General features: G+C 38.5%; 1 protein-coding gene across 1 annotated transcript; it reads left to right on the forward strand.

The window, feature by feature from the left end:
* The first annotated feature begins 1,415 nt into the window (after positions 1 to 1,415).
* Positions 1,416 to 42,048, forward strand: Npc2b (Niemann-Pick type C-2b). Its single transcript, XM_071597855.1, has 4 exons — positions 1,416 to 1,672; positions 32,933 to 33,040; positions 39,331 to 39,527; positions 41,542 to 42,048. Exons 1-4 carry the CDS (start codon positions 1,600 to 1,602, stop codon positions 41,623 to 41,625), a joined length of 462 nt encoding a protein of 153 aa, XP_071453956.1. The 5' UTR covers positions 1,416 to 1,599; the 3' UTR covers positions 41,626 to 42,048.
* Positions 42,049 to 72,089: the final 30,041 nt, after the last annotated feature.

Genomic DNA, 72,089 nt, shown 5'->3' on the forward strand with positions numbered 1-72,089 from the left:
GACAGTTTTATTAAATGGCCCTCGCTTCCTTTTTTCTCAAAGATTTGAAGAAATATTATAATTCCCAAATTTTTCAGATTTTCTCAATTTCATGATAATCTTAAATTAATTCGTTTCGGGAAAATTGGTTTGGATTCCTGAATAATTTTATAATGTTGAGGAAAAAAACTGCGGAAAATCATTGATAAAAGAATATCATTTGGAACGCCTTTTTAGTTTCGTTTAATGAGCAACGAACTAATTTAAAAGTCCTTGACATCAGTAACTTATCGACATCACCGCTTACAAAAAAGCATCCATGAGTATTTTAGATAAATCAGATGGAATGGGGACGCCTTTTTAGGTTTGTTTTATGAGCAACAAACTAATTTAAAAGTCCTTATAACTGTAACTTATCTACATCTATAAGTAATTTAAAAGTCCTTACATCTGTAACTTATCTACATTACCGCTTCCAAAATAACATCTATGCGTATTTTAGATAAATGAAATCTACAACTTCACAAGACAGGTAAATTAAGAAAAATGTCTTGGTCACATAATTATCAAAATTTTTCGATTATTGATATTGATTCATGGGTCGAACCCTACGTCGCGAAATTTGAAATTCTAATTGACCCAAGTGGATTATTTCTTTCCCATAAAAATTAAATCTCACATGATTAACCTGAAACAGCATCGTGATTGGTAGCATTCGCAATGTTTGAGCGAGCTTACTTTTAGGCCTAAGAAATGAATCCTTGGGGTCAGATATACACGTAATAGTCACATTCACAAGCCCTCATAAGTCACATTCGTTATTCAAAGTTTTCTATTGGAATTAAGTTGTCCAAGCAAAGAATTATATACAATCTGTACTGTATACCGGCTAAATATCCTTGGGATTCTCTAATTCACATTTACGATTTGGGACAATAGGACTTTTAGGACAATAGGACTATTTAGGATAACAGGATTTGTAAATTTCATCGTAGGTCTAATGAAAGGGACTGCGCATCTTCATCTTGACTTGAGGAAATGGAAGTTCCGCGTCCAAACTATAAGGAACTATGTCCTACACCAAAACTTCCAGGGCCAGGATGCAGAAGGCCAGCACACATTAATGAAATTTCTGGGGATACCTAAATAGAATACCAACAACATGACTTCCGAGGCCACCGGCGAAGGAAAGTGAATTGGAGATTATCTGGACGCAAGGAACGAGATGTATCGCGTCGCGGCAGAGTTAAGTCTCGACACGACGACGAGGAAGGAGGAGTGGAATGGGACGAAGGGGCTTTGGTTAGCAGGCTCTCCAACGGTAATGAGAAGTCAGGTGGACGGGGGTGGCGGTCAGGCACGGAAGGGGAGGGGAAGGACACAAGAAAAGGGGAGTTCTGATTGGCCGACACGCGACTCGCTTTCCTCGCTAGCCCGAACAGAGAGATCCCCACAACCTGTTCTCCGAGTGCCAGTCTAACGCAGGCATTCAAAGCACTTGGGACAACCACCAGCTCCGAGCGAAACATCGTTCAGTGCGTGCAAGGAACAACCCGTTAGCAATCGACCTCCTCGCATCAATTTTCTTCCAGCCTAACGTTCCTTGAGGGCTGCGTCAAGATGAAGACCGTGATCATCGCATTGTGTTTGCTCGCGGTTGCCGAGGCCACCCAAGTCAGATCCTGCACCAATGGTAAGAGCCCTTTTCCGTCGACAATGGACTGATTAATGAATAGTCCGCGGTCCCTCTCTGAAGATTATCAGCCATCCATCTGCGGTCTTGCCTCGTCCGCGGGAAAACGAACCGAGTTGAATTCGTAGAAAATCATGACTCTCGACTGCCAAGCAGACGTGGATCGTATGTTTCGATAATTAATAGAAGTATTTACCCTTTATTGAAGTTAAATATTGCTTACAAATGTTTATTTCTGAGCAAACAAATCTTCAATAGATATTCTAATTTTTTTACTAGACGCTCATTATTCCTGTCATCCGCAAGCATTTGTGTACTTTTTGAGTCGTTGGTATAAATTGAACGCGATTCCAGTCATGGGGTGTAGGATAACCTACTTTATTTATACATTTATAATTAACTAAAGAATAATAAAATAGAATAAATTACTATTCCGCATTTACTTCCTAGAATTCCGTTTAGGAATTCCGAAAACTGAAATTTTTGAAATGATACTCAGTTTTTCTTTATTGAAATACAAAAGTTACGATTGCCTTCATTTGGTTTTATTTTTCAATCGAATCTTTCAGGAATATATAATTATTTGTCCCTATTAATGTATTAACAATACATATTATGCAGTTTTTAATAACTTTAAAGAGACCATTTTAAAAATAGCTAACGAGACAAGATATATGAGCTACGATTGGGCAGGTTATACATATACGTGTATTTCTTGAACTTTGATCCCAGTAATCTTTTAATGTTTTAAATTAATGATTTGAAAAGAATCGAGTGACGCTAGCATACCGAAAATGTATGCAATGACTGAGTTTTTTTAACTGATATATACTTTTTAAAGTGGCCATTAGAAATTGGATAGTATATAATTATTTTAGAGTGGATAGTATATATAATTTGTTATACGTGTTATTATTACATAAATCTCGTAGCAATTAGGTCATTATTATGGTGGCAACGGTCAAGTCTGGTCAACGGTCACTCTTACAATGCAGATGCATACCTACTCACACAAGAGCAACAGATATAAGACAAAATGCTCTTATATAAAATTACATTAAAAGATTACCAACCGCACCTTTACCATCACACAAGGGCTAGGTTCACACCACACCAACAACCTACCGTCCATCACCACACTCCGTCCATAATCACGCACTCTTCAATTTCATATACCGTTCAAAATCACCCACCGTCAACACATCATTCACTTTTCACAATATAACTTCTTACGTTATCCAAATTACATGCAAACAGTATTTAAATAAGTAAAATAGTATAATAATCACCGATCAATAAAGTTTAGCACCCAGTGGCTGCTTTACACTTATTCTTATAACTCCTAAAATCGGATGGAAAGGGCTCAAACAAACCTCCAGGTATTTAGTACCATTATAATAAAATACGATGAAGTAATAGCGAAAATGTGACTTGTTTTGTCCTCACACTTTCTCTGTGCCGTCGAGGAATCTAAAAACTCTTATAAATAACTTAAGTGTTATGTATTAGTTAAGATCTTTGTGGAACCACCTGAGTGTGATTAATTCTATCCTCAAATTTTCACTTCGATTCGCGACACCTTTCAGGTTCCGGTTATCAAATATGTCCAGCGTTGCCTTATTTCTAAAAGTCGCCTTTAATAACCACTGTCGACGGGCGGTGCTTATTATGTTTCGTCACCCACGTGTAACGCCGAAGTTTTTCGCCCGGCGTTGCCTCACGTCCCGTCGCAGACATGCAACCCCATTCCGGGCGATGCTGTCTCCATGGCAGCAACGCCCACGGCTACTTCAACCATTACAATCGGCTCCTCATCTCGGCATTCACGACTGGCAGCACATAATTGGAGTCTCACACCTTAAATGGTCATGACCACTCAGGTCCACTTCAAATAGACTTTTGAGAGATATTTTGAAAAGTGTGAAGTTTAAAATGCACGTTCAAATAATCCCAAAAAGTATAATAAACTCATTTGAAGAGGCAAAATTGTGACCGGTTCCCCATGTTAAGTTAGCCACCAATGCTGGTCTCTCGTATTCAGTAGGGGAAATCTTTCGAAGTTGTGAATACGTTTTTGTGGAGGTTATATCATTAAATTGTGTCACCTTACCACATCAAAAAATATTCCATTAGAAAGTGCGGATGTTCTGCTCGTATAAAAAGGTTATTGCCACCTAAAAATAACCATCAAATTCTGTGATCTTCGTTGTGACAGAGGGCTATGGCTTGGTAACATATGTTGGTAGCCGAAAAAAAACCTCGTGTACTCTAAAGGTATCCAAGTGAATCAGTAAGAAAGCATCTTAAAGTTATTTCCGAGATTACAAGATAAGTAAACCACGGCACAGAGCTCTTGGGATGTAGATGTTGCCACGAATAATGACACTCGATGAAAAATAGTCCGAACTCAGCTCTCACAAAACTACTGCTTAGTCGTTCCCTCGAAATTTGACAAAAACATCCTTTTACTATGCAAATTAGTTATCTGCTTCCCTTTCTAATCAATTATCGTAAGTTTAAACCGGCGGCTTGATGGTAATGGTGTTTCTCCATCCCTCTGACAGAATAGTAAAAGCATCGTTCAGCGCTTACTCATTGTCCTCGTAACATTTCTCTAAAGAAGGCAGTGGAAGGGCTTTAGGCGTCGATGGAAGCCCAGTACTTACACCACGGTGCGAACATTGCTTGCACTTCTTGCTCTATTATCCGTGACGTCTCGCAGGAACGCTATAGTAGATTAACCCACTTACACTCACTACTTTCCCCGCACGCATGATAGGGGAAAGTTTTGTGTTCATGAAAAAATCGATCGAGGAGCTTTAGCGGATGCACACGTAATGAATATTTTCCCGACCACACCTGGCAGTACAATAGTGTGGTGCTATCAATGGGGAGAGCCTCGTGAACGAAGCACGTGTGTGTTGTGGCCACGACGACCCAACAAATATTAATCGAAGATTTCGCATTCTATAGTGAACCGTTTAATGGAAAGTAGGTGCCCGGAATAGGTAGATTTTGTTTAGCGTAATAGCCACTTATCCACACATGATAGCTAATTTGTGTGTGCTATTGATTTTTGTTGTTCGAACTTCAGCGTGTAGATTACATTAAATCAAACTTATAGTCATACGTCAAAAATGTGCCATGACAAATTTTTCTTTGAACCAATCGTTTAGTATGTTTTATAACAAATTGTCAATTAAGTTTCTATTATTTTTACCTTTATCTGAGTGATATTTTAGGAAAGTAGTTATACAGTTAACAAAATTACCTATTAGTCTGTCACAGACAAATATTTGAGAAAACTTACCTCCTTCCAAAGTTTATACAGATAATTAATAGCACAGTGTGTAAAACCGAGGGCATAATTTTAAAAAAATAATTCATATAATTGATAATTGATGAAACAGCAATTGATGAACAATGATTACGAACGGCTCTTTAAGTAAAATAAAATTCTAGTGTGACAAAATTCCTCCAGTCATGTACTATATGTATTTAGCACCGAAAAACCATTTTCGCAATAATAATTTGTCAAAATAATTTAATTTCTTTTTTATCAGCTGAAAGAACCGACTCGTAAGAGTCAAACAACTGAGGTGCAATCTCAATATATTCTCAGGAAAAATGACCTTTGTATTCATTATAATAAAGATAACGGTAATCAATTGTTCAAGAACGCAATTTAAAGTTTATTGATATTATTAACTGATAAAAATATAACGATTAATAACATCATATCGTGTACAGAAGAGGAGATAAAATTACGGATACATCTTCATTTACTTACGATTAAACTTAGCTGAGAGAATTAAGAATTAGTTTGCGGAAAGAGTTTCGATAAACAAAGATTGTGAACGGAAAGGAACAAGTATTTTCTCAATAAATGCTCTATGAAAGGCTCTTTAATTATTTTTATATAAAAATCAGCAGCGTCAGATTGAACTTAATGAAATTTCATCTTGAAGATTGTAGGAAAACATGATTTCATGAAAACAATATTAATTGTCCATATCAAAAGAGTTTGTAATTATCCACAGACTTTAGAATATCGATATAAATGAGAAAAAATATTAATAAATTTCCGGAAAATTTACCAACTAAGACGGTTAGATATATTTTCAATGAGGCTTGTTTTTAAATAGTGATAAGACAATTACAATATTGGATACAAATAGTGATAAGACAAATACAATACTTGGTTCTTCCGAATATATTTTATGAAACACTACATAGGTTTCGTCTTACAAAGTCATCATCAGGTCAGGACAGTTACAATGAAAATAACATGATGCACCGAAATAACGTTTCCTGTTGATTGGTTTTGGAAGATCCTCGCGAACACTCACTAACATTCACTTATTTAAATGCTGATTCTCAATATAAATGCATTTTATTCAATAATAATGCTTCCTTTTTCTGATTCTCATCCTTCCCAACCTCTCAATATCTCTTGAAATATCCATCCTTTTCTCTCTGTCCCCCTGCATTAATTTTAAACCTTCTTCAATAGCGAGCAACATTCTCCTGTATCAAAGTATGTCCTCCATCCAATTTTTCCTCCTTATCAAAATTTTCTCTAGTCAATTCATTTCATTCTAAACTCTAAATAGCACCTTTTTTGCCTTCCGCACATTCGGCTTAGACTAATTGTCTTTTCTTAAACTTATAATCTCAAAAATCTTGTCTGATTTTGGAAAAATATGTCTTGCTCTGTCGAGATTACTCAACGCACGTCCATCTGCGACGAAAATCATTGGAAGCAGTCGTAGACACGATCTTTGGTTTTTACAGGTGATGCCAGAGCTCCTCACGTGCAAAATACGAAGTGAAAAATTAGCGATTTTAGGTTTTTAAGAGGGTAAGATCCTGTGCTACCTGTGGTTTCCCAGAAAGATACTCAACCTCAAACATCAAACGACTGGTGTTCATACGAGAGTGACCCCAGCTCTCTGGTCGGTCGCCCAACCCTCCAACACGCACGCAAGCGAGCAATTGATCAATATCAACAATATCCGATTGAAATAAAAGTCGTATTATACGTAGTCCACTGACATCAGCCCAGGCATTAAGCGCACCAAAAAGGTCTCGCGAATGGTCACTGAACCACCTGAAATTAAACGGCGGATGAATGGAATTTTTCTTTCTCAAACGGAATTCTCTGACCGTATTGAACCCCTCGCAATTCCCGCGTATTTCTCGAGCGGGTGGGCATACTCCTTTGCTGAGGGAAACGGTGTCATGGAACACGTGTCCGCGTAGCGTCGTCAGTTTTCAAAATTCTGCTCTTCCGTAAATGTACTCACGGAAGAAAAGGCATAGAGAAAACCATTGAGAGTATCAATTTGCCATTACAAGCGTCCCTCCAAATAAGCCTCGTCCCAGAGCTATTCTCGCTAAAATTTTAAGGCACGTGTAACAAAAGGGACAAACCTATAGTAAACCCAAAGGGCCACGTTTCTATCTCAGAGATGATTTTGGTTGAGTTGCCTTCAAGAATGAAGGTCGGCTGTTTAATTAATTCGGACGTTTTGGACTCATGACTTTGTGGACGAATTAGCAGATAAATATTATTTATTGAGGTAAAGGTATTGGAGACATGTGATGAGAATTAGTTTTAACTTGTAAGACCCCAAAGTATTATTTCCCTGTGCAATTCAAATGAGGTGGTACGGCAATAGTAGTTTGGCACCAAATAACTTAACCGTAATTACTGCGGCAATTGAATACAGAACGATGGCTAAAATATGGGGTTCATATGTTTTCAATTTGAGTCTCACGATTTTCCCGAAGACGATAAAAATATACTTAAAAACACCTCAAACTGCGGCACTTCGGATCATTCAAGTGTGATTAGAGAGATGGAATGAAGATGGGAAAAGTTAGACCCATCAATTTTTTACATTTCACTAGAAATTTGTAATCGATTACATTTATGCAAGTGTAGACATGTCTTCGTAAGTATTATAATCAGTATATTTAATCTCCAAATTATATTATGATAACTAATGCCACTTTTTTTTACTACTTCTACTGAATTCTTCGAAATTTAGTGGTTTTATATTATCATTACAGCTCACGACAGATTCAAAAGTCATAATTATTATCTCCTAAGAGCTATTTGTTTGAATAATAGTCGATAAATGATTCGGTATGCCTTTACAACACTTAATAAAGTCTGTCGTAAAGTTTTGCGTGGAGCTGAGAATGGAAATCTCCTCGAAATACGCACTTTGGTCCGTGAAATACGAGATTCCGGGGGTAGTGTGTCAGTTCATTTCCTCGTCCCTGCTTCCGTTCCGCAGGAATTTGCGATGCCTAGAAAATCACTCCATTCAGCAGTTATTCAGCAGAATTGTCGGAAGAAATAATTGGCGCATTATATCAAGGACTCTCCGATCACGATCTACTTACTTGGCTCCCACGGCAAAGTAGTTAGAGGTGTAGGGAGTTTCTGTAATTTATCAATAATTGTCACGATAAGAAAGAAAGTGTTGCGGGACATTGCAGAAATTAGAATAGGTGCTTGGACACCCACCAAGAGAAAACGCAACTCAAATTAACGATATCACATAATTAGAGTGCGTCCGAAATTACATCGAACAACGAACAATGATCCGATACTCTTAGCGGGTGAATAACATAAAATTACACAAAAAAGACTCTGATGTCGATAGATTAGTATGAATACTCGTTTTTCTTTTGCATGATTCTCGATCATTACAAATCTAAATTATATGAAAACCTAAGCATCTCAACATAAAAGACGCATAGATATAGTTGCATCTGCATTTTATTCTCAGGCGATGAGATGAATTAATACTTTAAAACTTAATAAAATACACTAGATAAAAAGAGTAATAAGATAGTAAAATTACGCTTTAAATACACACACTGCTACACATCCACGCAGCTGCTAGCAGTTAAATGATTAGATTCAGATGTCAATTGGCCGGATGGCTCCCACAGTGACTGTTATGCAAGTGAGAACTTTGAAAATAGTAGCTTGCCAGTAATCGTATTACAGCCGCTAATTCTGAGTATATGGTCTACTCCTGTTTCTCGCACGTTTCAGTTCAACCCGCTTGCTAACTCGGCGACTCTGACCTGGTTACCGCGGTCCTTGCTGACGACGATAGCCTAAGTTGCCAGATGGGAGCGATTTCTGTTCTCTGGTAATCATTTATGTAAAGGGCGATTGATGTAGTAACTCGCTCAGCAAAATCTTCAACTTCGCGTTTCACGTTAAACGTCTTCACTAAATACTTACCATGCATGCATCTCGTACTGAATGATTAGTTTGGAGAGGATTTTATCTTTTCTGTAATCACATAGATGTTCCCTTTCACTAGTTGACGTGATTCCCTTTCTTGTATTTTAACAGTAAATATGTGTGTCATATTTTATTTCAAATCATTAAATAACGAATTATTATGGAGTCCTAGAATAATAATGGAATAATTTTAAAATTCTGATTTTTAAAAGGATTTAAATGTTGTATTGAATGTCATGTTCCCAAATTGTTATTGGCAGGGAATTTTTCTGCAGTGGAACCAACTATCTTGATATGATTTCTCTCCAATGCATGTGAAAATGCAGTGGCATTAATTTATGGGCAATCATATTGACATCGTGATAATTGATACCAGCTAAGTCATAAGTGATATCAGCTTCCCATCGCTCGCGTTAAGTCCTTGATATTTGGCCTTTTTGAGGTTTTTGTTGGTGAAATTATTTTCCCCGGTAAACTTTCATGCTTTTAAACCTCAGTGGGAATTCGCCAGTGATTCCTCCGGTTTTCCACCAAAAACAATGTGCAGGTTTGGCAATGCCTGCCTTACGTAACCTTCAGATGAATAATTACCTGAATGAAAATTTAAAAAGGCTATTTTTACAATACAGATTTATGGGCAAGGGAATTAATAAATAAAATCATAAGGCCAGCAAAAGGTGTGAAGAATGGATGAATAAAACAAAAACTTCTTAGTGGTTGTATGTGAAAAAATCAAGAGACTATTGACAGACCGCTGGTTTCCCTTGGTTTTCCTTAACGCCCAACCAAAAAACGAGACGGCAGCGGAAGAAAGAAGACCTGAGAGAAATTGGTCGAGACCACACATTTTCGACCCTCTGCTTTCATCGCCAAGGTTTCCTCCCTTTCACCTTGAGCAAATAACAAGCGAGGTGGCTCGGTGCTCCTGGGAGCATTCCAGTGAATTAAGTGCACGCCACTAAATCTCTCCGAGCACAGCAGTTCCAACATCCAGAATTTCTCGTGGGTCAGCATATTCACTTTTATTTCCTAATTCTCCACATCATAATTCCCCTCAACACATGTATTTATGCAGCAGTTAAAATTTTTCAAGCTATGTATAAAATTTTTTATCGCGATAGCGGAGTCAGTCTTAGTCAGATAATCTTGCAAGAAGCGAAGCTTAACCAAAAAAAATCCCATCCTGAATATCCTCCGAAGGACATGACTTCTGTAACCAATTTGAATATTAATCGTGATAAAATGTTTTATTTTAAAATTTAATGCTTTCTTTTTAATGCTCATTGAGGTTATTCTCTGCCTATATTATATATTTCCAATGATGTCGATTCTCTTCTGATTTTTACGAAATACGCTTTAAGCCTTGCGAACTTGAAGAGAAAAAAGAATCAAAGAAAAGAATTCTTGCCATTTTTTTTTCATTTATGAACTTATAATAATTTACTATCACGATTATGCAGCAGCCATGAGTAATGGGGAAAGGGAACCCAGTTTAGAACATTGAAATTTGAATGAGTTTCCTAAAATCCTTTCTTCAACCTGCCCGATCAGATATATACTCTTACCATACATGTATAATAGTTTATACAACAAGCTCATTACAATTCGGTAATTCTTAAGGTTCTTTTGGCATAAATTTAATATTGGGTAAATATTGTGCAGCAATTGTAGCTATTATTGTAAAATTAGCGGTCTTTCTAATTAACGATACCATTCATCTTGAGGAAGAGTTCATCGTATGTCATCACGGCTGTATCTACAGCTTCTATGCAACTGCTGGGGAATCTTTCGACTGAGTTCTGGAACGGAAGTTTCTCTTCAAAAATAGTTTATGGTGACTGTCAATGGTAGCTCTGTTATAGCATCGCCAGAACACTGTTGATTGAAAACTTGAACACACAGATGCATATTGAACCCCTCACAAGAAAACAACTCTTCCATTTAACATTTTCATTGGGCTTTTGTAGGTTTCTGTTACATAACATTACACAGTAATCAACAAGAAGCTTGGTTTTGAAGGCTGAGTATCGAGTGGGTGGAACTGAGGATGCTCATCGTCATCCGTTGGTTGGTATTTGGCCACCCTACCCAATAGGCCATTTTAATCACTGCATACTCCATTTCATTTCAAGGTATTCACTTATTTTAAGGTTATTTTGGGCGGTTTTCAATGCTAATTACTTCAAAGTACCATAAGAAATTGCTCTTTCTGGTCCAAAATCATTTCCTTCTTCATTTACTCGCAATTTCTACAAGCCTTTACATGTTTGAAGAGGCTAACTCTCTTCCTTCCTCTCCATCACTTATCCAAATTTCTCCCTTCCACCCATACCCTGAACAAACTTTCATTATTTTCTCCATTCATTTTTTCTACATTTTTCGGATTTCATGCCAGTAACTTTCTTTCTTCGACTACTCTATTTAAAACCATAGTGGCTGTCTTCCTCTTCGTTCAAATTATTTTCTCCATTCTCCAACACATCCACATATCAAAATCCTCCAATCTACGCTCACCTTCTTGCCTCGAATATCAGGCCTCACATCCATGAGGTAGTTCGCTCCATGATTTAATCTCTGCTAATCTTTTACTAACATTTTTCTTCTTCTTTCAAACGCCTTCTTTACTTGCAAAAATCTTATCCAAATGTTCCCAATACTAAAACAATTTTACCTCTGAAGTACTACTCAAGTACATAAAATTCTCCACATTCTCTCGTCTATTCTTTCGAACTAAAACTTAACTTAATATTTAAATTAGTTTTTCTACTTCTCGAGTGGGTCATAACTTGTAAATATTGTAAACTTGTAAATATTTTCTTGAGGTTAATTCCCATCCTATGCCTCCTGCATTGTTTCCGTAAAGCACTAAGCGATGACTGCTAACCCTTGGCTGCCTCATCCGCTTTTCCTTGATAATCTGCAAACCCAGCTGCATAAGTAACATGCATCCCGCTGTTATTTCCACCTCAAACCCTTCCCATACTACACTTAACAGTTCCTCAGCATCTATATGGAAAAGCGATAACGGCCAAACTAGCCTCACTTCCCTGCCAATCGCTACCCATCCTGATTCTCCTTATGCTCTGCTGTCTGATTTATACGTAATATTCCATTCCAGTACAATCCAATACTCTGCAATATCTTCATGGACTGTGCCCAAGCTACAAGGTCGAACGCCTGCTCTAAATCTACAGAACACACAAAAATCTGCAAATGCGTCACCTATTCCTCTCTCCCTTCCAAAACCCAAACTTATCTCGCCTAAGTTTCGTAATCTTCAATTGATGATTTTTCAAAACAGCATTTGCTATATTTGGAATTGAATTCATAGTCCTCTGGTTCCTATATACAGCCGCTTTATGTGTTTCCAGGATCAAAATTGAATCAATGAAATCAAGTGCGTACAATTGCTCAGAAACTATCAGAAGTCAAATCATTATTGAGTCCCTCTGTCTTTTTACTAATGGAGTAAGTATAGTAAATAAATATTAATATTACCAATGATAATTTAAGTTGACTGAAATAAAACGTATGAACATTGAAGATGGAGCACCAACTGCATGCCTATGCATATTCAATACATTTTTGACGACTTATAATTTATTTTATACGTATTAGAAACTTTTTGTATTCTAGTTCCTAGATTATACAACTTAAGGCGAGGTTTATATACCAGAAGTACACTTCAGGAAGAGAGGGCGGGTAGAGTAGTGAATTGCTGTGTTTCTGTTATCTAAACATTGAAGAAATTCCACCTTGTGACGGCGAAAACAAAGTCAAGTATTTAGTTTAAAATGTTATCAATTTCCGCTCATTTATCATAACAAATTAGTGGCATATAACCACGAGTATTGAACAAATTCCAAAGAAACTGCGGGAGATGCCGCAACAGTAACTTTTAACGGAGTCATCCGCTAATGTGCATTTCACAGTGTAAAAATCATTCGCCTTGACTGGGATTCGAACCCAGATCCCTCAATATCCGGTCGAGTGCCACTTAAGCTACCGAGGCGTCCTCTTAAACTCTGAAATTTTGGGGCTTTTAAAGGAACAAGATGTTGTGACGAAATACCGTACATACAATGTCACAGGCATTTCGTCACAACATCTTGTTCCTTTAAAAGCCCCAAAATTTCAGAGTTTAAGAGGACGCCTCGGTAGCTTAAGTGGCTAAAGCACTCGACCGGATATTGAGGGATCTGGGGTCGAATCCCAGTCAAGGCGAATGATTTTTACACTCTGAAATTGTTGCATTGACGAGTATTGAACCCGAATGAGGCATCTTAATGAATATGCCAAAGACATTATAATTTTTGAAGTGCTTAAATTACGATGGTGTTGTGTAAGGTGCATAGGTGGATCTCCAAAAATATCCTGACCTCAAAGATACTTGGATACCAGAAGCGTTCATAAAGAAAGAAGTATCTATTTAGCCAGACATATATTATCAAATGTTTCGCCAATCAGCCCCAAGTATTTTCCTAAGTGAAGAAGTACATTATGTAGGTCAAGAGCAATGGGGTAGTATTTTGAAATTTTAAACACTTACAGGAAGAAACCGAAAATGTTTCTCGAATATCACTTTAAAAGAAAGAATATCTCCTCATTAAACAAAAACTAGTTATCAGTGTGACTCAACGAACGAAGGTTGGTAAGTTTGTTTTGACCAGCAGCACTTCCCTCTTCAAGATTATGTAATACCTCCGAGGTCAAGATAGTATCACGACTTCGTTGGCTAGAGGTTATTTGATAAGAACAAAGAAAATCAGGGTCAAGAAATGCTGTGCAATGGAAAGGATTATTTAATGCCATCATGGAAGCTCCTCAAATGACTTTAATTACAAATGTATTTTACTCATACATTCTTCTCATGATTACGCGACACATACAATGACTATATTCTTGTTTTGAAAATTCCACAGTGAGGCATACAGGAAAATTAATCAAATAACACATTCATTATTTTCTATTTATTTTATCATTATCATTTTATCATTTATTTTTCATCATTATTCATATAATACTAATAGCTTTGGTAAAAATCGAACTAGATCATTACAGAATCATGCATACATATAGAAAACTTAGTCCTGTAATGATCCAAACCGACAGAGTATACCGGCAAAGCGAACTTCCTCATTAAGGGAAATATGCCGTATCTACCTCCCACTGCTAATCTCTCCAACCACTCCAAAAATATTGTTTTGTAGTGCATAGTTGTTTTTAGGTGTCTATGGATGATGAATGCTGCTTTCGCGTTCATTAAATTAAATGAAGAACGCAATGTATTTTTCCTCTTTTCTTTATTTTATTACTACTAGTTACCTCCGCGTTTAGTTTAGTTTTTAATTACCCTGTAAGCCACCGCTAGGGTATGTGGCAGTGGTTGATGACACGCCAGGCTAATTTTCCCCCAAATACTTTTTCTGCGTTATTTCTGCTCTAATCCACTGCGCAAAACACGGATAATCATCTGAGATTCGAAAGGGTGGATGGGACCTGGAGGCCAAATAACGAGTTAATAACGAGATATGGCCAAACCTCCGTATCTGGATGTGAAAAAACATAATGAAAGCAGAAGGCGGATGGCTCCTTCCTGAAAAAATATCAATGTTTTAAACTTGTTTTGAATCACCCTCTGGAGCAATGGAGTGAAAACTCGTTCCCTCTATTGAGTCCCTTTACAAATCCGCTAGCATGTTCCGGTTGAACTCGGACGATTGCGTGGGAATGGCTAAATGTGAAGGCGATAATGACGAGGGCAAATGGATTCCGAGTAGCAATCGAGGGCGCGATCGCCCCCACCGCTGGCCGCTATCGTTCGCCCCTGATTGACGCGAAGATTCGCCGCGATCGAAGGTTTCAGAAGTTTGCGGCGTGGCCCCACTGCCGCGCCGGGGAAAATGGCAGGCTGGAGGCCGGAGTGAGGGAATGAGCCGATTCCGGAAATGAGCAAATTGGCCGGACACGCGGTGAAGAAGGGGAAACGAGGAGAGGCGGTGGCTGATGGACATTCGATTGTTATACGGGCGGGGGGTGGCCGTCGAAGCGAGCGCCCTTGGGATCTTTCAAAACGGAGTCCGCGGAAGTGGTTAAAAGGTTGATGGGTGGAGAGAAGCGTGTGAGTCTCCCAAGGGCGTGGAGGAGGCGAAGCTTAGCGTCCCCTAATATTTCGCAATGCGACTCCTGATAAGAAAACTATGTATCGCACGTGCAGTCGTTGCATTGCTTAGAAATAGAATGTAGCCTATTTGCCACAACTTAGTCAGCAGTTCAATTTATGCAACGGGTGGTTAACGGAGAAAATATGACCTCACCTCCCCTCCTAGAATTTACGTACACTCAATTACCCTTAAAATGTTGTCCTTCGGTTTAAGTATCTTGATTTTGTAAGATACATTTCATGAATCATTATAATAGGTATCAATACTCGGTTGATGTTACTCCGTAAAATTATGCCTAGGTCAATTACGCCATTAAGGGTAGGTGAGTAAATTGGGACGAGTAGAATGTTTTAAGAGTGCACCGAAGGTAGGGAAACCTAGCGTCGCCAGAAGCTAAATCTTAGCAGAAGAGGTAAAGGAGTACATATTAGTCGACGGAATGGACTCGTGCGAATTACGTTTGAAAAATGAGCTGTAACGTATTAATTTTGGACCCCTTCGATGTTTGCATTGCTACCATATTCTACTTGAGGAACACTGGAAGGCATTAATAATTTCCCCAAAAAAAATCGCCATTGTTCGGTTTTTGCACTCTAAGAATAAATAACTAGTATTTCAAACATACGTAATTACAATTGTGTTGGGTTTTAATTAAAATAAAATGTTGAGTGGGGTATAATTTTGCCGTTTTATTTTAAATTATTCGTTTCCAGTAGACTTTCATATTTTGGAAAGTGAAATCTGGCGCATCAGTTGTCATTAATTAAATATTTTCTATCTGGTAAATTACCTTTAAACAGGTAAGGATGTTCGTATTCACTAGGAGAAATTGCTGTCCATTACAAATTAGCTCCGTGGATTGTTCCGTGGCTTAATGAATAGTCCTGGCTTCTTTAATGTCATTCTCTCGTGTTTAAAATCACAGCATATTTCGTAGGAAAAGGAAGCCGTTTCAAGCCGTAATTGTACAACTCTTATCAGTGCTAGGTGGTCTATTATATCTGTTATAAGACGCATAACCGCTACATCACTACCTTGACCGTCATTTGTAGCAATATAAGTAAGTAAAATAGCCCTAAAAATCAACCATAATTCATCTCTTTTGTTCGATTTACGTAATAATAGAAATATTTTTTGACTAGTTTATTCTTAGAAGGTGGGTCGCGGTAGTTCGGGGGGTAGAGCGTTGGACTACTGACCGGAGAGTCCAAGGTTCGATTCCCGGGCAAGGTACTCTGGGCACCTGCAGCTCCACCCAAGCTATGTGATTTTTTGGGTGCCAGATCTTCATGGGAAACCATAACCGGCTCAGGGAAAGGAACTAGCCCCCCTACCCTGATGTGTGAATTTCACACGCCGTATACGGCTTAGTACTGGGCGAACTCTGCCATCACCTACTAAACCGACCTTCGGGTTGATTACTGTGTTTATGGTTTTATTCTTAGAAGTTAAAGTGGATCTAAAATTATTATAGTTAAACTCACCAAACGTAACAGCTTTATTCCAAGCACTTGCGGTAATGTCATTTCACAAATTGACGCTTATGAAATTTAGAGAAGAGCAATCACACCCTCGGGAACTTAAGCCACAATTAAAATTGTTTTGGTTTCAATAAAACATTAAAATCACTCTGTGCTTAATTAAAATATATCTGGATAAAATTTTGTCAGGAAGTCCTCTGCTGAGGGGATGGTGAGATATATTGGACATGCCTGTTGAAACAACTATGCCTACGCTAATAAATACAGTAACCTCACATGATGAAGATATAGCCGGTGACATAAAAATATAATATTATTCTACATTGGCATTCATCACAAATAATTAACATCGGGAGACTCTTCTGGAGCGTCTTGAATTTCTCGAGATCATTGTTGACAGTGCGTGTGTAAATAAGAATGATGCCGAGGATAGATTTTTGAGTAGTAGTAATTTTTATGGGAGGTGGCCGACAGCTAAGGTCATTTGCGCCATTAGGGATTGATAGGAAAGGAAGGGTGGAGAGAAACCCGGCGTCGGTATTAGCCTACTCTGGTCGAAAGGTGCCAAGTGGTTCGCAGTTTCACGTCCCACTCGACGGACGGCGTACTCACCCGAAGTACTCTCCACAAAGCACCTCAAGTAGGGATCAAGATAGCGCTGAAAAATAAATGTTGTCTCCAAGACTTGAACCCGAGTCCTCTCGGTGGGAAGCCTATACGTTAGCCCCCTAGATTTTTGAGTCTCTGTTCTCCTGAATAATATATTCATTCGCACTTGAACATTGTTTCATAAAAACACTTGCTCGGCAAAATACGTCATAACCCCCAACAAGCAACTTCAACAATACTGTGAGGTAGCTTGAAACTATTTCTTCTCCTACTCATTCTAAAATAACCAGCCGGCGCTTCCATTAATCCGTACACTACTTTTACGCAATACCTGTGCCATTAATGCCATGTGGATGTCCCAACAATAACCAGTTTCAGTCACGCGGCTCGGCCTCACTCTCGCTAGCCTGAGAAGATAGCGGGTTCCCCTTGTGTACATCTTATGTATTTCTTATAGAAATCTCCTCAAGGTGAGCACAGTGGTCGGTTTTGTGTAACACTGCTTACGGGAGAGGCTGTAACCATTCCGTTCGATTAAGTAGTAAAGTGTACCTGCCGCCCTGACACACTATTCCTCTAAATGAATGTGACCAGTATTAGGCATATCTTCTAACTTCAGTAAAAGAACCGCTTGAATACAATTTCCAAAAACATATTTCCTCTAATTTTCCTTATATCTGAAGTACTTGGAATTGAATTATCTGAGCAACCACTATCGGATACTTGAGGAATGGGTGATAATGCCTCAGTCCCATTTTCAGACCGAGTGGCCTGCCGAGTAATTTTTCGATTAATAAGTTTCGAGTGAAAAGATGTCTTAATAAACTTTCATATCTCATCGTCGTTGACTTGAGGACTTCACGGTGGAAATGTGACAAGAATGGATGGCCTTTCACACGATATCAACCGTATGGAGGCACTACATGTATCACTCGCAGAGCCGAGGTTTTAATTTCTTACTGGAATTCCGGGCTCAAAAGTGCCTAAAGAAGGTGACATACTTTAATGAGTGCTCAAATATAACGAAGTATTTCTCTGCTATGCCTCCTTCTTCCCCTTTCAATGTAAATAATATTATTCAATGATAATACTATATGTTATCAAGGGTTATCGTCACATCTTATACCACTGGAAAATACAAAGGTAGCTTTTCCCGCGCACAAGTTAACTCAAGGCGTCTGTTGCGGAACTTATCATTTATGATATCATTCGAGAGAAACGACGAGCATAGTTGCCAAATTTTTACCTGAAACAAATCATCCCCAACAGTCAATAGTCATGCTGTAGTGAATTTTGGCCACACGGACGTCTTTTCACTTGAAACGCATCCCAAGTTCCAAGTTTGCCGTAGCAGGTAAATCATCCCGTAAATATCGAGTAATCTGGTTTAAGAAGGGGTAAAATACTTCTAATGCTCAAATCTTGGCCGTACCTAACTACATAAACTTCACTTAATGATGCTGGGAAGCAGGTTAAATAGCATCTTGGATAGATTTTTGTGTACGATAATATAAAAATTTTCTGTTTTTCATCAAATGCATCAAATAATTATATACCTGTATTAACATCGGATACAATAATTACATCTGGCAGCTTAAGGCAATGTGGTGAGAGGGGAAAAGTCACTCAACAGTGTCGGAGCCAGACTGGCGCCCTTGTACGTGTCGCCAAGTGATCACACCCAAGGCCTTCTCCAAGGTTAAGGTTGGAATAGGTGCCTTTCAAATGACCCATGTCTTTAACAAGCTCAGCCACCAAGCTCAGCTACCAAGCTCGGACTCCTAACCCTATTTATTTTTTGCTTCTCTTTTAGTTCGCGACCCCTTTATTTTCAATAGGACCTTATTTTTTAGCAGAAATCAACATGAACTCACTTTCTGTTTAAAAGAAAATGTAGACAGGAGAGATGTTCCCTCGCTTTAGGTTGTTAGCTCCCTATTAGCTTTAGTTGGCAATATTTAGTTTAACTGGCTAAAGCACTCGATCGGAAATTGAGGGATCCGGGTTCGAATCCCGGTCGAGGCGAATGATTTTTACACTCTGAAATTGTTGGGTTGAAATGCATAATAGCGGATGACTCCGTTAAAAGTCACTGTTGCGGCATCTCCCGCAGTTTCTTTGGAATTTATTACTTACATTTCCCTAGTTTGTGGATGGGAAAAATTGCATCCAAGTCGACATATAACTTAAAGAAACGGAGATCCTTGATGACATAGTCTAGCAGTCTTCGACCACGCTTAATGTATAAACGGTGTCTGGATTTCAAAAGAAGGTTACTATCGAAGAAGAACAGGAAACACGTGTATTGTTCGCCTAGCGGCGCAGGTAGGCATTGGCTGATCTGAGGTGCTAATAGCCGCCATGATGACACGACAACGAACTAGTTAGCACCTAGTAATGGGTTTGCCGGCTTCCATTCATTCTTCTGCTCTGATAGCCCTGCATAACCTGATGGAAATAACATTGATGCTACAGATGTCGTTTTCAACTGCTTTGATTGATCATTGAATAGAATGCCCTTCCAAATAGATTTATTTCCGAGGCCACACTGCCCTAGATACACTTGATGGCATCCTATTCATGCTCGTCTAGGATGGCAGGAGGCGGCAGCAATTGAAAAATTTATCATTGTTCAAAACGTTTCTTAAATATGTGTGAAATGACCTCTCTTCATAAGTACCATCCAGAGTACCTATTCTTCTCCTCTGTCTAACTTACTCACTAAACATCTCCTCAATTACGGTCTGCAACATCCCAGTGCCTCCAGTGAATAGCTCTTCATTTAGTCTTTCCGATATGAGTCTAATTTATTTTAAGATATTCTATTTCAACTTTTTTTATCCTTGACCTCTTCGTAAACTTCTTCGTTCATTTTAAAAAGTTTAAGAGAGTGTAAAATCCTAATTTATTTTAATCCGAGTGATTGTTTACGTGAGAAAGTTCAGGTATTCACTCTTCGTTTCATCAAAACTCAACCATAATTCAAACTTTATTACTTGAATTGATGTGCAATTGTGCTTTTATGTGTGATTTAAATGCCATTTATGTTTTAAGCCCTTTATATGTTAAAATGATTTCTGCCATGCTTGTAAAATATGTTTAAACATCATGATTGTGAAAACCCATTGAATGAAAACCGCTTTCAACGTGCTACTATTTAGAACGGAGGTCGTAAGACGATGCGAATGTAAACTGCTGAAGGTTTTTATACAAATAAATTCATTATCGTAAACATCCTGTTCGTAATCCTTCATGGAAAGTGCACGGCAGAAATTCGATGACATGTTTGAAAGTTTTTTTGTTACTGACGCAATAGAATTAAGGGCTATTTGAAAACGAAGTCACAAAATCATATCAGCCCACAAAAATTACCCCACTTTCTGTCACGTGCAAGTAATACTTCCCTTAATTTTGGAAGCAATTCCGTCGTCAAATTAATTCCTGTTTTCTACTTCCCATGTCACAACTGCATGCTTGAATTGAATCTTTTGATATCTCTCCACAAGCGATCCTAAAAAGCGAATTAGCTTTCACTTAAAATTAAACTCCTGCATCTTTCAGTTTTTGAGTTTTCCTTCCCTTCAGCTAAGCCTAGCTTAATAATCATTGCGTGCAGCGCACATCAGATTAACTGGACACTGCCTGGAGTTGGTCTCTGAACGAAATTGAAATGAGTATAGCTTGATGATTGGCGGAGGATTACTTCACGCGTGGATGATGAGTTTCTGGTGAAACGAACATGCTAATTAAGGGAGAGGTAGACATACAAATGAATGAGTCGAATTATATTTTGAGTCTGAATGAGTTTGTGTCCAGATCTTCCAAGTTTCAATCATGTACACCAGAATAAAATAGTGACGTTCGACACAGTATCGTAAGGCATTATCAGTGTGTCCGATAGTAACACGCAGAAGCAATGAAAACGCGTATTTCATTGCCCATCAGTCTCTGAAATACCTGATACCGAGACGACTGACGGAGGAAAAACGAACGAGGAGTAACGGTAACCGCAAAGAGTTGGAAAATACATCGGTACGACATTCGTCTGCCAAGTCGGCCTTCCTGGTGACTCGCCCTCCGGAAAGTGGGTCAGCAGGAACCAAACCAATGATTCTGTGGCACTCCACTCCAAATGCGATGCACCATTGGCTTTGGTTTAATTTCCCGGGGGAAGCGGTTAAATACGACTGTATACCAAAGACGTAAAATAGAACGTTTTTGGCACTAATTTTTAGGTGTAAATTGCTCCGTGTATGCTTATCAACACATCAAATTAGTGTGCTGCGCCTATCAACTAGGTTGCCTTCTCATATGTTCTCTTTATTTGGTCGTAAGGATCCTAAATGTACATCTCTCCTTATCTGCTTGCTGTTGCTTTCTCCTACTCTTAGCTTTCCCATGTATTACCCTACATCGATTCCTTATAGCACTATTTTCCTAAGGACGCGCTAATGTCTTATTATTCACCCATTGATATGACTGTTCTCCACAGTGTTACTAACGGGCCCAAATCCTCCCCCTACTCAGGAGGGCTTGCTTCTTCACAAATGATACCATTGATATTCAAAATTCTTCTGTAAGATTTAAATTCCATGGGAATATCAATCCAATTTTAATATTTCACAGTGGAATACTTTTTTCATCCCCATGAGATACCCTCACTTTTCACTTATGCCTTCGCTCCTTGGAAGGGAATTTAAAATAGGAATTGCTCTCCCACTGATTCTACTGAATGCTTTGGTTCGGCGCGATCAAAAGCATAAGTCAACCCATGAAAACTTTTGTGAGGATACTTCGTTATTTTAACAATCCCCAAAAAATTACGACATTGAATATGACATGAGTTACTGTGTGTTTATGCGTAGATAAGAAAAAAGAGATTTTATTGAGAGCAGTGAATCACCGAGGAGTAGGTACGAAGATCATTTAATTTAGAACGCTGGCGTTGATATGGTTGTATACGATGGAATCTTTCATCGACTGGAACTAGAGTATTCATGAAAAATATAGACTCGTAGTTAAGTTGGTTGCACTAGTATGGATCAATTCCTAACATCAGTTTTTACTAGTCATACTTCCGTTACCTCGTGTGCCAATTAAAAAATATCAATTTGAAACTATGATATACTCAAGCTATCACAACTGATACTTCTATTCTCGTAATTACGATTAAACAGATGATGTTTAGTATACCTTTTGCGAAGTAACCTACCTTGTTTATTTCCTCCGTGAGAGTCATCCAGAAGGTTGACTCAATGAAATAGGGCCGTTGTCACCTCGCATTTAGAGCGAGAAAATGAGATACAACTAACGAATAAAATATATATCCACTGTTCTTTTGTTTAACTTGAAAATAAAGGAATAGCTTGGTTTTTACATGTTATATTGTTTGACGCTATTGTTTCTACACTACTACACGCAATAAATAGTGTCATAAAAATTATTACATTTCTTAATGTAGGTATTGAAATCAAGATCAAAATAAATAAAATGACTATCGAGAATGGTGCGCCCATTTCTGCAGTGCTTTAATGGCGTAAGTTGTAATGATAGATTGCCGTTCATGTTAGTCATTGCATACACAGCTGCCGATGTCGTAAAAAGTCTTTGAGTATTTATCCATTGGTGAGTTCTCACATGACTCATATTCAATTCTGAGTAACACTCATTTGGAAAAGTAAATGAATCGAGCAAGTCAACAGGCTTAAATGGGCAACTCGCTATTTGCACCTGTAGAATTCCTCACATTTGACATATTAAATCTGAAGCAATGAACCTATAAAATTAAATCTAAGAGTTTTCAATGGTCATTAATTGTGAAAACACATCAGCCTTATTCCCCTTTGATCATATACTGAGGCCCCATGCAGTTTAGGAAGATGTAAACATCTAAAAACTGACTTCGTGAACTTACGAAGGAATTGTTCTTCCTTGCACAAAAGGAGCCAATTTAAGCACATTAGCACAACTTTCTTCTTTTTTTTTTGAGTTTTATTTCGGACTAAAATAGTTCGCGGGTAATTGGCCTTCCCTAAATGGATGCATGGATTCTATTCTGTTCTATGTTCATTGTTAAACCGTAAACCAGTGAGTTTCAGGCAAGTGAAAAAGGAAAAAATTGTTGAAAATAACACACGAATCGCATTTGCCAAACATTATTTTAGGCGATTTTAAAATGCATATGAAAGCTAGAGGATTTATTCCGAACCTACGTCGCATATTTTGGAAAATCTGCGGCCGAGTAGCTCCATTGGCACCCGCCAGATTAGCCCTCAGCAGAACCAACAGACTCGGAACTTAGCAACGTCGGAACTTGGCCCGAGAATTTTCTCCGCTAAGCGAAGAAAATTACGACTCTTGGTATTTGCGCTTAGCTATCCAGAATTCATTTTTGGCTCACCATTAGATACAAGGAATACGGGAATGGATGTATCTAGGAAAACAGTGATTGGACGTTCAAATAGCACTGAGTGCTAAGGTTATATCGAACCGCTATCTCGTCGGCATAATATTCTTAGCTTGGGGGAACGGCTACCTTTCCCTAATCGAGATTCCAACTGACGTCCTTCACATCGGCCGGCGAGCTAGTTAATCAGGAATCCAACGCAACCAATGTGTCAATGTTTGTTATACAGCCACAGGCCATTCAAAGAGCAAAAGAAAATCGTCATTTTGAACGTAAACGTTTAACAATTATGCTACAATAACTGAAATTTTGAGCAATTCCTTCGTTTTACATCCAAATGATTACACTTTAGATAACACTTATTGAGAGGGAGACGACTCGGAGTGACTTTACAATGACAGTAGACAATGCAATAATCCTCCTGAAAATTAACGCTACCTCTTACTACGGAATGAAACAATAATTATTTAATACTATAAAAATCAAATACCAATAAAGGTTTCGTAAAAGTCCTCAAGATCTCCATACAATTACTTCTAACGAGTGGGTGTTGTCTGGAAGAATGTTTCTAGCCTTTCCGGCTGTGAGGATTCCGGAATACAGCGCAGTTCATTTGGATTCGAGGTCATCTCTTGGTTAAAATGAACTCTGTTTCCGTTTTTGCTGAGCCTTAGTGGCTGAAAAAATATGAAATTGAGGAAGGTTCACGGGCGACAAAGGCGTAAAAAGCCTCTGTCGAAAGCCTCCCCCCTTAATGGTGGCAATCAACTCCTTAGCGCCAACCGGAAATGAAATAACTACTTCGGACTTGAATGAAGTCCTCGGGGATATGTAATGGAATGATCGAAATCGTCCCTTGGGATAATGGATCACATAAAGGCATTTTCATCTGTCCCTCGTATTCCTGGATGCGTGCAGAACGTGTTTACAAATGTGATGAAGAGGAATATCACTCACGAAATGAGGAAGAAAGTGAGGAAATATTTACGCTAGCACGAATGCTGGTCATTTGGGGTTCATTTTCTCTCGTTGGTGTAGGTAAAACGTTTTTTTATAATATTACTATCGTTGTTTAAGCATCGGCTCGGTGATGATTTCCCTTTCACAGCTGGTGAACTAAACTTATTCAATATTGGTTTAGAGCGGTAGTTTTCATAGTTGTCCCATAAACGCAACCTGCTATGGAATATTATGAGGTACTAATTTCAACGTGTATCTCAAATTTTAAAAGAAGAGAACAAACACGATAACGGCATAGCTGAGGTGAAACACTGGCGTTTCATATTTAAAGAGTTTCATGAAACTTCCGTAAAAGTTTTTTTATTCGATTTTGTCATTGAAATTTTCTAGCATGCAGTCTCGACCCTTACAGCGTACTAATCGGATAGTCTACTCCAACAGCTAAGGAATTTGAAAAGAAGGGGGTTACATATTTACTCATTAAATGATGGAAGCACTTGGAAACGTCAGGCGAATACAACAAAGTCACTTGTACAGCGAGCTTATCATGAATAATATTATTATTATTCATGAACAACCGTTATATAAGTATTCGCACCAATAACAGGTATTTTCTAATACATATAATGCAGTCATCGAACGACGGCCAGTGTTATACGTAGGCTTATTTCAGTAGGCAAGCGATCCTTTATTATTAGCTGCTAAAAAGGTCGCATACATATTAACCTTTGCTACGCATATCGAGCGCTCTAAGAAGAATGTTAAGATTGTATGTTACCCATTGTGAGATGCGAAGGAATGATTTCATACGGCCTCTAATGATCTCCAGCAGGGCCTGAGGTGCCGAAATGTTGATGCAATTTTTTGGAAAACATTAAAAAACTGCGCTCTTTCATTTCAATTGATCAATTTAAGTATTTTTTTCAGTTATCAACTATCACTTGTCACAGCAAGTAATAACTTGATGGAAAATAAAAGCATAAACAAAACAATCTCCACCTCTTAATCGATAGTATACGTTCAAATGTCAAAATATGTCGCAGTCACAGAGTTGAGAAATGGTTTTTAGGTTTTGGTTGTTATCCCATCGAAACATAGTTCAAAATTACCTACTTCAGAGTCAAATGTCAGCGTTTAATTATGCATGTGCCGGGAGTAGAGTTGAAGAAAATTAAATGCACGACATCGATCGACAGCACTTACGTGCTGTTAAGTATTGTAATCAATTGAACGATGTCACGGCACCTGGAGGGACGAGATTTCCATGAAACTTGCAATTAGCTCGGCCGTGAGTGTGCAAAAACCTTGCGTAGGATGGAATCACGGCACTTTTTCACCCAAGATGTGAAATTTCATGTGGGCGACGACGTTTACATGTATGCGAGGCTCACTGGTATGGTATTACGATTAAAAGTATATCGCTCGGCCAGAATGACCGTTGAATTACATTCCACGCGAACAGCCACATTACGCAACCTTGAGGTGAATTTCATACGCAGTTGAGGGTTGAGATCACTTAATGCTATGCTCTGTGGGTAATGGTAAACCTCAGGAAAGAAGGCAGGAATTACCGGGAATTAAGAGCTATGGCTGGAAAAATGGATTCGTATTGAGTTTTCTGTCGTTTCGCTGTTGCGAAGTAGATTATGGTTTTAATCCGTCGAAGGCCTTCGTGAATAGATATCCAGTGAATGATAAACTACTCATTGCCAGCTGCAGCGGTTGGCTACCCGCCCCAGTGTGACTGACTGGTACCTAGGGTGCCAAGAATTAGGTGCTAAATTCTCGCACCAATTGATAGCATCAAAGATTCAACCCACATTCAGTGTCAATTTGCTGGTTTATCCTTAAGCTTTGCATTCAACAGATTGTATGTCATGGTACAGGATTCATTCTGATTTGAGATGCTAGTTGCAAGAAGTAAACTAAGGCAATTTCTTTTTCTTAGTCAATAGTCCTTCTAAATTCTTTCCAAAAGAACTCACATGCTGTCCAAATACAAATGGAAGTTCATAGGAACAACTTAACATAAATTAACACAAATGAAAATGAATACAATTTAGACGCAGCCTTGAATGACGGATTAACTTTTAAAATAAGTAAGCAAATGTGTAGGATCAAAGCGTAACCACGTCGAGAAACAAAGTGTGCCATTTCTTAAAGATCATATCTTTCAAATTTCCAGTGTTGGAAATAATCCAGCCATCTAAATAACCAATGAAGTTGATGGTATGAGGGCTGTGGGGTAACTATTTTTACTGGAAATGTGCTCTGTTATCTTGAAACACTATATGCCTTGGAATAAGGCTATATTTTCCTGAAAAAAATACTGCTCTGTAGTTTGCAGGGATAGCGATTTCACTCTGAATACTTCTTTGAATAAATCACTGCATGGGAATACGTGAGATATGTTATATTGAGATTAAGCTGTCGACTGCAATGCATATGTTATATCCCAACACGGGTTAGAAATAAGGTTTGAGATTCTAATACAGACACCTGTACTTTCGATCGCCGTAGTAGTGAAACAAGTCTCCACTGAAATCCAAGGAGAGGTTAGTACACATGCTTACTCTAATTCTTGTAGTAAGAAAACTAACTATGGCAGCGTGGTGATATAATGAGTTAAACGGTTTTGTGTTGCTGAAGTTGCCGGTAGCTAGCGCTACTTGTTTGAACACAATCTGTGCTCGATCGGCTCGCTAAAGCAAAAGTATATATTCGATATAAATATAACGAAAAGAATAAACTTACAAGCTAAAACTATTTTTAATATAACTAAATGCTCGTAATAAAATGAATGAAGTTAAAAAAATGGAATTAATGTGTTCGTTAGTCGAACGAGATTTGAACTGCGAGAGTTCACAAACTAAGGCATCCTGAGGTGGTTGAAAATCACACATTTACAGGGAAGGGGGAACAGCTCCTTCCTCTGCGACACATTTCAATTTCGCAAGAAGTGCTATTGACCAGAAAATACATCACTTGGATCATATGGATGAGATTTCCCAAAGTATCACCGGAGATTTGAACCCGGAAACCTCCGGCCAGCAGCAAGGCCAAACCCCTTGTCGAATAAGCTACCTCGTCACCCCATCGCATAGTAGTGGAGACTTCAATTCAAGACACTCGAAAATGCTCCTCCATGCCTCGGAGGCTCTCGTTAAGGCGCATGCGCAGATGCTCTTGACCAGCTCCCGCAAATGAAACCCTCCAGGTAGGTGCGCGTGTGGGGGGGGGGGGGAGATGTGGAGAAAGTCTAGCAGAAGGCCACCATGCCGTGAGTGTTGATATTCAAAACAAACGCCATTTGCTTCCGTATCGGACTGGAAGGGTCACACCCCCGGGGGAAGACTGTGCTTGGAGAGAGGCTGTCCTCATCGGGGATGTGACCTTTTATCATCACGCGAGCGATGCCCACGTACAAGTGAGACGTGCTCCCCATGGGGACCCGGTCAAAGCACAGAAGAGACTCCGCGTCCATTCCAAAGATTCTGTTTCGCAAGGGGCGACTGTTTTCGCGCTTCTATCCATTCCATGGAGAACGCGACCATTTCGGCGTGGAATTCCTTTGCGATCTCTTCCTTGGCACGCTCCCTTGTTTGAACTCCGAATGTAAAAAACCAAAGCTCCGGACGAGTTGAATTCGGCCGGAACTGTTGTCAGATGATTGCCAGGGGAATTTTACGTATCAGTAATAATCTGACTGTCAGACAGTTTCAGAGAGGATGGTCTCGGCGCCTACCTCAACTACCACAGGACTATCTCGTCTTCTGAGGGACTTTAAACTGCTAAGAACTACTTGAATAAAATGCATTTGCATTACATTACATTATTATTCTGATCCACATGCTTTAATCCATCGTTCATTAAGTCCAAAGTACCTATTACGCTGTGGTAAAGTTCAGCAATAGCCACAAATCTTTCTTTGGCACGTGCAATTCGTTTAAAAAATAAACGGAATCTGACTAACAAGCAATTGATGACTCATAAATGAATTGAATGGTAATTATTTGAGTATAATATTACTTCCTTCTTATGATAAAGTATGGTATTTGATCATGAGCAAGGGCATTTCTTAATGTCTTCAAAGCGAAGTGAGATTATTGTGATCAGCCTAATATGGATGGAGATATGTTATCGACCAAGCTATCTTCATATGAACTTAAAAGCAATACTTCAATTGCCAAACAACAGTTATTAATCCGAAGGCTGGTTTGATAGGTAAGGGTATAGCTCACCTAGTGCTAAGCCCAAGAGCCAGTGAAATTCACACATCAGGTAAAGGCAGTTCCCCTCTCTGTGCCGTGTTCGGTTTCGTAGTAAGATCTGGTCCCAGAAAAATCACACAGCTTTAGTGAATCTGAGGGTCATTGTCTAGAGGTGTCACCCGGAATGGAACCCGGGCCATGGGGACAGTAAGTCCAGCACTCTGCCCATCACACTGCCATGTCCCCATAACTTGTATTAATGTAAGGGAAGCATAATCGCCATTACTTTCAGGAGTTTTGTCTTCCCCTCATAAACCAAGCTGCGCTCTACCTGCATTTCATTAAAACTTAAAAATCACGTAGGCTAAATCATGCTGAGGTCAGCCAAAAAAATCCATAACTCTTAATTATGGGATAACTCTATTTATAGCATCCGGCGATATGCTTGGAATTCGCTTCGCTGTCATTAATACAATCACGTAACAAGCACGACGGTTGATTTTACTGGCGAGGTTAGACCTCACCTCTATTTTGTAACGTACTACCTTGATCAAAAAGTTCCCGGAATAACCACCGTGTGGCGGTCCCATCGTTCCGATTTGAGTTCTGTTTTTTTTGTTAAATTGGTACATCTGTTGTTGATATTCCCTTTAAATCTTAGTGTCATAACTTGACATTTGCAAAAGTTACGTAGCCAAGAGTACATCTATCTCTGTGTGTGTTGGCGATTTTTTACAATTTCAGAAATGGATTTAAATTTGCAACAACGAACTTGTATTAAATTTTGCGTAAAAAACGGATTTAGTGGCGCACGGACGTTGGAAATGTTGGAAAAGTGTTTCGGCAACGATTCTCTAAAAAAAACGGTCGTTTACCAGTGGCACGAGCGGTTCAGAAGTGGTCGTGAGTCAATCGAAGATGATGAACGCAGTGGCAGACCATCGACATCGAAAGTCGGTGAAAAAATTGATAAAGTAAAAGAAATGTTGGTCAATAACCGCAAATTAACCATCAGAGAAATAGCGGAGGACTTGAACATTGCCTATGGATCCGCCCAAGACATTGTGCTTAATGATTTGGGTTTCCGTCGTGTAGCAGCAAAGTTGGTGCCAAAAGACCTCAATTTCATGCAAAAAAGAGACCCTGTTGACGTCGCAAAAGACATGATTTGCGAGGCTGAATCCGATCCCACATTCATCAAAAGGATCATTACTGGAGACGAGACGTGGGTTTATGAGTACGACACGCAGTCCAGACATCAGGCAAGTGAATGGCGTTCACCAAATGAGCCGAGACCAAAAAAACCACGTCGTTTTCAGTCAAAAAAGAAGGCAATGCTGACGGTTTTCATGGATTACAACGGTGTAGTGCATCATCAATTTTTGCCAGAAGGCCAGACAGTAAACAAAGAGTATTATTTGGGCGTTATGAGACGTTTGCGTGAAGCAATTCGCCGAAAGAGACCAGAAATGTGGGCAGGAAACTCGTGGATTTTGCACCATGATAACGCACCGTCGCACAGTGCTATCATTATTCGTAATTTTTTGACGAAAAATTTTATTGACTCGCTATTCATGCCATGGGTGGTGTCATATTAGATTGACGAGTACAACGTCACATTGCGTTTTACAATGAATGCGAGAATTTCTTTCCAAAAAAGGAGAGAAAAAAGCCATAAATAAAACGACAGGGTGACAATTGTTCCTTTTCAGTTTTATTTACTGTCCGTAGATCAATGTGTGCTAACTTCAACTTGCGTTATGTATGTCCCTGTATATGTGTGTGTGTGTCGATGATGTAGAAGATCTCACGAGAGAAATACTATATTTACTCCAGTGCACTCCGTCGTACGGTAAGATTCCTGAATGACTTCGAAACAATGAAGCCAATGATTCATTCTCGAATAATCCTTTCATTTAAATAATATATCCAACTGCTCATAAAAATAATACATCCAATTGCTCTACATTTAATTAATTAATAAATAAATTATATAGAGAGCAATTCCATGTAAAAATTTACTATATGACTCAGATCTCTTCTCAAGAAGAAGTAATCTTGGTCTCACATCTCGAAGCCATCGCTTTCTCCGCATCGATTTTAATTTCTTCCCGAAAGTTCTGGGAATCCTTCCCAAGCACCCTCGAGTCATTAAAAGAAAAAAAGAAACGGAGTAATCAAGCCGTCTGACGACACGCCGGGTATAAAAACACATTCGTGCCTCCTTTCCTTGTATCAATAACGATTTCTCAGATGAATCTGTGTGGCATGCATACAATTATAAAGCTTGGGTTTCCCTAAGAGTTCAGAGACCCCATTCGAGTACGACGGAGACAATGCCTGACCGCAAGCTGGCGGAATACTCCAGCAGCGGACTACGTCTTCACAATTGGCAGAGCTTGGTGCTTACAGAGTATTAGTAATGAGAGCCCATCGTCAATCAAGTTCTGAAGACATATTCGCCCTTTAAACACAGTCAACATTTCCGTATGAAGTTTTATTACCATTTTGAGGCACTTGAGGTAAAGTTTGGGTTAAGATCAAAAATGGGATACTGTATGGCTTTCTGAATAGTAACGTTCTGGGTTCCGATCGTATTTCACTAAAATAGTGACATATGATCGCAATTTACTTAGTTCGTTAGAAGACGCTCAGATTCGTTTTCAAACGAAGTAGATTCCTTCCTCGAGGGATTTTTCGAAAACAATGACGGGTGACTTGGCAAAAAATACCGCGAAACTCGCAGATCTGGCACGAAGATTGCCCGGATTTGTGAAAGTCCCTCGGTATCCGGGAAGTGTGCTCGGAATTTCGCAAGGAACACGTCAAAATTTTCTGCCGATTACTGTATCACTCCATTCCAAATGGAAACCCTATTAAAACGGATTTGTAAAAAAAACAACAAAGAAACGGTACAGCGAACGCAAATTCCATTATTATCACCAAAACTTTCCAGGGAATCTATTGACTCACTTTTGAACCCATTTTAGGCGTCAAACGACGACTTTTTCAGAGAAACCGATACTAATCGAATGAATAAATTGAGAAAAATAAAGTTTTTATGAGAAAAAATTCCTCTGCCTACCCGCCCCTCCCCACTCATTCGTGTGAAATGAAGCGTCGTGAAACTCGCCCGTCTTTTCGCTTCCTCAAACTCTCTTTTCTGTTGACCTTAGGCACTGCATGCATTTATAAAAGCAAATGTTGTGAAAACATGCCCCAATTATCATTATAAACGATTTGGGAAGTCTTTCAGCAAAGGTACTTCTAAACTGTTTTACAAAGGTCCTCCCGTACCACTATTTTCATTCAAATCAACGATGGTCATCAATTCAAAAGAATGGTGTGAATTTAGATGTACACTTGATCTATACATACCCCCAATCATGTTCTCCATATCTTACATCAGGTATTCTTCGCATCTAATATCAGCTGTTATACGTTTCATCTATCTCCTACGGGATCTTTCTCTGCCCATTTTAGCCTACACTTTCCTTTCCTAAAGTATACTTAGGCTCGCGTGACATTTTCACGAAACGAAATTTCATTTTCAAATTGCACGAAATTAAGTTATAATGGAGTAGCTTTCCTTCAAATTGTTTGATGGTATACCTATATCTTTTTTTGGGAATCCATAAAAAAATCATACAGAGAAAACATTAATCGCTGCGAAAACCTTCACCTCCCTAGGATCTGTTTATTTTCCACGTTTCAAAGCATAATCATTGTTCCCAATTAAGAAGGCGTTGGAAAAATATATGTTGTCGCACCCGATTAAAGTGAAAGCTGGAATATCACGACATACCTGTAAAATTAACGGTCTGCCTGAATTTTTTAATTCGTCTATTAATTTTGCGTAAGTCCGAAAACAGCAATTCGACCTTTATATCGGACTTTGAACATTGAATTTGAACTATTTGACAATTACATACATCCAAGCCCTAGGTTGAGGAAACACCACCTAGGCGGGTCGTCCAGACGAGGACGTTACCCCGCCGCCATCGGGGCCGGAAATATACTTTAAAATATTTCAACCTGTTGGGCTGGATATTATTTCTTCGATATTTTATATTTCTAAGAAGCGCTCTTGACGGTGCTCGCAGTTTCTTTTTCGAAGCTTCTACTCATTTTTTTTCTTTTCTTTATCCTTTTTCAGACCAGGTGTTGGAGGACACAGACTTCATCCAAATCAGCGGCTGCACCCTTCCGCCCTGCAAGCTGAAGAAGAGTACGAAAATCGTGGTGCAATTCAAATTTAAACCCGGTAAGTTACTTCAGGTTGTTCAGTGGCGAAATTGAAGATGAGCGCTGTAAATATCAAGTTTACGTAAAATACACCGACTTTATGACTTAATATTCAAGTGCATTAATTCTCGTGATGCAGTCTATCTGGTTTGAACAATTAGCTGTTTTCTCTTGACTACTGTTAATAGTGGGAGAGTTCTAATTAGGGTTCAAGTACTAGTGCACAGCGCGAATCTGTTTAACGCCACGGTAAACCCTCTTATAGCTTATATCATGATAAACCGTTCTTCAACTCCACATACTTTCTCCATCATTCCGTCCAAAAATTCCATACTATCCTCCCTCTACATAGTGAATAAACTTTCTTCTCTCTCTGTCTCGAGTATTTTATTGCCTCTCGGTAACTTCATACATCCAATTAATATATTGATTTCTCTTCATAAATATCGTATTTAGTTAAAGGTTAACGGACTATACAGTTTTTTACTCTAGATTTGTCCAAAGGCTTACATTTGTTGGTGAAATTTGATGCAAAGGAAATTAATCTACGCTAAAATTCACTTTCATCAATTATGTGCAATAAACACTGATCTAGCGGCGGCTATTTATTCGAATACAGATTCGCCCGTTTTAACAAAGTTTTAAAAAATGTCTAAAGTCATTTGATGAGATGGTACACACGTTGGCACATACTACCTTGATCAAAAATTTCCCGGAATTTATTCAGAAAATTAAAAATACAAGTTTATTCATCTAAATCTATATTGTCCCCTTCAAAGTAATCCCCATCGACTGCAACACACTTATGCCAGCGCTTGATCCAATCCTCGAAACATTTTTTATATTCGGTTTTCGGTATGTCCATCAGTGCTTCCTGCGATTTTTCCATTACTTCCTCTCGGCTGCTAAAACGCGTTCCCCGTAATGGTTTTTTAACTCGATTGAACAGAAAGAAGTCACAGGGAGCCAAATCAGGTGAATTCGGTGGCTGTTGGATGGTATTTGTTGCATTTTTCGTCAAAAAATTACGAATAATGATAGCACTGTGCGACGGTGCGTTATCATGGTGCAAAATCCACGAGTTTCCTGCCCACATTTCTGGTCTCTTTCGGCGAATTGCTTCACGCAAACGTCTCATAACGCCCAAATAATACTCTTTGTTTACTGTCTGGCCTTCTGGCAAAAATTGATGATGCACTACACCGTTGTAATCCATGAAAACCGTCAGCATTGCCTTCTTTTTTGACTGAAAACGACGTGGTTTTTTTGGTCTCGGCTCATTTGGTGAACGCCATTCACTTGCCTGATGTCTGGACTGCGTGTCGTACTCATAAACCCACGTCTCGTCTCCAGTAATGATCCTTTTGATGAATGTGGGATCGGATTCAGCCTCGCAAATCATGTCTTTTGCGACGTCAACAGGGTCTCTTTTTTGCATGAAATTGAGGTCTTTTGGCACCAACTTTGCTGCTACACGACGGAAACCCAAATCATTAAGCACAATGTCTTGGGCGGATCCATAGGCAATGTTCAAGTCCTCCGCTATTTCTCTGATGGTTAATTTGCGGTTATTGACCAACATTTCTTTTACTTTATCAATTTTTTCACCGACTTTCGATGTCGATGGTCTGCCACTGCGTTCATCATCTTCGATTGACTCACGACCACTTCTGAACCGCTCGTGCCACTGGTAAACGACCGTTTTTTTTAGAGAATCGTTGCCGAAACACTTTTCCAACATTTCCAACGTCCGTGCGCCACTAAATCCGTTTTTTACGCAAAATTTAATACAAGTTCGTTGTTGCAAATTTAAATCCATTTCTGAAATTGTAAAAAATCGCCAACACACACAGAGATAGATGTACTCTTGGCTACGTAACTTTTGCAAATGTCAAGTTATGACACTAAGATTTAAAGGGAATATCAACAACAGATGTACCAATTTAACAAAAAAAACAGAACTCAAATCGGAACGATGGGAGCGCCACACGGTGGTTATTCCGGGAACTTTTTGATCAAGGTAGTATATCGAAGTCGTCTGCAGAAACAAGTAGCCATGAAATGATTATCCGCAGAATGAATATAATGTGAGAGAAAATTCCCAACCTATTGGAATCGATTGAAAATTGTATCCAATTGGCATGAGAGTGTTCTCTTTCCCACTACAACTGGAGATGGAATTTAATTATCTCGCCTACTTTAATGCGTAAATAATTGCTCTCGAGGTTAGAGTAAAGTTTCAGGTAACAATCGCCGAGAGGCCTCCTAGATGTTCTTTATTTCCCATGATCATTATCCCTTTAATAAATATGACGTAACTTCTTTGACATCGAGAAAACAGTAATTCAAAGATTAAACGACGCAAAATCTGCTAGCTGTTATTTTTCATCCTAAACCTGATTGTGGCTAAACATGCAGCAGGCGAGTTATACAACATTATTAGAGATAAAAGCTGACCCAACGAACTTGGTCATTACTCAGATGTACTATATTTGCTAGCAAGTAACCATAGGGAGGAAGAAATAAACCGAGTAAAGTAAGATCTGGTGCTTTCCCGGCGTATCTGCTTGATGAAGTTTTCTCGGATCGTCCACCAAGTCAGGGTTTCATGTTGGCCGACGTTTCGATACTCGACTGGTGCATCGTCCTCATCTAGGACGATGATGACTTTCCTGGCCCGGTGAAAGACCCGAGAAAACTTCATCAAATAAACAGAGTATACGATCAAATAGAAGAAAAAATGCGTATGTCCCTGGAGGAAAAATTTGATGGTGATGGGGGATTGGAACGTGACAGTAGATGAAGGAATAGAGGCTAGCGAGGTATGGGAATACGGTTTAGGAACAAGGAATGACCGCGGGGAGATAGCGGGAGGGTTCTGCAGGAGACAGGGCTTAATGTTAACGAACACATGGTTTTAGCACCACAATAGGCGTAGATATGCATGTAAAATGCCCAAGAAATCAGAAGCATATCAGTTCGACTGCATTAATATTGTTACTCGACTGCATTATTATGTTAGGCACAGAATTATAAACAGCGTAATTAAAAACACTTCCACGAGGACGGATGCAGATTTAGGTCGTAATTTAGTAATAATGAAGTTAAACGTCAGATTAAAGATGATAAAACAGGGAAGGCGGTTGATGAAATTGAAAGTAGGAGCATTAACCGGGACGAAAAGAAAAGATTGCCAGGAGGCAGTCGGGACGATTATGAGTAAGGAGAGGGGGACGTGTAAAAGAGAATAAGAATAGGAATATGTCTACAAAGAGAGATCTAAATTTGTTAACGATACTACAAGAACAATGAGTGAATAGGGAAGTTACTAGAAAAATATCCATTTCAGATGAGATGATGAGCAAGATAGAGAATAGAAGGAAATAGAACAATCTTAGCACAAAACTAAGAATGAGGAAATATGAATAGTTCAATAATAAACTAAAGTATAAAATAAATAGGCGTAAGAAGCAATGTGAAGGACGCGTCCTACAGGAAGGTGAAAGTACCATCTGGAAATAGGAAGGGAAATTCGATGTACACTATCAAAGTTATTAATTGACCCAGTAAAAATTCAAGAGAGTTGAATAGAATACTAGAGGTGATTTATGGTAAATGCATTAGGCCAGCACGTTTAGACGTAGTGAATGTCATATAGATAGAACAGATCGAGGCAAAATTGATTGCGAGATAGAAAGGGAGTCAAGGAAATTTAAATAAAACGGGCTTTTGAGATACATTGCATCCCCGCAGAACTATTTAAGGGTCAAAGAAAACGTGGAAGAAAGGGATTTCATGGGCTAATTAGTAGTTCATATGAGGATGATCATTTGGGTTCTGTTAGGGGATAGGTATGCGTAATGCCAATTCATTCAAATCATTTTCCTTAAGAACTACGTTAAAAGATTAGTACTAATGAATGGCAATGTCTTGTCTACAGACATTATGAGTTGCAGGCAGCTCTGCTGTATGTAATTCTGCCTTATGCGTCTCCCATGTAATCAAAATCTGCCAACACGTAATTTGTTTGACCATTTACATGCGCCTCGGTTAAATGCCTCCGAAACGTGCGTTAGTCATACGCGAGCACTTATTGGTAGTTTAATTTCACATTAGCAGTTTCTCTGAGTATCAGTTAAACGTGCTCATGGAAAAGTAAAATGTTTTGGCTTGTAAACGATAGTGATAATGATAACCGCCTCTGACGTTTTCATTCTAATCACATTCTCCAAGAAGTACTCTTGCCACGGGAGTGGTGTGCTGCTATTTAAACATACTTCAATTAACCATTCATTTAATCAAATGACCGCTAAACGTATAATCGGCAACATTCTTAAAAATTTATTGGTGATTTCTTATTAATACGGTACTATCGGGTTCATCTCATGATTGACTACAATAAGTGGCAGGTGAAAAAAGACATTCTCAGTATTTGCATCTACATCCGTATTTTTTTCTGTTGGTTTAGTTCATATGACGTTTTTTTATAATGCAAATTTATACATATATTTTCAATATTTTTATAAACATGCATAAAAGCGTATGATAAACGTAGCATCGAATCTGAATTATCAGAGGAACAACGGTGGTAATCACTCACGGAATGAAGGTTGACTTAGGGAATAAATCTCGTGCATTAGCTGGAAGCGAGTCTTTTCAGCAATCGTGTTGAAAATGCATTATAAGCGCCTTTGTTTTATGGTAGGAGGGACCATGAACATTAGATTAGAGGGATTAAGCGTGGAACAGATAGCTTTAAGATTTCATTTTTCCTGTGAAAGATAAGGGATCAGAAAAACTGCAAACGAGTGCGCTTGGGGAAATTATATTTAAGTTATTAGTAGCCTATAATATCAATGCTTTAATCTAATGCTTTTTCTTCTTGTTACTAGCAGCCGCTCCTCTTGCATGCTCAGAGAAATATTTTGTGTTAAGATACCGTAGTGCATATATCTGAAACTAGCATTACCTCCATTACATGAAATATTTTTCATTTTTACTGGTAACTTACATTCTAGCAGAGCCTTATTTGTATTCTATGGTGTGGAATCACACCCTGCCGCACCCTAGTGGCGGCTTGAGAGTTTACCATTTTGATGCAGAAGCTCAATGGTGACCAAGGATATGTCTTATATATATCTGGGCAAATTCATTTGTCTTTATAAGGAGTTGGACTTTTGAACTTCTCCCTCGGTGTCTATCTTCAATTCACTTCCAATCATGACACCTTTTTTCGAGAAGTGCCACATAATGTGGCTGAATTATGTTTAATTGGGGTTTATATGTCATGAGTGCCTATTGGGATGATGCGGTGGCTATAACATATTGGCTTTCCACCCAGAGGGTCCGGGTTCGGATCCCGGTGGCGGCAAATATTTTTCAGTGGTATCCCGACTCTATTTGAGGTACTCTGTGGAGGGTCATTTTGAGTGACCTTCCACACCTCAAGCACGTCGTCCGCCCTAAATACTTCTACTACTGCTAAATACACGTCACTGGAAACAGACATTGAATTTGAATTCATTACTATGAAAATTTTATGAATAAATTAATGCATATACTAGATTATAGATTCCATTTTCGAACCATAAATGGAAGAGCAGAAACACCTCGAGGCGTATGGCTTTTGGAGTTTGGCTTTTTAAATATTGCTCTTTCCTGTACACTTTTTTTGAATATTTATGGAGAATAATATCACATTTCCTACGCAATCATCTTTTGATGTTGAAAACTCACATTCCCCTTCTTTATTTTCTCCGTTTATCCTACATTCTTCTTTCTATTTAAGGCTTCCTATAGTACTGCCTCTCAATATTTCCCCTTCGCCTTCATTTGATGTCTTCCCACTAGTTGCTCTCTTGCCCTCCTTAATCTTACATTCTTTTTCCTTTCTTTTTATCTATTTCATTCCCCCGTCGTTATAATTTACGTGCATATGCTCATCTTCTCTCATGCGTGATCAATCTTCTGAATCATGCAGAGTCATGCTTCATATCACAATGATTTCAAATAACTTTTTTAATGCGTTTTCTTAGGTTCACCCAGTCCCGCGTCCATGCACCCCACTTTCTTCCTCATGTTGTACAAAAAGTGAACATTCATATTCGTTCGGAAAATTTACCCCCTTCATTCTTCACCTAACTTTAATTCTTCCTTGAAGAAAAAGCCGTCCCTCTTATTTTATTAAGATTTCCCCAGAGATATCAACCAAAACGATTTTACGTGTGTTATAAAATGCACAATATAATTTATTCGTAATGCTTTTCAAATTAATTCCCTAGTACAAGACCACTCCTTTAAATATTTCAGAAAACGACGTGGAAAAGCTAGAGAACAGTGTGTTTGCTTACGTCCTGGGCATCCCACTGCCTTTCGTGGGCGTCGACTCAACCAGCGCCTGTGACACGATTTTCGAGGAATCCACTGGAAAGCCTGGCTGCCCACTCAAGGCTGGAACCACTTACGACTATAAGAGCTCATTCGACGTCCTGGAAGTTTATCCCAAGGTGAGTAGTTGCGAGTGTGATAGAAGGACCACACCTCGTTTACAGGTGCAAACGAGGTGTATATCATATCGCATCGTACCTGTATCATCAACGTATAATACTATTAAAGAACGCCTAAGAAGCCGGATGGAGGAGATAAAAAGAGAACAATTAAGATAAGAAGAATTTTCAGTTCAGGATACTTTCTTTAAAATATCTCGTTTCAAATGAATTGTCGGATATAATTTTTGTGACTAATGTTCCGTGGTATTAACACTTATGTAAATGTATTCTTTTACACGAGCCAAAGCATCGAAACGGTGGAACTTTTGCTACGACATAAATTAAGAGTATACGTAGTTTATTAATGCTCATTGCAGGCACACAGCTATCTATGAGCCTTGCTATTACTTAAATAAACCGTATGCTAATGAGGTGTAAATTTCTTTAGCGTGCAACGTATGTCAAAATGGCATTTCAATGACAAACATGCCATGGTGATTAGTGAAAATATGTAGGCTGATGTTCCCATCGTATACTTTTTCTTGGCCCATAATTCATTGGTGTATAAATTATGTGCAAAAGTAGACGTCTTATTTTTATGAAAATCCTAGGTTTTATGAAATGTTTCACCAGAAAGTCCGTTGAGCGTTTGGAAAAAAGGAGGTTGGTTATTATAATGTGGTAACTCCTAAAGTCTGTTGTAAACTTTTAAACTATCACTTTCATCAATTTAAGAAATTGCGTCCAAATTTCCGCTGGAACACTGAACTTGATGGACATTACTATCGCAACGCAAAGAAAAATATGGCGTCAGCGATGTTTTCACATGTTATTGATTACGTTTGAAGAGATACAGAAGAGAAATTAAAAAGATGGTAATGGTTTCAATTATAAGAACAATATAAAGCAAGTAAATTTAATTATTCAATTTCAATTATTAGGAAAGAGGTGCATTAATGGCTCTAGTACGATTTGGTGATGGAAAATTTTCATATACACTTATACTTTTTCAAATTAAAACTAATAAAAGTACGTACAGTATTCATTCAAGGGAATATTATTAACAACTGGAACAATATTTTCCATGAGATCTTCAAAGGATAAATTTTTACGAAAAACTATTAAGAGATGCATTATTTTCCATGACTTACATCTTCAGTCCTGTGATCTTAAATTAGCTCCTTGAATTAAATCATCATATCCGACCTTTTTTCATTCATTAAATTCTGAAAATTAAATTAATTGAATTCTTAAATAATTAATCTGAAAAAATACTAGATTTAAAATTATATATTTCCATATGGGATGAAGAGTATTAAATCGAAAACTATCATTATGAGATTTGCATGGAGTAGGAACGGAAATTAATTTAGATGGGATTAATGTAGAGCCGGTGGAAAAAGTTTACACATTAGGGGTAGGAAGGAAAACGTTCGCGGAATCAACGGAATAATTTCTTTAACTAATAAATGAATCATAGCGGAAAGGAATTAGGATAATTACATCACGTAAAAAAAAAGATAAAGACTCTGCCACGTAGCGTGTCCGGCTTTATGTGTCTGAAATTTGGTCTTTGAAAAAAAACAGTGAGCTTAGATTGTGGGCATGGATAGATTGAATTAGTGTGACAGGGAGGAGAGATTAATTTATGAATTTGTATATATGGTGGAAGAGTTATGAAACTCGTCAAGGGAAATTCGATTGCGGCAGGAAAAATGGGTGGAAGAGATAAAGAAAGTGGTAGTTGGGTGATGAGGGTCTTGATAGAGGGGAAAACGTGAGATTAACGGGTAAGGGACAAGGGAGAGGAAAAGGTTGGTTATTTTGGACTGTTTGAAGGTTTTTACAAACTTATTATGAATAGAGTAACGTATGAAAAATGGGCATTGATTTCTAAGACGATTTGCGTTGGACGTTAGGTATCCGCCCAAATTACCCCTAATTGGAAAATTGTCTCATTGAATATGATCAACACTAATAAAATGATAAAATTTCCATTCCACGACATTAACGGAATTATCTATTTTTTCAGATCAAGACCACCGTGCAGTGGTCTCTCCGAGACCCTGGCGGCAAGGACCAGCTCTGCTTCAAGGTCGACTCCAGGATCATCTGAACAAACTTGCCCCCCTTATAGATTCACGCGGAAGAGACTCAATGGGACATGGGCCGCTCATGGCTACAAACCCACTTCGCAATGCGTGTGTAATCTGTGATCCACGGCCCGTTTAGGAGCACTGACCTCTCAAATCGAGTGGCAGTGTGCGCACGTGTGCCCGTGTCCATGACCGTCCGGCCAATCACCAAAATACTCATCACTGATTCCTGTCTCTAAAATAACAATGGAAATAATTTTCATTCGTGGAAAGTGAAGAAAATGAATCGTCTTTCGTGTATCGCGGAGTCCCAAGCAAACTGTGTTAATGAGTTAGAGTGTAATGTTTTGTTTTTACCATTTTTTTATTCTCTCTTTTAGATTGTGCTCTTTGACTTCTCTGACTCATAATTAATGTGAATAAAAATACTTAGTTTCATAGAATGGAATTTTGAATTACCTTACTTACCAAATCCCTTTCTAATATTATATTTTATTTTAAAATGTTCAATTCCCTTTTCCGGCTTCGTCCTCGCATGTAACGCACAGCAACGAAAACTTAAACCCCACATTCAACGTCGTACACGTCGGTTCTGAATTTTTCATTGGTGTTTGGAGGATGTCCCTCTCTTACTCCACTATTTTCTCAAGGAGTGTGATAAGCTGACGAACAGCCTCACTGAGAAATGGTGTGGGTCCTAATTTCTTCATTTTTGAAAACGTACATACTATAAAAATTAATAAATGTACTACGATAAATTTGTGGATCAGATGCTGAATCAAAATTTCCGATTCCTGATTAATATACCTTTGAGGGGCCGGGAATTAAAATAAAATCTTCATGATTAGGCGACCACAGAAGAATATACTGGAGCTTATGGTAGAGATACGGCGATTCGAATATTAAGAAGTAGTAAGTTTGAATGTTGTTCACGGACGCAGTGTTGAAATAGTTCAGCAACTCGGAGAATTCGCAGCTCTTGGTAAGAATGTATGCCATGGCTTTCTCCCCAAACTATGAATTCAAAAAGATTCACTTGAAACACAATCATTAAAATAGCTCATCGCACAAGGCTAAATTGGCTAAGGTAGGGTAGAATTGCAGCAAAATTTTATTATTCTCAATCTCCGATTGGCATTCCACAACCTCTATCATGGCACTTTCTGTTAAAAACCTATTTACTACAAAGTCGTAGCTCCTCGTGAATGATGGTGTTCGAGTCAATTAATTGTACATCGCCAGTGCTTTCCCCCTTAGACCATTGAGACAGTCGTTCGAGATTACTAATAGTATTGAAGATATTACACATAAAAAAGTAAGATCCTCGAATGTACTACATCTCATAAGGAGTAACAGAAAAACACAAGTGTCTTGAATGGTCGTGAGAAGCCGTATGAGTTCATTAGGTTAAGTGTGGGGGAGGGGCTACTATCACGGTCTGTAATAAAAACCATATTCATGTAGATTACTTGTACGAATCCAGATAAAAAATGCTTGAACTACCGCAGTTATTCAACCTTCATTTTCGTCTTCCTGAAAAGTTATTAAAAATGCAAAAAAAAGTTTTTCCTCTGAATTTGAGGCTAAATGACTTAATGTCATCAATGATGTTTAATCCAATGTAAAATTTCGTCAGTTTTTCCACAGATTCTTCTTATTTTCTGGAAATGTTAGGTTCAATATATTACTGTAAAACTTTCGCTTGGTTAACTTCGCCATAAAAAATGTTGGGAAGAGCCAGATGGATACAGCACACCTCGAGAAAAAAATGTGAGATGTGGAAGAAATCTTATGGAATCGCTCATCATGTCTCCGTGGAAAAGTGCATATTTGGTTTTCCTCATGATGATGAACTTCCGCTACATCTCGCCTGATTATGTTGGATTGATTTGCATTTTATTCCAATTGCAAGGAACAAGGCGCAGGAGAAGCCTAGGTCATCTTCCTGATGGAATGCTGCCATATTGGATTGAGGTGGGGGATTTCGGGATGAAGGCCTAATTCTTCGGCTTAATCCATCAGTCAATGAATAAGGTTGTCTACGATTTTTCCATATCTGACACAGCCTAACCTCATACTTCATTTCAAAATTCATTTCTTTCTATCTCTCATTATTTCAGTTTGATGGATGATATAGAGAGAGACTCTTTTTTCGCGAATCATGATAAAAGGGAAACAAGGAAAGGTTAGTGCTTATGGGAAGACTAATTCGCCTCCCATATAAACAGGCGGTTAAGAAAGAAGAGTTACCGGGGTATAATAACATTCACAGGGAGAATGGAAGGCTGAAATTAAGCAGTCGAGGTCGAGGCTGATGGATGAATCGTTTTACATGTGGCTAGCTTCGAATTCACATCACAGAAGTTATCTCAATTTTGACCCCAATTTAATGCTCCCTTTCCCTGCTACAAAGGTTAATCTGGCGGACATTAATTCCGTAAATTCTATTGTAAAGCTTCCCACGTAAAATATTGGCACAGGAAATGACTCCTCTTAAAGTACAACCTGAATTTTACACCTTAAGTTCTTCTCCGAATAGTCTCAAAAACACTAAAACATCCCAAAAGAGAAATTATCAGTTTTTCTCGTGAAAAATTGGTAAAATGAAACAAAAATGTTTCACATTACCAAGTACCGTTAAATTTAAATCGCACAGGATTTTTCTGATAAACAAGGTCGGTCCCAAAAGTAGTACGACTGAATCGATTTAAAAATATTATTACCAGTATTAATATATTCACTTAAAATTCTTCGAAAGAGCATCTTTGTGCTTCCACACACCGCCACCAGCGGGTTTTCCACGCCCCGTACGCCTTCTGGAAGGCGGCGCTCGGAATGCTGCTAAGGCCCCTCGTCACGGCCTGTTGTAACGCTTCCACCGAGCCGTGGTGACGACCTTTCAGCAAGGATTTGAGACGCTGGAAGAGGAAAAAGTCTGGTGGAGTCAGGGCTTTAGGGTGGCTGAAGTAGGTTGAGGCAAGCTCTTGGCAGATCCGCGCGCGAGTTTCCTTTTGTTCGTCCGAGAGCACTCGGGGATGCAACTTCTGGAGTCTTCCCAGCACATCCACGTAGTAGGCAGCGTTAACTCTCTGTCCTTGAGGAACAAACTCCTAATGGACTACTTCTTTACTGCCTAAAAAGACAATGAGCATTTTTTTCACTTTTTATTTGCCCATTCTTGACTTTTTGGGCTTGACGGACTAGTCGCTGTGCCACTCAGAGCTTTGCCGTTTTGTTTTTGGGTTGAATTAAAAAACCCAGGTTTTATCACCAATAATGACGTCCAAATAATCAGGTTCATTTTTAATACGTTGCAAAAGTTCAATTTTAATTTCCGTTCTGTTGGTCTTTTGGTCGTCTGACAACACTTTGAGCACGAGCTTGGCGCACACTTTCCTCATCGCTAAATCTTCAGTAACCATGCGAAACGCAATAGTAGACGACAAGTTCAGTTCATTGGTAATCATATTGATACTCAATCGACGGTCAGAGTCCAACAATTATCAAACACGAGCCGCGTTGTTGTCGGGTTTCTGGTTGACGGCCACCCAGAGCGTTGTTCATCGTGCACCCCTTCCCGGCCCTCCTTTAAGGCCTTTAACCACCTCGAAACTTGTGAGTAGGACAGAGTGGAGTCCCCGTAAGCTTCACCAATCATTTTGTTAGTCTCGGGTTTGGCTCATCTTGGAAGACCCACACAGTGGATTGCTGTTTTGTTTCGGGCCCATGAGCTCAAATCCAAGATTCGTCACCTGTGAAGATGTTATACACAGCTTTTGATACACCGCGATTGTATATCTTGAGCATTTATTTGCGCCAATTGACACGAGCATCTTTTTGAGCTTTTGTCAAATCATGCGGGATACAACGCGAAAAAATCTTGTTCACAGTTGCACAAATGTTCATGCATAGTATGTCGAGCATCAATATCTTATTGATGCTCGTCATACTAATCCCCAATGATGCCTCAATCTCAAGATAAGTCACATGACGATCTTCCTTTACTAATTCTTGCCCACCGTCAATATTTTCTGGCACAACTGATTTTGGACGACCTTCACGACTTTCGTCTCTGCTCAAACGGTGGCAACGATAGAATTCATTACACCTGCAATTCACAGTGGCAAAGGATGGGGCTTTATTGTCAAAAGTGGAAGAAAGTTGATCGATTTCTGATAATCCACGTCGAAAGCCGTAAAAATCATTGCACGAAAATGTTTACGAGTTTACTCCATTTTTTCGCTGAGACAAAATTTTCGAATCAGTGTAAACAACATTAGTTATGACCAAACGACGAAAGTTTTAGAAGAAAGTGTTCAAAAGGTAAAACTTTCAGATGGAAACGTCAGATGGTGCTTAAAGTACTTAATATTGTCAAGGCTCAAAATATAAATATATATTTTTTGCTCAGGTATAGAGACTACTTTTTATGAAGTAACGAAATGCTTAACGATACCATTATAGTTACATAATCATGTATTTTTAGTTGCTTAGGGAAATGATAAATTTAAAATCTTGAAGCAGTTCAATGTTCTTGCAAACCTGTATCCATTCTCTTTAAGACAAGTCTACTCGTATGGAATGATTACATTACTCATTCGCATGAACAGTAGGAGAGTGGGAGATAATCAACTTTACACATAATTACAAAAGATGAATAAATAAAAAAAATGCATAAATGTTCGATTTAATACTTTCATCTGCTGGTTAGGTAATTTAATTCATTTTTATTTATTTTACAATCATTATTAAGAACATAAAATGATAAATACAACAGGTGCTGTGCACTCACTATAAATGTGTCCTAATTAGCGTGGCCTGATAACTCCTGTCCTCTTTCTTTTTTCTACAATAGTTCTGATTTAATCCGCTTCTTGAATCTGAATTTTGTTGAGGCGACAATAGGGGCAGGCTCTCGATATCAACGATGCACAAGCCTTTGAATCATGCCAAACTGACCCAATAATGTAAACCCTAGCTAATAGAAAGTGAAACTGTCAACAGGAAAAAAATCAAACAAACATGAAAGTTCGCATAGTCATTTCTAACGTAATCAGCTCCCAAAACCTGCTGAAGGGCAAATAAGATAGCTCGGAGACTTTGGTTTCTAGAGTCTGACAGGAAGTCTCACAGCAAATAAAATGGAGAAAGGTGCCAAAAAGAGCATTTAGGAGGCACCGTCACCATTTTAGCAGGCCCTGCACCCTCACATTACTTTGCGTGCTCTCAGTCGAAGTTTAATGATATGAGTTACTTGCAGGTTGGTACGTGATGCGTTTCCGAGGTATGCTCACTGATCTGCCCCGATTTTCTGATACATTTCAAGTTGTGCAAAACCAGCGGACTGGCTGGTTCCCGGCTGTTCAATGCCTCACCAGCGTTGCGAAAGCAGACCGCAGTGGGATGAGGCAGTCGTAATCTTGTTTCCTTAGAGAACCTATCTATCGACCAATCGAAAAGGGGAATTATGAGAAGATATAGCGGAAACTGATAACGATAACCTGGTGGGGACAGTGTGTCGGGGTTCCCTGATCCCCCTTCAGTCCACACGCAGGTGAGTCGAGACGGTCTTTTCTTTCATGTTCGTCAATTATTTTCTGCCACACCAAGGAGAGTCATGTTACACACACGCTTGTACGTTCTCAGTTTTGGAGCTAAGATTAATCGAGCTCGAGACGAGAAAGGCTTGCGAATTAACCTCAAGGTTGTATATTTTCCGAATATTTGAACCAAAGGCGGTTATTAAACATGCCATATATAATATAAATGGAAAACTTGCCTCGATGCAGTGTGGTGGCCTATCGAGACGTGTTTGTTTACCGACTTGAAAGTTCTAGATTCAGTCTCCGGAGAGACCCCATACATCACCAGCTAATCCCAAGCCTCCATTCTAGATTTCTCAAGGAAAACACGAAGTGAAAGTAATCGATCTTTAACCTGATATTGTGGCCTTTTCAAGCCTTTTTCACAAGTATTGTATGGAATAAATGTGAAGCGAGCATTGTTTTCAGCCGTGCAACCGATCTTTGGATTTGTGACCGTGGTGTGTCGCAGTGAATTAGGAGTGAATGAATTAACCGACATTTCCACCGATGGAAAATCATAAGAGCAGATACATCGCGAGGAAAATATCGTGAGAAGATACGAGTGTAGAGTAAAACAGAAATTAAAAGAGATTTCGCGGGGCCAGGGAGGTAGAACTAACTATGATCACTCTGGCACATCGGTGAAACAAACACTCGAGATTGGTGTCCCTTCTGAGTTGTGTGAATGTTGATCGAAAAAACTCTAGGCGGACGACAATGCGAGAGATGCGGCTGCTGATGTACCCATTGCCCTCCCGTGTGGACAGGGGCGAGGACTACTGGTGCGTGGTGCTCACGCTGCTGCTTTCTATGTTGCTTGGTGCTGTTGCGTCGGCCCTACCACCCGAGCGGAGGGTGAGGGTCGGCCCTGACGGTGGCTACGAGGGAGTCACGGTGGCCATCGCCGAAGGATTAGATCTCGAAAGAATCGATTGGTTACTGGATCATCTCAAGGTGAGTTGAGGAGGAGGGAACAGCATTACTCGGCATAGATTGTGCTAATGACCACAGGGAAGTTTCAATTAAGACAACAGAAAAGTCCTTCCTGCTTACATACAGGAGAAAATCTGGAATAACACGAAATAGTTAATCTTCCTTGACCCTCGCCATGAAAGATTTTTTTCTCCTCAAAATGAATGGAAACAAATTCAAAAAGTCGGCCTAACTGCATCATATTTGACCTTAATATGAATTCTCAGACTCTGAATGCAAAGTCAAAACAACGGCGCTTGTCTTGGCTGCTCGGGGAACAAGTGGTGCAGTTAAAAAGGCTATGTGCACCCCAACTCGGAATTACAACTTGGAATTCATTATCTGCCTACCTGTTCTTCCTTAACCTGCCTTTATTATTCTACCTGTTTGTTATACTTAAAGCTAGGATGAGTCATACCAAATAAAAATTATCCCCTTTCGAAAGACCAGAAGTCTGGTATTACCTATAATTTTAGGACGCTTTCGAAATAATTGCATGAACATCATGCATATTCATGGCATTTTAAGTTTAAGTCAAAAGTCTATTCTACATCGCTAAAACCAAAACAAGTATAGTAAGTATAAATACCAAATATGATTACCGCTTCGTTAAAAACCTAAACTGCAATGTCTTTAAGAAAGAAATTTCCTTTTTCACCTCCATGTTCGTGATAGTTTTCCCTAATTTCATTTGGAAACGATAAATATTGATTCATCCGAATCATTTAAGTATAACATACTTTAACGAATTAAATAAGGGAAGCACAGGATGAAGAATTTGTTCATCTTTAATCTTGTTGATGATGTCATCCAGACCACTTCCTCAAAGTATTCATATGGAAGGCGCATTCATGCTCATCAATTGTCACTTTAAATGCCTGTAATCTTTCTTCCTCCGGATTTGTTTACCAAATTTTGACAGAAATTGACAAAATGGTTTTGGTTTGATATTGAGCCTAATGGCATTCTGATGTGATAATATCGAAGTTAAAAATATATTAAATTATGTGTCTCGCCTCATGCATAAAATTCCTTAAGCATCTAATGAGGAGGAAAACTTTTGTATGCTTCCAATTAACTCGTGATTTCATATATCTCTACTCAATAATGAAACGTAAGAGAAAAGAATAATATCTATACGAATACCTGTTCCACTGAAATGACATTCGTAAAAAAAAGAAACTTCTTCGATAGTTATCGTCCTTTTGTTGTAACACCCTTATAAATTGCATGCCCAAACTGCGTCGCTTAACACTCTTCTGCATTGTTCAACACTTAGATGTATTGCCCCTCAAGCGCTCACTTGTAGAATACGTAAGAAAAAGTAGAAAAATATAAATACGAGGGTCATCCGGAAAGTAGTACCCGTTCGTGAAATAAAGACACAAAAGTAAATATTAACAAACATAAAAAATTTTATTTGAAAGAGGATACTTTAAACTACTTCTCAACATAATCTCCAAGCAAATTAAGGCATTTGTCATAACGTGTGACAAGTTTCTGTATTCCTGCTGCATAGTCCTTCGCCGCCAGCTCATTGAGATACGCGAGGGACCCATCTTGCACAAATTTTTGCATAATGCAGATGGTGTTTAACAATTTCATGAACAATTGTTCGAGAAACATTGGGAAAATGCTCACAGATGTCATCAATTGTGACGCGCCGATCGTTCCTCACGAATTCGTCAACTGAGCTCACCAGTTGGTCTGTAATGACAGACGGTCTCCCCGAACGCTCATCGTCGTGTGTGTTCCCCCTCCCCATGTTGAAGTTGCGACACCACCGCCGAACAGACGACTCGTCCATTACATTGTCTCCATACACCTCCTTTAATTGGCGATGAATATCACATGGGCGAACGTTTCTTGCATTGAGGAATTTAATCACTGCCCTCACTTCACAACTGGCGGCGTTCTCAATTTTTTTAAACATTGTAAACAATCACAGAAACAACACAGGCAATGCTAGCGTCACGCAACTTGGCTCAGAGAAGGCAGACAAGCCACTGAAGCTATCTGACCTCGTCCAGCGGCTACTCGCGTCGTCAGCACTTCATGCGGCACGAACGGGTACTACTTTCCGGATGACCCTCGTACATTTTAAGATCCATAAATCACCAACGGAACATCACGCTTCCCTATCTATTAATTCCACGTGATCTGTCTTAATTTTCGTTTTTCTCCCGTTCTCGGAACTAGTCGCACCTTTCAAAACGAGCGCCAACCAAACTGAGGAATTTAAACTAGTTATTAAGTACAATAAACTATTTCAGTGATATAAAGAAGTAATAATGTTCAGGAACTAATTCGATTTTTGAATCGGCTATGGCCTTGGCGTGAAAGCATCATACGAACTCCATAATATCCGTTGATTCCAATACCAGCATGTGCTTTTTTTAACTGAATGTGTAACCACTGGACTATCTTCTGGGAAGAGTGATTTCTATACCAAATCTTCATGAACGTCAGATTAAATAGCCTTCATTTGTACTCTCACTGGACGCTTGACTTCATCTGACAGTTATTCTCTTCAAAATGAAGAGAATAACAGTCAGAATTTAAAAATTTACTAAATTTATCCCGCACTCATTTCTATTGCCCATGTAAATTCACTTCAACGCCCATCAATAGTTCGAATTCACCAAGATTAAACGATTTACTATTTCATTACTTTTACTTCGACCGTATTGGCCAAATACCAAACATGCATTACTAACGGGGGTATTACTTTTAAGTCTCAGAAAAATGCGTGAAATGTGACTCATATTGCTCTCTTGCGATATAATTGGCCACTAGGGAGATACGGTTGCCTTGGAGAGATTTATGGATTCCTTTATCCATATCTCAACTTCGCCGTCTTTTCACATCTCACTCCATATTTGATGAGATAATATCACTTCTGAAATACAATATATATGCGAGAAAACGAAAAGACCACTGGCTACCCAGATATACAAGCCATTGTATTGAGCCAATAATATAATAAGTGTCAATCATTTAAGTATAATAGTTTTATGTTTCATTTATTGAATAATAATCACACTTGCTTGAATATTATTTTTTATATTTTATAAGAAGCGTAATAAAACTTGATAAAAGCAAAGCATGTGAGGTTAGTTTATTAGTTATTACGAAGAAAATATATTAACTACTTCAATATTAAATATGCATTAAATTATGATTGTACTGATAATTCATAATTTTTTTAATATTTTCACATGTAATATATGATCGAAATATTTGTGGATAGTATATGGTACATCCACAGATATTTTCGGTTACATACATACCATACACACTCTTATATATGTATATATATAAACATGTATATATATTAACATTAAATTAAAACACTATAATAAAGGGAATTAACACTAAATAGGGAAGAATGGAGGGCTGCAGTTAACCAATCTTAGGATTGAAATACTGATTATGATGATAACATATATATATATATCTACCATACACAAATATTTTCGGTTATGGTACATCCATGTACCGCATACTATGATGTACCATTAACATGTAACCTGCATGATATATTGTGAATCCATCGTTTTGCTCGAGCATATCATCATGGCTGCCTAAATTTTACTCCAAAACTATCAAACCACCATTTGAATTAGTGTTTAAATATTTGGTAATCAATATTTTAGTACTATAACAAAAAACGTACAAACGTTGGGGGGAGTGGAAGGGTAATATATGTGCCAATATAAACCTGAAGATTACAGGAAAACCCAACCTTGGACACGAAGGAAGTAATATGGAAGGAGTAAATACTTTACAGAATATTCTCAATAGTTAGAGGTACTGTAAAAACGATGGTATGATACTATTAACTATAGCTAGTAATGTTTATGAAGCTAGTCATCATCATCATCAGGATTTCAATCCTAAGATTGGTTTACTGCAGCCCTTCATTCTTCCCTATTCAGTGTTAATTCCCTCACACTCTGATAGGCTCCCTGTTTTACGTCCTTAATTTGCCCTATGTACTTGTCTCTTGGCCATCCTTGCGGGATCTCTCCTTCTATTATGTTTCTAGCTAATCCATTGTGCCTCAATTTATGTCCAATCCATCTAGTTCTTCTTTGTCGTAGAGCTCTCCATATGGTCCACTCTTCTATATACTCCATCGTATGCTTTTGCTTGAGCTTGACAAAAAACATGGATACAAGAGTAAAGTCCTTCCCATTTTATAATACGGCTGTGAAACATGGTCCTACCAATAAAAAATGCATGCATGTAAATATTCAAGAAATGCATGAAGGGACTGAACCTCTAGCTATTCTTAAACTTCTTTTTCTTATAACAGATTTTGCTGCTCTCTCCTACATTCATCTAACTTCATCTAGGAAGGTTTAATAACTTCTTCAATTTTTAGAGTAGAATAGTCGGAGGGGGAATTAACGGGAAATATAACACAGGAATATTTACATAGATTTAGGTTCGACCCCGCGGACGATATCATTTTAGGAGGGATGTTCAAAAAGGAAGGGCCGTTTTCTTATATTTAAATATTGGCTAGTCAGAACAAATTTGCGGGCATGCAGCACCATCTATTGATTATTTCCAAAGCCTCAGAGATTGTCGTTTTGATTGCGTAGCCGTTTGCCACTCGGTGAATGCAGTTAACAATATCCGCGAAAATCGTTGCTCCCGCCAGTTGCGAAGTGCGTGCTGTGATCCAACTTTTGTGTGCAAAAGTGTCATCAGTTTCCCAAACTCATAGGGAGTTTATGGACCTACAATAATGGGTGTAGGAAAGGTTGGACAATAGTGTAAAGACTTCAAAAATGAATAGCGTAGTGGCAGGGCTAGTATCCAGACCGATGAACACGTCAAGTGAAGAAGAACTGAACGATGATGGACGATTAGGGCTCTCTTGCTGGACGCACCAACACTTTTTACACGACTGCTACGGAAAAGCTCGGATATAACGGACAGTGTGAAAGGTGGACACCTAAAATGCTTACCGACCAACACAAGGAGCAAAGAATGTTGAGTGGAGGAGAGCTTTTGGACTATTAGTATTCCCAGTCCCGACCTTGCACTTAGCGGCTATTGCATCTCCTCGCACTTGAAAAAGAGGCTTGGAGGACAACGGTTGGAAGGCGAAGACGAGGAGCTCAATACCCCCGTCGTTAATTGGCTCTTCAATTCCCAGGCGACGACGAGCATGGAATACTATATGCCGAGGGATCAGAGAATCTGGTGCAGCATCACGGAAAGTGCTGAGAAGTGAACGCCGATTATGTAAAAAAATAAAGGAAGGAGATCGGCAGGAAACTAAATCCGTCAATAAAACGTTTTGTAACGAACGTGAATAATAAAAAAATAAATAACAAACGGACCTGAATAATAAAAAAGAACCTTCGGTTATTTGCTCGGGTTTAAAGATATTTAATAAGTCAACTCCTACGGCTCCACTCGTAGTGGTCGCTCAAAATGTGTCACTACCCGCGAAATGATCGCAAAAGTGCATAAAATGATCATGGAGGCTCGCCGACTGAAATGGCGAGAAATCGCTGAATGTCATCTGAATGGATATATCAAATTTGAACAGTGGAATTGGATATTAAAAAAATTCTCTGCTACATGGATGCCGCGACTCTTGACATAGCATCACAAACGCATCAGAATGTAAATTTCCGAACATCGTTTGTTCCTATAAAAAGAGACGTTTCTGGCGTGATATGGTGGAATATCATGATTTAATTATCTTAACAAGTACCACTTAACAAAACTTACCATATTAATACACATTGTCCTACTAAAAGCAGTAAATGCACTTTTTGAAATATTTTTGAGTACTAAGGTCGAACTAAGACCGAGCCATCTTGTATATTCTATTCATCATCGTCATCGCTTTTAGCAAGCCGCAGTATAGTTGTTGATCCAATGGCTGAATTTCGCGCTACTATTTCACTTAATCAGGAGGAAGAATTGGCCTACCAACATCATTTTTTCCTTTGAGAATAAGTTATAAAGTTTTGAGCTACTATCTTTGCTCGATTGCGAAGAAGCAGGTTCACTCTCTTCCCTTACACTCACTCAGGGAACACACGACACGTGATCACTCTTGGCAGCATCACCCAAGGAGAGGCCAAGTTCACACAACGAAAGTTACAGAGCAACTGAATTTTCTGCCGCTTAGTCCCGGCTTCCTTAATTGCCTTTGCTTCTCGCAAAGTCATCTGATTACGGATTTTACTTTCCACATATCTCTTGAGTCAATCGGGCATCCAGTTCTCTCACGTATGCTTGTGCAATAATAACGGAGCAATAATAACATTGACTTGATGCGGGGAGAGTTAGATGTACATTTACTAAATAAGATTCACTGTTTTGGACTTAAATTTACATTCCAAGAAAATATTTTGCTGTAGATTTTTCCTACTATTTAATTTCTAATAATATCGCGAGGAATTTCCGAAACTTCAGTCATGAGATGTGACGTTCCTAGCTGATATTTTTGGCGCAAGTAAGCTCAACTTCAAAGAAATAAACTCGAAAATAATAACGCTAGAAGCTTAAACTCAAGGAAGGCTGTCAGGGAAAGTATAAAATAGCATTTTAGACGGCGGATTAACGAAACAGTTTATGCCTCCAGCGTTACTGGGTACAATTTTAACTCTGAATTAAATGGCAGACATTTCGCTAATTCATACACGACTCTGTATGTGAAATAACCAAGTTAGTGTTTCAGTTCATAGCATATCCGACGGGTACAAAATATTATTTAAGCTATATTTTTGCTGTTAAATAATTAACTTTATTGTTAGTTTTTTATGAATTGACCCATAACTTGCCCGGAATAATTGATATAATAATGATCTTTCGAATTGCCCTAACTATTTAATAAAAACTATTTGACAAAATGTTATGTACTCGTTTAATTGGGAACCGATAAAATTGAAAAACGTTAGCATTAAAAAATAATACAATTTTTAGTATTTTATGAAATTATTCTTTAGATGATGAAATGCCGATTATATTTTATCACTACGATGGAAGTGCCCAAAAGCGCAATTTTATTATTTATATTACCTGAATTTATGGCTTTGACATTATTCTACATTTCACGATATTAATGCAAGTAGTATCTTGAGAATTACATTGCAATTACTATAATCATAGTAAATAGTCCAAGAAAGGATAAATATTCACACCAATCAAACATTCAAACAATAATGCTCTTCGCATGCTTTTGTAGATCATAAAAAATGATGGCGCGCTTGGTTTCTCTGCTTGACTATGATCCGTTAAAAAAAGAGAAACGGAACAAATAAAGGGAAATGTCATTTCTTCGATAGTCAGATAGCAGGATGTTTCAAGGTGACGCCTGTTAATCACACCAAACACGTACGAAAGGGAGATAAGTCAGACGAGGATATCGTCACTTTGAGATAGCGAAAGTAGGAAATGCCGCCTTATTTTGCATGCTTTTTGGAAACTGTGATAGAGTATTTTGGCACAACAAAAAAATTATTTATGACCAACACATTGGATACGGTGAGATTTTTTACTTTCAAGGGCCTTCAAATCCATAAAGTTGACATTGAAGTAAGCTGCCATATGTGGATGAATGTCAAAGAGGTACTAAGGCATCGCTGAATATATAATACCGTAATTTCCCATTGATAACGCGCGCATTATTTATACAAAAATGTTCATATGATCGAAAAAAAGATGATGATCGTTACGTAAAATGAAAATTGAAAAAATCCAAATATTTACATACCTATGCACACAATAATTTAAAGAAAACTCTCGCAAAAATACATTCATCTGGAAGCATGCCTTTCCAATTTCATTCTAATTTATAGTATACCGATCTGCTACGGTTATTTCATCTAAAAATTCAAGAGAAAAAGAATAAACATATAATTTCTATAATTCATTTGTTCTACTACATAGTAATTGTTTATTCTAATACATAGTACTTCACGCATAGTACTTCACGGATACGTAGAGTGCGTCGTATTATATACACGTGCGTATAAGTATATGATAGGATAGGTAGATCACATGAATCCAAGAAATTCGTCACCTGAATCACAAATAAATGAATTAAGTGCATTAATTATCTCTCCAGACACATCACACCAAGTTCACTCTCCGAAGTTAACTCTTCCTCATCATCTAGCATTGGCGTTGAAATAATGGATTGCAAATATTGTTTATTTTTTGATCCTTCTGTTGTTTGCAGTTAATTTCAATCACCTACCTTCTGTATACTTACGGTACATATAGCCACAGGAAATTATGATTCTATGTATTAATTGGTTGTTACCATCTATTAGTACATGGACATAGACGTATTTTCACCTACAATATATAAACACACACAGATGCGCGGCATCTATACACGTCCGAGATAACTATGAAGCCCTGGGCGCGTGGTATCTACACAAATTCATGATAACTACCAAGATCTGGATGCGCGCTATACATCAGGTGCGCGTTATCGATTGAAAATACGGTAATTCTATGCTTATGAACTCTTATATTTAAATGTAAAGTTCTCAGAAGGGGATACCGTATTCCGCGTGTTATTTTATAAACGTTAAGGTAAATATATCAATGGAAATCAAATCGTTCGTTATGGAAATTTTTTCCTTCATTATTATACATTGTAGGACAATAATATTCAGGAGATAATATTGAAATGTGAGTGAGAATAATAAATGACTTCTCGTAGCACTTTTATAAGTTATTTATTACGTTCGACTTCCACCACATAACTCCCGAAGCTCCTCAATGAGTGCGAATTTTTAAATTTCATTAAATCAGGCCAAAAATTCCCACCGATTATTATTATATTCATTATTATTCAGGTTTTTAATGCTCTTGGCAAGGAAGTCATGCCATCCACAGCATGGCCACACAATGTTTGCTGCACTCTCGACAATTTCTTCCTCAACTAAAATAAGCAAAAGGTTCACGAAGGGTTTGAAATAACTTACTACGGATCAGATATCATGATATATGCATTGACATGGACGAATTTCCACAAATTTTTCGCGTTTAAAATAATGTGGGTGGTTCCTTGAAACGATTTTCTTCTGTGTTTCATTTTTTTATGTCTTTTCCAATCGGTTTTGGTTAGTCAACTTGTTATTCTACTTAAATTTGATTTTTACTAAGGCATTTCATCTCTCATGTATTGCCATGTAACATTGGTCACTGCATCCATTCTCCTCATTCAATCTCTTGATTTCCTTGTCGTCTCTTAACTTCATTGCAATCTTAAGTTCTTCAAAGTACGATTTTTTAGGGCTCTCGTTGCCAGCATTTTTCCTTCAAAAACACTAGAGAGGAACCTATCCTGCTTCAATAGATGGCCTACGAGTTTTAGTTTTCTTCTTTTCATCTCTTTAATGAGCGTACATTTATCCTTCACTTCTTATGAAGTTTGCAAGTTCGATTTCCTACTCGTCGAGCTGATCCTGGGTGATCCTTCTCCCTGTTCACATCTCCCCACCTTTCCTTCTAGTCAAGCTCTCGCCTTCCAAACTTTCCAGCTTTCACAGCCACTCGGAAAAACAAAAACCTTAAAAACTAACGAAATTGCAAAAGCCTTCGTCTCAAAGCTCATATGCCTACCAGCCCATATGACCAGATGATTTTCAATTCATTAATCAAAATTATTTTAGGAATACGTTTTCAGCTAAAGATAATGGATAATTCTGGACACAAAGATTTTTCGGCACACTAACAAATAAGTTCATTGATTAAATTGTTAAAATTGAGCGTCAAACTGCACTTAGCCATCGTGAAATTCATTTGAAATACGGTTTTTCAATCATTTTGTCCAACAAATTTCAATGATTAAAGCGAGTTTTGGTCTATAACGAGAACTCAGCCATCGGAAATGCAATTACAAGGGTCTCCGCGATGAAATACTGATCACCTTGAACTGAACAATGGTATCTTCCAACTCCGCTTTCGTAAATTTATTTCCTTAAAAATGTGAAGGACTCAATTAAAATAAAATTATCAAAATACGTTGCAAATAAATCCGTGTAAAAGTGCAAATTTTGTTTTTCTCATGCTAACAGTATGATAGATGGCATTCAGTCATCAACAGAAAAACTGAAACAAGCAGACAAGTCACAGTTCTTTGCCTGTTCTCTATCGTAGAATCACGCGTATCCTCACTTAAGTGTCTGGATGTACATTAGAAAAATCTTTATTTTTCTGCAAAATTTGTGGGAGTGCTTAACAGTTTGGATTTGCCATCAAGCTAATCTTGGCAGAATTTTCATTAGATCGGGCAACTTCTTCCTTCGCCTACTCGGGGTCTAATTTCGTGGGTCCAAGCGAGCATGGAAAATCAAAATGTTTCGATGTTTCAGTGCGATTGATCACAATAGGTATCGCAAATAGTTCTTCAATTAAGTTTCATTCTAATTTGAATTTCCAGAATCCAATATTTTCCATCGAAAAATAAGATATTCTAATTTTAGTACTCTACTTCAAGGGGAAAGGAAGTCCAACTGTTAGACAACAAATAACTCGGAGCGAAAAATTAAATTCGGGAAAAAAGATTGTGACTCAGATAAACCACCTAATATCTGATTTCAATACGAGACGAGAAATACTGATGACCTCTTGCAAAAATACTAGCATCTCCTTGCCCTTGCACTAAAAAATAAATGACAAAAGAATGCGAAAATTTCGCAATCTGACGACCCGTAAATTGAACATTTTGGCTAGAATACCAAATCGAAGAATGAAGAACAAGACGGTAGCGTATTTAAGTGAGCTTCAATTTGGATTTCGAAGTTGCTGAGGAATAGGAGAAGCTATTCTCGCTATCCGAGCCCTCTGAGAAAAAGAGTACTCAGAAAAATCAACTGACCTGCATGGCATTCCTCGATCTGGAGAAAGCCTTTGACACACGTGAACTGGAATATGGTGCTAGGTATCCTAAAGGAAACTGGAATGAGCCCCAACGTCATGAGATTGATACACACTCCATATAGAAATCAGGCAGCAACGGTGAAATGTGGTGAAAGCAGGGAAGAAGTTAAATAAAAAGAGGAGTTAAGCTGCTCATTGCAAGCCATTGATATTTTTAATGCATATCTTGAGAAGGTAATAAACGAGTTCAAAGAAGTAATAAAAACAAGGACACAAATTCAAAGAGAAAGGAAATGTGCTTCAATTTGCAGAAGACATACAGGGTTCGTCCGGAAAATAAGTGTACTGAGCTCAGGAAAAAAAATTTATTACACTTTTACATATCTTAAGCTAATATTCCTCAAAATAGGACCCTTGTGAGTCGATACACTTGTTCCAGCGGCGTTCCCATTCCTGGAACGCTCCCGCGAAGGCATCATCGGGAACCTCTCGAAGACACGTCGTCACGGCCTCTTTGACGGCGTCCAAAGTCCCGTATCGCGTTCCTTTCAAACTCCTCTTTATCTTCGGGAACAGAAAGAAGTCCGGTGGTGCCAAGTCCGGGCTGTAGGGCGGGTGCGGCAGCGTTGCCACGCCGTGCTTGGCCAAGAAGTCCGACACGACAAGCGCGGTGTGAGACGGCGCATTGTCGTGATGCAGCCGCCAGATGTTTTTGATCGCTGGCCGGACGCGGGCGACTCGTTCTCGAAGCCTGTCGAGCACTTGGACGTAAAATGCAGCATTTACAGTTTGTCGTTCAGGTACAAATTCGTAGTGGACGACTCCTCTTTTGTCAAAAAAGATAATGAGCATCGCCTTGATCCGAGATTTGCTCATGCGAGCTTTCTTTTGACGGGGTGATGATGGGGTGTGCCACTCCGCACTCCGGGTCGTACTCAAAGATCCACGTCTCGTCACCCGAAACAACGTTCTCTAAAAAATGTGGATCATTTTTGCAGTGATCCGCAAGTTGTGTCGCGATTTCCAAACGATTGAGTCTCTGATCATCACTGAGCACTTTCGGCACCAACTTTGCACAAATTTTTCGCATCTGTAATTGCTCCCTAATAATCTCGTGCACTATTTTTTTTGGCACATTACACTGCTCTGCTATCATCCGAACACTAAGACGACGATCAGAGTTCAGTACATCGCGAACTTTTCGCACATTTTCGTCGATGAGTGTCGTTGATGGGCGTCCAGGCCGTGGTTCGTCGTCGACCTCTTCTCTGCCCTCCACGAACATCTTGTGCCACCGAAAGATCATGTTTCTGGACATGGCTGACTCCCCGTAAGCCTGGTTAATCATACCGACAGTTTCGGTAGCCCAAGCTTTACCGCAAATTTGATGGAATAACGCTGCTCCAAAAACTTCGGCATCGCGTTCCGTGACGTGGGTCGAGCGTGGAGGTTCGCGTTAACAGAGCTCCTTACTACACCACAGCTCAGAGCCGACTGCCTTTTTCAGCGTCGCTTGCCAACATACCCCCCTCCAATCGCAGCCCATCAGAGCGGTGCTGGGCGCGCCTGGAGCGGCGGGAAAAAATCAGTACACTTATTTTCCGGACGAACCCTGTAGTTATGCCGGTGGAGAATTAAGGATGCTTCATAAGGATACCGAGGAATACCAAATAATGGGATGAAAAAGTACTACTTAGAGAAAAGCACCACCGCTCATGATCAATTTCCATCCGCCACTCAGCGCGGGGGATAGGACTGGTGCGGTGGCTAACGCACAGGCTTCTCACCGAGAGTTTCCACGTTCAAATCCTGGAGACAGCAAATATTTTTCAGTGGTATCTCGATCCCTACTTGAGGTGCTTTGTGCAGATCACCTTGAGTGAGTACGACGTCCGTCGGATGGGACGTTAAACTGCGGACCCCTTGGTGCCTTTCGACAAGAGTAGGCTAATGCCGACGCCGGGTTTCTCTCCACCCTTCATCCTTTCCTGTCCTAATGTCCTTAGCTGTCGGTCGCGTCCCATAAAAACTACTACTCCGCCACTTGCACCTGATCAGTCCGAGGTATGCTGAGTTCTCGGAGAAGCCGGTATCCCTTTAATCTACTCCCATTTTATTGAATGCATCAATTCGACTCAATTATCCAAGCAATTAATATTTCAGGAAAAAGGTATCCCTATCTACGTCATATATTCTTAGCATTAGAAAGCAATGTTTGGGTCACATTAGACATTTAATTTATTTACGTTGCGCATACACTCTTTTCTTCTTCTAATTTTCTTCAATAAATGCTAAATCTTAAGTAAAAGTTAATTTAGCTTTACCTTCAGTAAATTTATTTAAAAAATGATACTCAATTTGAAATGATATCATGATATCAAGTCTACGAGGTCTATCCAATTAATACGAGAACTGGTGCAATCTGGCGGCCATGACCTCGAATATAGCCCCGCACACTAGCGGCGCTAGTTGCCTGAGACCAAATGTGCCGTCTTTGCTTGGCGGATCGTCGAGCTGTGCGTATGGTTATGTTAGTCTCTGTTGTCCTTGTTTTTACTGTTCGTCGAAATTGGAAATTGACGAAATCGCGGAGCAATGAATTAGCATAAAATTGTTTGGTGTAGTGCGGTAAAAGTTATCAAGAATTAATGAAAAGTTGACAGCTGTTTATGGTGATAATGCTCGGAAGAAAACATCCATTTTCAAGTGGATCAAGCGTTTTAAAGATGACCGACAAGATTTCACGGATGATGCAAGGCCGGGACGACCTTCAACCACCTGTTTTGACGGCAACATTGATCGTGTGCGGTACCTTGTCCTTACCGATCGTCGAAAAACTGTCGGAATGATAGCTGATGAACTAAATTTAGGAAAATAAACAGTGCAAACTATTTTAACCGGAAATTTGGGTTTGAAAAAAATGTGTGCAAAAATCGTACCCAAGCTGCTGACGCCAGATCATGGAAAATTTCACTTGGAAAAGATGCTGTATTTCTCAACAGGGTAATCAATGGTGATGAATCGTGGTTTAACGAGTATGACATTGAACTAAAATCGCAAAGCAAGGAGTGGAAAGCAAAAGATGAACCTCGAACCAAAATATAAAGAAAAAGCCGATCGAAAATCATAGTGATACTCCTGGTTTTCTTTTATGTCGAAGGTGTTGTTCATCATGAATTTCTTCCTGAAGGAAAAACAGTAAATGCTGAGTTCTGCCTTACAGTTCTCTAGCGTTTGAGAGATCTTGTGCGTCGTGTGCGACCAAATTTGACTCAAGGCGATGGATGGATCCTTCACCATGACAATGCATCTGCACATCCAGCATTGATTGTTCGCCAGTTTCTGGCAAAAAATTCAATCACCATCCTTGATCATCCTCCTTATTCGCCAGATCTCGCCCCCTGCAACTTTTTCCTATTCCCAAAATGCAAAAATGTAATGAGGAGGCATAAATGGGAAGATATGAACACAATAAAGCAATAAACGACGGGAAAAATATAAAGCCTAACTGACGAGTACTTCCAAAGATGCTTTAAACAGTGGAGAAGAAGATGAAATAAGTGCACAGCAATGAATGGACAGTACTTTGAAGGGGACAAAATCGGTGTAGACTACATTTTGCGAAACAAAGTTTTCATGGCCTCAGTTCGCGTCCAGTTTATTGGACAGACCTCGTATTCGCCACTAAATGGCTCACTCACTGAAACCCTAATTGCTCTATTCTCCAATCAGTACTCTACAGTGGAAGTATCGAGTGTGAGGAACATATTTTGACTATCTTCCTTCGAACCGTTTTCTAAATAAAAAAGTACACTGAATGGGCTCATGGAAAAACGTAAACATGCAACGTATAATTTTCGATCAACTCTCCACGGTACTTGACTCAGTTCTTCATATCATTAAAAAGGATAAGTTTCGTCATCCCTTCTTCATGTACATTTTGCCATTTAAAAAAAAAACGAACATTCAAAAACCAAATTACGGTTCACGAGATGTGTAGGGCGCGAATCCTTTTGGCGATGGAAGAAGTGGAACATCAGTAATCATAATCCATTTCACAAAAATGCTCTCAGTAAGGTTCGAATTTATTTTGTGCTCATCAAAGAAAAGACAAGGGCAAATCGAAAAAACTTATTACAATCAACCCGGATACAATTTCATCCGCTGTCAGTAGGCACCACCTATTTACTCCGCATTCCGTTTTCTTTGTGTCTTGCTGCACAGCCAAACGCCGCAGGGAGAAAAATTTATTTCAAAGGTAATTATTTTCCTAAATGATCTAAAAATAAATAGAGGGGAGCAAATGAAAAGATGTTTTCAAAATATTTTTCCAGTCAGATAAAACTGCGGTAATGGAGCATCATTATTTCGTTCAAGTTAACATGTGTCAAAGAAAGATCTTTGCAAGGTTTATTTTCTCCCCTGTAGAATTTTTTCCTCCATCCAAGGCCATCCCATATTCGCGTGGAAGTCATTTGCGCAGATGATTTCGACACTTCCTGTGAACCTGAAGACACAGCCCTCGTGATTTCTCAACGTGAAGAATGAGATGTCATTTTCATGATCTTCCAGTAAAATACAGAGTTTGTAAATTTCTCAATGTTTTGCATGAGTAATATTATGAACAAATCATTGAAAATTTCCACATTTACTTGTTTACTCGTAAATCCTAATCTTACCCAATGTTTTATTGGATTCTAAATTTCGGAGCCACGGGATGACTTGTGAGATAATGTTGCATATCATCGATACTAATCATAAATACATGACATTTCTTACGGCTATTGATTTAAACTTGTGTCATTCGCTTCAATTGTCCAAAAACGTAATTTGCTTTTAATTTTCGTGGCGGTAACGTTATATCATTAACTGAAATTTACGTTCCTTTGCGGGTAAATGTGAGCCTCCCTCAATCCTTTGATTCTCATCCTAGTCCTTTTCTCACTTTAATTCGTCGCCTTATTATCACGCGATTTGAACTATACAAACAGTCTTCTATTTTAATTAAACTGAGGACTAACTCTCAGGTTTTGATGCGTGCTTTATGCAGAATTTTGAGGTTTATCCATAAAATTATTATAAAACCATTAGAGGTAAAGATTATTTATTATTATACTTATAATATACTTAAAATTACGCGGACCTCAAACTGCACCTCGACCCGCTTCACCTTCGCATTCAGGTTCTCGAAAAAAAACTGCATTTCTTTGGATTTACGGCGCATGATATTGTTATTAGGATCCCCATCCCCCTGGTATACTGGTAATATATACTAATGATTTTTTATCCTTACAATTTAAATACGATATTTCTGTTTGTCTCTAAATTTAATAATTTTTAAAGTTTACACAGCGGTACAATGCATTTCTATCCACAGGCGTTGCTGAGAAGGACGTCCGATTTGCTCTACGAAGCAACGGAGGGGAAAATATTTTTCGCAGAGGTGACAATTCTCATCCCGATGTCGTACAATGAAGTAACAGATGCGGCTTACATCGGAAAGTAAGTTCAAAATATTTAAAATAATATGAAAAATGATAATTTTTCGCCTTGAGAACGTGGACGCACAATTCTCTGTTTTCTTCACAGTTTTCGACGTAACAGCAAGAGTAAAATAAAACATTCAAACTCACTCGCTGTGATAATCGCGAAGAATGAAAAATCTGTGCGATACAACGAGAGAACAAGACACTGTATCGCATTAAAAAATTCAAATTCTTTTAAGTAGTGCGGAATGTTCAATAAGCTAAACTTCTGGAAAGTAAACTCTCTAGTTGATCATAACAAATGGTGTTATTCTATTACACGTATCCATGTTACATACAAGGTTTGCATAAAAGGTATCGGTAAACATTTTGTACTGAAGTGTGCGGGAAGTGCTGAATTCAGACCGTCGGTTAAGTGTGCGCATGATCATAGATCGTATTGGCATTGAGAAGATGAGAGTGAACACCATTATCACTGAAAATTTGGCGATGCGAAATATCTGCGCTAAATTCATCCCGAAGGTCTTGACGGATTACTAAGAGGAGAGTCGAGTGTCTGCTTGTGAAGGCCTTCTGCAACGGCAACGTGATGATTCCTCAACCCCCTTACAGTCCTTGGCACCAGCAGACTATTATTCCCAAAAGTGAAATCCTCCCTCAAAGGACACCACTATGGGACCCTAAATGCTCATGAAACGTGTCAATGAAGCTTACACGCGTAACCTTAAGGACCCTCCGGAATCCACCCACCAGGGAGCCTTCGAGTCGTCGTAATGCCGTTGGCGAAAGTGCGTCGACGCTCAAGGGATGTTCTTTGAAGAATTTTTAAGTATTTTAGTAATGTCTAAAGTAAATTTATCTTTCCGAAACCTATCCCGATACTTTTTATACAAACCATGTACTTTGATATTTGTAGCAATATTGCCGTTCAAATAACCTAGCAGTCGTTCAATTTGCTCATCCTCCTACGGTGACTTAGCCTTGGCAACAGGCATAGCCAAGTGATACGTAGCATGCTGATTCACGTATTTATTACTTAATCCTACTCGTAGCATTCATAAAAAATGTTTGATTGAAAAATAAAAATTATCATTTGTGAGCGTGTGCAAGATGTTTCATTGAAACAATCACCGACAACCTTCACGACTAATTGTCACAATTTACTTTCAATGAAAATGGCCAACGCTTTTTAGTGTCAAAGAAAAACCCCTATTTTTTATCATAATTTAGAGATATAATAGCAGTTGCATAAAAGATGAAATAAATTGAAGAAGATCATTGCTATTTTCGTGCCAAGAACATAATATTCGTACTGTAGAGTGGTGTTTAATCTGTAATTAAATGTATTTACGGGTAAAAATTGAAAGATAAAAACAGTTTCACATTATTATAATTGAATTTTTCGTTTGTAAAATAGTCCCTCTGACGCTCCTTCTGGATTCATGTAGTTTGACGAGGAATGATATCAACTTTCATAATCCGTTATACACTTTCGCTATCTCCAGGTGGCGAATAGTAAGACATAATTTCATGTTCCGCCACGGAACAATTCGGTGAAGGAAGCAATGTGTATGCAAGGAGACTCAATTTCAAGAAATCAAATGAAAATTATAAATAATTCACGTTTTAATGTTTAATTTTTTAAAGTCGATTGACAAACCAAAAAGGAATTAAATGAATAAGAAATATTAATCTATTACCTGAATTTTCGTTTTAGGTCTGTCATTATGGAGCCATCATTTTATATTTTAATTAGAGAATTATTAATTTTAAACATGAAAAATTTCATTTTTCCCATTCTAAGCCATTAAAAAAAAGGAATGTTTTTGGATTCGATCTCGGCCGATGAACTAAAATCTAATAAATATCGTTGGAAGTGCCCGCATATCTATGCCTGTAGTTAATTTTTAACTCAATATGTGCATTGATTTTATAAGGTTAGAGTAAAACAAAGAAATTATTAGACTTATCAGAACATCTTTTGCAATGCCTTGTGTCAGAGATTTATGTCTAAAATTGCAATAATTTTCTAAAATAAAAGATCTACGATCTCGTAATTTTATTTGGAATAGTTTTTAAAATCATAAATGAATAAAATTATAGCTTTTTGGTCCTTATATGTGCACAGCAAATTTATTTTAAGTGTGGTACTTAAGCGAACGAATATTTTGTCGTTGAGATAAGAGGATTGGCGTAAATTGAAAGTTTTACTATGTAGAAGTGGGCGTGGAGTAGCATATAAAAAGTGAATGGGATGGAAACTCAAACAAAGAAAAAAGGACAATATTTAAATGCACTAAACATTTAAATTTAAACCACACAAACATTTTCCGGCTAAAAGACATTTTTCAACTACCCATCAATTGATGAACCTTAAAGAAAACAAATTCATTACCTGTTCATGTTAAAATTAATGCAATATATCGCTCTCACTCCACCGTCACACATCCGGGACAGTCATCTGATGTGCAGATCAAATTGTCTTCCTTCCGTACTTCCCAACGTACCTCAAGTATCAAGGTAAAACACACATCGTTGGCAATATCGCTGACTTTTGAATGAAACCTAAATAAAAATCGGTCCTTTCTAATATTTTATTCCCAGAGTAAATATATCAAGGTAAGGTGGTGTACCTAAAGAATATGCCTTCAACCAAAGAAAAGATATTCCTCTGCCAGAATCGCTTTGGGATGTTTCGGATAGTAGATCTTCCTGGTAGATTTGCAACGGGAGAGGAACTGTCCATCATTCCCTGATGAACCAACTCCACGCAACTTAACGTTTAGACACAAATTGAGCTTTACCCTTAAATCAACCTTCGGATGGATTACTGTCCTTAATCTGTTCGAAACAAAAGATACATTTATTCCATACCATAAGCCATTTCAGTTTATCCGGCCGTCACGTGATGAGTTGATAGCAAAGTATGAAGTCACAATCAATTATATATATCTTTGATATCACTGATGGGATGAGCTGAGTGCATTTCTGACGAGTTTAATGATACAAAACTCAATTTTGTGAAATTGTATCTGAATGAGTCAGGCAAATGTTTTATATTTCACCAAACTTTATTGCAAAACGACTGATTTCATACGTGCTGTCCTTATTACTATTATTAAAACTTACATGTGTAGATAGAAAAACTTGCCTTGGAAAAATATAGCATGACATATCATGACGTGAATCGATATTCCAAAAGGTAATAAATGAAATCAGCCAGGAAAAAAAATACACTTGAAGGAAACTTCCAAACACAAATCTCTAGCACAAAAAAAAATAATTCCTAAACCATGAACATCAGTTTTCCAATGAACAAGAAAAATAAATAAAAAATTAAGTTGTTAAATACAATTTTACACAACACATCAATCAAATCATTACATAATTTTTTTACATCTGTTCCCAAAAGTATTCACCCTGTTAGGAAAGAGCTCGAATACATATGTATTTGATCAAATCGATCAGGCCTCAAAGTGATTCCAATAAGTTTTTCTTGTGCCTCATCGTTGATAAGTGCTCGGCGTGAAAAATGTTTGTGGGAAAATAGCATTTTTAACTTTCTCTTTTTTATGAAATGAGGTTCCAAGGCGTTACGTCATTCTGAATTGGTTTTTATACCAATTCATTGTTTTTAGAGTGGATGAACTTCAATCATATGTTACAAATATGACCCTCATCTCTATGAGAGTCATATGTCAGGTCCTGAAGAAGCTCTTGGCTCTCCGTGTAAGCCGTGCAAGGTTTGACACAGCATTTCCAAAGATATTCGTGGCACTCGTCTCCAAACCTAATCGAAGGCGTTTATGTCCTCTTGCACGCATTTACTGACTCTCGTGTCCCACGTGAAAAAGGCCTCCTCCAAAGTTTAAAAATAGGCGATGACTTTCCTATAACACAGGCCAGTCATTCACGGGCACAAAAAAGAGCAAAAAACAAACCGGCGGTCGGCATTGAAATTTCCACGGGCACATACGGACGGTTCGTTTGCGCAACGACTCGTTTAAACTTCCTTGCGATCTTTATTTTCGATGGCCGCCGAACTCCTGCAAAAAATAATATGTTCATTTCACCCAGACGGGAAAGGTCAATAGTCAATGAGTTGCAATAAGTCCATTCTTACAATGAAATCGCGGAGAGAATTAGACGGTTGGGCGGTTCCACTCTCAAAGGGCGATGGACTGATTAATGTCTTTCTTTCTATGCAAAGACGAGCCCTTGGTGATTGAAGGTAGCCTGGAGTGTCACGAAGTGGAGAGTAACGAAGAAAGGCCCCATGTGATATGAAAAGAGTTGATCACGGGCTTGGCAGATGGGAATATTAAAAATTTCAGTAAGTCACCAGGACAAGTGATATCTCCCTTAACGGACACCCCTTAATAGGGAACTTGTCTTATTAACAGACCGTTAAAAATTTCCCTGTGTATGGTATGGACTGCATGGTATTAATACCTCTAAATAACAGGCGCTGTAATGAACAGGAAGGGAAACCGCTGGAGACTGAATACTACTTTTCTGTTCGAGAATTATTATACCTCTCTCAAAAAGGTCATCTGCAAAAAATTTGTCAGCTCATAAAAAATCACTATAGATGTGATTTCTTTAGGAAATATCTCAGATGTTTGCCATTGTGATCTGTATAAAGACGTCCACATCACATAATACCCAGCCAGTCATCTATCGAGTGTGTGGCATGGGGTGATTACAAACTAGACTACTTTGGCCCAAAGCACCTTTCTCCCCTGGCGTGGTCGGACAACGCTTTTATGGCACATTTTTGTTCGCGGCAAAAATACTTGTTAAATCTATCTGTTCTACACTTGATTTATTTACATTAGTCCGAAAACAGCACTTCGACCTTTACATTGGACTTTGAACATTGATGTAACAATTTGACAATTATCCCTATAATTTAACTGGCATAACCCACCATAGTGCAATGGGGGTAATTATACATTTTCAACATCATCACTAAAGAGACATATTTACAATTAGTGCATGAGATTTAATCTGCAATTTAACTTTCGCTCTGTAAGTTATTCCGACCTAGCTCCAATAATAATTTTCGTACGCTACTCAGCTTGGTAGTGCAACGTTTTACAAGTCTAACTCCTCAACTCTGCAGGAAATCTAATTCGGCAATCAATCCAATTTCATGAGAATCTCATATACTAGCAAAGCATATTAAATGAGGCCTAAACAGCGAAAGGTAACATTTCTATTTAATCTTTCCGCCACATTTCCCCAACACAGTTCTAATAATTCCTGTTTTTTGTCAGCTTGTTTACTCCATTTCATTCAATTGTTTTATGCATAGAATGCAACGGTGAATATTACATATTGAAAATATGAAAGAAATAGGAAGGGTTCAAGATACGTGAATAAGTTTCCCTGCGAACACCTACCGACAGCAGACGATTTGCCTGCTTGCTAGCATCTCTGCCATGGCGATGCTTCGCGGCGTGCGGACTAGAGACCGATTTTTAAGTGTTCCTGCATACACTGGCAATGATGACAAGGCATAGGTTGTAGCCAGGTACGGAAGTTAGGGATGAGGGAGCTGGGAAAGAAGGGAAGAAATTCTATCCCTTCTACTCCCTCAGAATTTGCGAAAAAAAGAATGGTCCTAAACGGTGCCTCTTATCATATAAAGTTTGTCAGAAAATTAAGACAAATGAGATGATATAGATAACGAAATCATTTCTTCTCCAGGTTTTTGAACGACTTCTTAAAGATCCTATTAACATAATTCCTCAGACCATTTTAAGGGTAGTTCAGAGATGACACAGGAGACATAATATAGAACGCAGTGAAGCATCAAAAAGTAATAGACATGTAAAAAATATAACGTAATAACTATTTTCTAAATCCTTGGCATTTACACTGGCCTCGCATCGAAAACTTTTTAATGTTTTTTACGACGCATTATCCTGAAAATCTGAATTATTCGTCATCCATGTTTTTAAAAGCTAAATCGATATTGTCTTGTTCTAAATATTTAAAGCCATGTGATACTACATCACACGCAGCTGATAAGTAAATATTCATTATTTTAGAAACGTTGACCTGAGAGAATATAACGAAGTTAACGTATATATGCATTTCTGCTTGGGGCACTGTGGGTCGGAGAGTTAGTAATGGAGACATATTTATATGATACGTGCACGCTAAAGAAATCATCTGATGGGAATGGTAATTGCATTTTAAATACACTCGCATTAGTCCAAGTGCATATGCATGAGACCAGAATGGGAAGCCTTCTCTGGCACCAGTAAGATCGCAAATATTGCAGCCGTCGCTCATGCGCGGTGTGTAATCGGTATTCATTGAAGGAACCTCGCAGATAAGGCATGAATGCCTGGAAAATCTCATGCAATCCTCTCTAAAACATAGAACGTCAGTGAAAAACATACAAATGTACTCTTTAAGCCGCTCTCTCACGGGGTGGGAGGATTTTATAAAACCAAATTACAAATTATCACGATGAACTTTTTCTATTTCACTGCTTTAATCCATTCTGCTTCCTTCTTAAATAATTCTTTTGCCTCTGCCACATCCATACATTGTTTAATACGCTATATTCTATGCGTGAAACTTCTAATAGTCGACCATATCTAGACAGTGTGGCCTGAAGAAAGCCTCAGAGAAGACCGAAAACTCAAACAATCTACAATGTAAGTGTCCTGTTATCTATTTTATTCTATGTTCTATTTTGCCGTCCAAATTTTATATTGCCTTCGTGTGAGCTTCTACATTATATATATATATATATATATATATATATATATATATATATATATATATATATATATATATACACATATATATATGTATATAACACTTTTTGAAAGTCTCACAGACGTGAATAATAATGATGTATAAAATTTAGCATCAGTGCACACAGACAAAAAAACAGAAAAACACGAAAAAGAGACTAACAAAGTTTCGAATTTTCCGTGGTAGCAGCCACCTTCCTCAAGGAAGGGAGGGATAGAACTGCAGGGAATACCAGGGCTGGAACGTTGGATGGAAGGGGAAGGTGATGAGAGGATTCCGAAGGGAAGGGTTTGGGGGGGAGGCGTTGGAAGGGGGATTTTTAGAAGGGTGGGGAAAATGTGAAGGGTGATGGGGGAGGAGGGGGGATGAAAATATGTTTAGATCAGGGTAATTAATGTCATATATTAATACCTGGGTAATGCTACGATTCTAAGAGCCAGATGAAGGATTTCTCTAATATTTTGAGTTTTAGTGGAGGATCAGAGGGTGGGAGGGATACTAACATGGAGTGTTTTGTTCGGAGGCGTGTTTGGGGATAGGGAGCATACCAATCAGGGAAGAATTCTTGCTTGAGGCCCGGTGGTTATCAATTTTAATACTAAGGGGTGTGGTACACTGTCCAATATAAAAGGCAGGACAAAGTTGGCACTTCAGCAGGTAAACTACATAGCTAAATGTGCAAGTAGAGTAGGAAATTGGTGGGAGAGAGTTAAAAAGCGGGTGGGAAAGGGATGGGATTTTGGTTTTGGAAATAGGACATGTTTTACATCTAGGTTTATTACATGGCATGGG

Source organism: Hetaerina americana, unplaced genomic scaffold (genome assembly GCF_022747635.1).
Source record: "Hetaerina americana unplaced genomic scaffold, ioHetAmer1.1.p SCAF_9, whole genome shotgun sequence".
Classification (NCBI taxonomy): domain Eukaryota; kingdom Metazoa; phylum Arthropoda; class Insecta; order Odonata; family Calopterygidae; genus Hetaerina; species Hetaerina americana.

Excerpts from the sequence above, each read along its gene's own strand:
- Npc2b (XM_071597855.1), top strand. The coding sequence starts at position 1,600 with ATGAAGACCGTGATCATCGCATTGTGTTTGCTCGCGGTTGCCGAGGCC. Across the intron at positions 1,673-32,932 it reads AGTCAGATCCTGCACCAATG|ACCAGGTGTTGGAGGACACA; the intron begins GTAAGAGCCCTT and ends ATCCTTTTTCAG. Across the intron at positions 39,528-41,541 it reads TCCTGGAAGTTTATCCCAAG|ATCAAGACCACCGTGCAGTG; the intron begins GTGAGTAGTTGC and ends CTATTTTTTCAG.